At 39.6% G+C, this 72,089-nt stretch overlaps 1 protein-coding gene and 2 long non-coding RNA genes across 4 annotated transcripts; all 3 read right to left on the reverse strand.

The window, feature by feature from the left end:
• Nucleotides 1-14,446: 14,446 nt before the first annotated feature.
• LOC311072454 (membrane-spanning 4-domains subfamily A member 4A-like) lies at nucleotides 14,447-19,286 on the reverse strand (the record flags this gene model as incomplete). Its single annotated transcript, XM_084097479.1, has 7 exons — nucleotides 14,447-14,483; nucleotides 14,824-14,961; nucleotides 16,841-16,957; nucleotides 17,843-17,899; nucleotides 17,984-18,103; nucleotides 18,251-18,433; nucleotides 19,161-19,286. The coding sequence occupies 6 exons, from the start codon at nucleotides 19,284-19,286 to the stop codon at nucleotides 14,824-14,826; spliced, it is 741 nt and encodes a 246-aa protein (XP_083953605.1). The 3' UTR covers nucleotides 14,447-14,483.
• A 3,523-nt stretch (nucleotides 19,287-22,809) lies between these two features.
• LOC311071972 lies at nucleotides 22,810-23,782 on the reverse strand. Its single transcript, XR_014603960.1, has 3 exons — nucleotides 23,366-23,782; nucleotides 23,105-23,192; nucleotides 22,810-22,896 (listed from the first exon to the last, which is right to left on the reverse strand). It is a non-coding gene; the product is annotated as an uncharacterized lncRNA (long non-coding RNA).
• Nucleotides 23,783-26,597: 2,815 nt separating this feature from the next.
• LOC311071970 lies at nucleotides 26,598-30,804 on the reverse strand. 2 transcript variants are annotated; one of them, XR_014603957.1, is made up of 5 exons: nucleotides 30,482-30,804; nucleotides 29,580-29,660; nucleotides 29,321-29,419; nucleotides 29,054-29,214; nucleotides 26,598-28,459 (listed from the first exon to the last, which is right to left on the reverse strand). It is a non-coding gene; the product is annotated as an uncharacterized lncRNA (long non-coding RNA). The 2 variants fall into 2 exon arrangements; XR_014603958.1 differs by lacking the exon at nucleotides 30,482-30,804 and having other exon boundaries at nucleotides 29,580-29,721.
• Between the last annotated feature and the right edge of the window lie 41,285 nt (nucleotides 30,805-72,089).

Here is a 72,089-nt window from a genome sequence, read left to right on the forward strand (position 1 = left end):
AATAAGACTGATCAAAAACGGTAAGAAGGGATTTCAAGTTATAATTAATGCGTTGTCGCACCATATGGGCTTCATTTATCAAGGTTTTGGTTTCTTTTGCCAACAAAATACCATGAACTGGTGCAATAGTTGTATTTGGACATGTTTTAGCTTTGTTTGTTTTTTCCGCTGAAAGATAAAAACACCTTCCAATTTCCCCAGTTTCTAGTTCAGTCTCACAATATTCATTCTCATCTTCTGAATGCCATACTCGCATATAATTTCCCTTGAATCTTGTTGTCCCCGAGGAAGCATCCCTCAGAAACCCTTCACATGGCAACACTATGGGATAAATACACCCTTGGGCCAATGAGTCCCATATTGTAAGCATGTGAGTACGATTCAAAATGAAATTAATTTCCACATTAGTAGATGTTATAAGGTCTAACCCTATAACTTCACATTGTTCTTTTGAACAAATTCCTCTTCTTTGAGCACTACCAGTATACCCCCCGTCTTTCACAGGCCAAATTACTCTGCTTTTGTAACACTGATGGTAAAAGTTACATCCGCCAAAGATGCCCTCACGATATTTAGCAAGGTCTTTATCATTACGTGGCACCCAATCCCATAATCCCCATCTGGAAATAAAGGGTAGAGTAAAATGTTGGCCAGTTTTCAGAGTTGCATTCCGAGTGATTTCCTGAACTCGGGGAGTCCATAAAGCTTGGCTTTCTTGGTAAATGCCAAGTAAAATTAAGAATAAGCATACCATTGTCGGTGGGTATCGAGAATAACTGGCAACCATCTCTAATCAATGTCAATGGAATTGATTCCTGAAATGGAAGCAGAGAAATAATTAACATCACTTCTTTATTCCCAATCTTTAAAGCTAATGGATGAACAGTGTTCAATATCAGGCCATAAGCCATCATCATCATTTTGTTCATTCACTAAACAAGGTTTAACTTGTGACCAATGATACCATCTATCTGTTCCTACACCTTTCCCTTTAAGACAAACACTTGTATCAGTTGTTAAGAGTATCTCATATGGTCCCTCCCATCTAGGCTCTAAACCTTTCCTAGCAATACGTTTGACCATAACAAAACTACCTAACTCGGGAATGTGTGGAATATCAGTAGTGGTATGTTTTTCATCCCATTGCTGTTGAGCTTCTCTCACTTTCTTATTATTGTCTTTAGTAGCTTTGTCAAGCATTGTGATATAGCGTCGTAACTTTTCTTGGAACAAAGTAGAATCTCCTCCTGTTCCCGCAGGTGGCGGAGCATCAGGAGGTAGAACCATTGCTCTTCCAGTCATCAGTTCAAAAGGGGTTAGTCCTGTGACTCTGTTTGGAGTTGCTCTCAAGTTCCACAGAATAGCAGGTAATAACTTATGCCAACCTTGGCCAGTTTGCAGAATGGCTTTGGTAAGAGCGGTTTTTAACGATCTATTCATCCTCTCTACCATCCCTGAACTTTCCGGATGGTATGGAATGTGGAATTTTTGTTTGATTCCCATCAATTTCATTGCTTCCTTCATCAGTTTTCCAGTGAAGTGAGTTCCATTGTCAGAATCAATTTCATATGGAAGACCCCAGCGAGGAAAAACTTCTTCCACCATTACTCGTGCTGCCGCTTCAGCAGTGCAAGTTCTCGTAGGGAATGCTTCCACCCACCTAGTAAATCTGTCCATGATTACTAGAATGTATTGGTACCCTCCACTGGGTGATAAAGGTCCAGTGAAATCGATTTGGAGGTGTGTCCATGGACCTGTTGGTCTGGGTGCATGTGACATTCGCACCTTTACAGATTTTCCCACATTTGCCTTCAGGCATATCAAACATCTCTTACAGTAATCATCAATGTCTCTCATCATTCGTGGCCACCACCAAGTCTCACTGATTTGAGCTTTCATTGCTTTTGCTCCAGCATGCACTTTTCCATGATACAGCTGCATTAGTTCTCTTCTTGTTCCAATAGGCATCACTACTTGTCCTGTTGGAATTCTCCAGATACCCTGATCATCTTCTTTTGCTCCTGCTTTTATCCATTGTTCTTTCTCTTCATCTGTCTCCACTTGATATGACAGAAGATGGAACTCAGGATTATCCTTGCTGTTTTCCTTTACCAAGGTAACAGGAGTAAGAGGAAGTAGAGCTGCTTCTCTAGCTGCTGCATCTGCTGCCGTGTTCCCTTGACTTTCTTTGGACTTGTCAGATTGATGTGCTTTTACTTTAATCACGGCTGCTTCTTTGGGTAAGTGACATGCTGCAATTAAGCGACGAATTATGGAAGCATGTTGTATTTCACTCCCACTACTAGTGATAAGTCCACGTCTTTTCCACAAAGCAAGGTAGTCATGGACCACGCCAAAAGCATAACGACTATCTGTATAGATGTTGACCCGATAACCTTCCGATTGTTCAAAGGCTTCCGTAAGTGCTATAAGCTCAGCTACTTGTGCTGAAAATTGCCCCGAAAGAGCTCCTTTCTTCACGACAGTTCCATCAGCTTCCACTACAGCCCATCCAGTATGTCGTTTTCCATCAACATAATAACTGGATCCATCGACCCATAACTCTTTGTCTGGATTTTCAAGAGGGATTGGATTTACTGGACCAAGACTATCTTCTTTTACTTGTTTTTCACACTCATGTGGTATTCCCTCATGTGGTTCCAACATCATTGTTGCAGGGTTAAGAGAAGTGTCTCTGATGATTTCCACTCTCAGATCCTTGTTCAACAAAGTTGCTTCCCATTTTGCTCTTCTTGCGTCAGTTATGGTTTTGATGTTTGTGTTGTTCAACAGTGTCACTATACTGTGTGGAGTGTGCAGTATGATAGTTTGTGCTCCTATCAGATTTTCAACAGCGTCCACTGCCCACGTAGCACCATCAAGAGCTTGTATACATCGTGGTTGACCAATCATAGTGACAGGAATCTTTGTGGAAAAGTATCCAACTGGTCTGTATCTATCACCTGGTTTTTGACACAGAACTGCTGAATACGTCTCATCTCCCACCCTGGTCCACAAATGGAACTGCAACCGTCCATCAGGAAGTCCCAAGGCTGGGGCTGATGTCAGTTTCTCTTTCATAGAAGTAAATGCTTCCTCAGCTTCCGGCGTCCAGTTTATCTTTTCCACTCCAGGCTTTCCTCCCTTGTACAAGTCGATGAGAGGGCTAGTGATGCTGGCAAAATCAGGTATATACTGGCGACAGTAGTTGAAAAGTCCCATCACCTTCCGTATTCCTGTAACTGTTAGAGGTTTTGGAAGTTGTCGTAACGCCTCTACACGCTCTGTTGTCATTCTCCTTCCCTCGACAGATATTTCTTGGCCCAAGTAGATAACCTTGGTTTTAGCCAGCTGTGCTTTGTCGGGGTTGACTTTGAATCCTCCTTTCTTAAGGGCTTGTAAGACAACATTCAGAGCAAATATATGGCTGTTTTCATCTGGGCTTGCAATCAACAGGTCATCAACATATTGGATGCAAACACTTCCTGAACTCTCAATTTCAGCTTTTTGCTCCGTTAAGAACTGATCCAAGGCTCTATGGAATACAACAGGAGAAAGATTGAGCCCTTGTGGGAGTCGGTTCCAGACATACTGGTTTGCACCCACTGTAAAGGCCAATTTCTCTTGAGATTTTTTGTCTATAGGTATAGACCAAAATGCCGACAGTACATCTAGTACTGTAAATATTCTTGCATTTCCTGGGATATCATTCAAAATGGTGGCAGGATTGGCCACAATAGGATGCGGTTTCGGTGTTACACTGTTAAGTCTTGTGTAATCTATGGTTAATCGCCATGAATTATCCGATTTCTTGACAGGCCAGACAGGGCTATTAGTGGTTGATGAAGTTTGTCTGATAATTCCTTCAGCTTCCAAGTCTGCCACTATCTCTTCCACGGCTTGTCTTGCTTCAGGTCGGATAGGGTATTGTTTATGAGGGGCATGTATCGGTCCCTCAATAACAACAGGGTCAATGTTGGCTTTACCGCAATCCAATTTGTGTTTAGCCCAAACATCTGGATATAAACTGCACAGAAGACCCCACACACCGTCTTTTCCCCAATCTCTGATAATTGGTTTTGCTGTACCAACAGATATTAAATTACATGTGCGATCTTCATGTGGTATTATCCCAGTTGTTGTAGCGATTTGACGACTGTCAGTGAATATGATCATGTTCAACAATGGAAGAATGTCCATGCCAATAAGGCTTCCTTGTGAATTCGGCCCTACCCAGAAAGATGTCCATAAGACTTCATCTTCATGTATTTGCAAAGGAACTTGTATACTTTTGCGAAATTTAGTGATAGCTCCTCCAACTCCTTCAACTTCCATAGTTTCATCAGTTGTAGGTAGGTTCAGATCTGTTATTGAAATCGAAGCTCCTGTGTCGACCAAAATGTCACATGGGTGGCCCCCTATTAATGCATTAACGAAAAGGCGATTATCTCTTTTCTTACTAATACAGGGGGCCGCTGATTCCTATTGCGGACGCACTATTCCCTCAATGAGCTGACGGACTTGTGCTTCAGTCCACGTTTTCCCTTGAGAGGTTTCATCATGTTTCTTCGCACTGACCTGTCTAAATGATGGACCTTGACCTTCTGCTCCACCTCCTTTAGCCCAACAATCTTTTATTGTGTGGCGAGGTTTTCCACAGTTGGTGCAGAAAATCATCCTCTTCTTTATGTCCATGTTGTATTGAGCTGTTGCCACTCCTCTTCGATTTGGCTTGTTTCCGTCTTCCTTATTTGATCTCGTAGCCATCTCTAAGCGGCCAGCCCATTGCAAAATTTGGTCAAAGGTCTCACCTGGATTGACTCCAAGTGATAAGGCTTGTTGGTATTTTGTGCTAAGTCCATCCACAAGTGTGTCAGTAAACTGCACATCATCTCTGTCAGGTTGTTTCTTTGCACAGAGAGCCCATCTCTCATAAGCATTCCACTTACGCAGAGCATATTCATCTGGAGATTCATCATCCTTTTGCTTAATCAACGTCACTAATGTGAAAGGAACTTTCCCACTGCCCAAGATTTCTTGGATTTCTTTTCGAAACACATCTAATGCCTGCCAAAGACCCAAGGGTCGTCCTTGGTCATCAACCCACAAATTTATCCATTGGGCTGTTGTTATCGAAGCTGGCAAGCGTTCCCATCTGTCTCTTGGGATTTTAGCTTTCACAATGGTGTGTATGTCTTTTAATGTCATTTGATGTGCTTCAACCAAAGAGTCTAATTCTCGCCAAAACTCTGTGTTTGGATCTTGTCGCTTCAGAGGCGGCAAGGCTGTGAGAATGGCTTGACGTTCTCCTGGTGTGAATGGTCTCTCTTCTGTCATCATTTCAGATTGTAATTCTTCCCTTTTAACAGCAGGTGAAGAAAATCCAGGACTAATCTTGTCTACTGTGATCATGTCGTCATCCCTGGTCTCATCACCCCAGTCAGATCCATAATTACGAGCTGGTGTACATCGCAGCATGTCTCTGTTTGGCTGGGCTGATTTAGATCTTGTTATTATTGGAGCTGCTTGTGCAGATGCAATAAACATTTTGTCAACTGAACCTCCATTTGATCCTAAAGCTTGAGGCTGTGTCAAAGGTTTAGATGAACTTGTATATTGTTCAGGCAAAGCTGGATAAATTGGTTTGTAAGGAGGAGGTGTTACTGTCACGGATTTCACTGGTTCTTGTGAATATTTCTTTTCAACTTCAGTTATTATATTTGTCCAATCTGGATCAAATGAATCATTATTAGTTGTATTTTCTTCGTCTGAACATTTAATAGACATAATTTTGTTCAGTTTGTTATACGCTTCAGTTTGAGGCTTCATTACTTCAACCAGTGGGACTGGGCATCCATTAATACCGCAACAAATTCCTCCTTGTTTCACAATCCAATGAGCTGCAAGTATTGGAAATGCTTTTGACTTAATGGAGTCTTTTTGGGACTCAAACCAGCTTAACTGCACATCCATAGATGCGTTAATATCGAGTCCTTTTTTCAAAAGCTTAGCTTGCTTCTTATTTTTCCTTTCCAGGAACCAAGCAGATATTGTTCTGCTATTACAGCCACTTTCTGCCATCTTGCAAATTATTTGTCCCTCTGTGTCTTGTATGCTCAAAACAACAGGACTATGAATGTATATGAGTGTGTGTGTGTGTGTGTGTGTGTGTGTGTGTGTAAATTCCAGGGGAGGCCCTCTGCTTCTCTCCCTTTCCACCTGCTCTGGTTACTCAGAGCGAAAAATGGGGCTGCTTCACAACTGTCTGTTTGTGTGTGTGTGTGTGTGTGTGTGAGTGTCTAGAGTGAATGCTCAGGAGGGGGCAACTGCTACCCTTGCTCTCTCTCTCTCTTCTCTAAACACTATAAGAACTATAAAAAAGTTATAAACAAGGTTAACCCTTATATTTTCAGTTATCTTTGAATTTCTTTTTTATTTATTTATTTAGTTTACCTCAGATAATTTTTTTTTTTCTTTCTTACTTTTTCCTTTAAGCTTGCTCAAAATAGTATACTCAAATATTTGAACAGTTTTACGGTCAAAATCAGAAATGCCTGCGATCTTATCTAGTTACATCGGCACATTCATACCTGTATGACTCCAGTGTTAATGTCCTTGGAGCATTTTTTAACCCTTTCTATGGCGCTCGTCACACTTAATCACTCCTGTCATCAAGTCTTGCTGCCTTTTCATACTTGTATTAATTCCAGCGTGTTAATGTTTTAGAGACTATCTTTACTCCTTTCTTTGGAAACTCCCTACATCTAACCGCTCCTATTAATCAAGTATCCTCAAATATTTTCTAGCTTAACCGTCTTACAGCTAATTTCCCGAATTTTGACTAGATAGTCTTCTTTCTAAAAAAGATCTATCTCTATCCCAGCATATCAAATACTTTAGAGATTTACTTTTCAGAGGAACTTAAAAATTCCAAATTAAATTTAATTACTTAATTGAATTCCATTTTTTTCTTTTATTATTATATCTGACATATATTCATTGGCAACACAACTGGTACTTTAAATAGCACAGTTCTTTTAAGCAGTTTCAGTCTATGTTTAATCATCAGGCAGACTTATAATTATTTAGAATAAAATAAGGTCTTACCTGGAATGATCAAACAAAGGCCTGAAGACATCAATCCTGTTCGTGACGCCAATTGTAGACTTGGAATTTAGTCTTTCCCCTTATTATTAAATTCACAGGGCCGGACACCAGTTATCTTGCCAAGAAGAATTTTATTCTTATATGTCAGGAGAGAAACTTCCAAAAGATGTTACATTCATGCCAGGTCTATGCGTTCTCGTGTTTCTCTTCCCTCACATCTCTTAGTTTCTCTGAGGTTGTACAGTAAAGTTGATCTTATATACATCACTGAGCGGATTCCTTTTATGGTCTTAGCTTTAAAAATGGAACGTATATGTCATGCGACACATGGCACAATTCACTTCCATATTAAGAACTATCTTTGTTGCTTACATCTGCATCAGTTGGAAACATGTTACAGTACACACCCTTCTGTCTCCCTCTGTCTCTGACATATGATCTTTACATGCATCCATGCTATCTATAGTCTCTCATACACTCAAACTCATGCACATAAAACTCCATATGATAATACAACTGATTATGAATATTAATAAAGAATAATAGTACAAATACATAATATAAAATAATAAAATAATATTAAAAGATGAAATTTTAGTCTTCAGTGCCCTCTTGACTTCAATGTTTGCTTGCTTAATCACTCTTTCTTCTCATTGGTTTGATGAGCTGAACAGTTTGGGTAAGGGCAACATGCTTGTTGCTTAAGCTCATTTGGGTAATTGCATTTACAGGGGCTTCTCAGCTGCTTGTAACAGAAGAGAACCCCTTCGCTGCTCCTCTCCTCCTGTACGGGGAACTCTGTCTCTCAGTCTCTGCTATTTCAGAGGGACACGCTGCTCCTTTACAAATGTCCTATTCTTGTCTGTCTTTTACAGTCTCAGAGTTTTAAAAAAAGGCATTCAGATTTCTGGCTGTCAGTTTGTGTTTGGGGGATATTAGCTTATGGTTTTGTTTTTGGGGGTTATTTCTGCAAGGCTGCATAGATGGACAGGGAGTTCTTACCCAGAACTGAACCATACAGCAAATCCAAACTGTATGCTAATTGTAAATCTACTTGACAATAGCGGGCCTGACAATTATGATTCCAGACATTCCAGCCTGATCCCCCCAACTGAATGATAAAAATGTACTTGCCCCAAAATCAAGAATAAAATTAACAATAAAAGATCATTTGTATGTCTTTGTTGTAGTTTTTTTTTTTTTTTTTTTTTTTTTTTAGGTTAAAACAAAAGGCAGACAAGAGACACAAAGGGGGTTTTGCATCAACAAACCATTTATTTGGTGTACTTTCAATTTTCAATTCTCAAATAATATTCATCAGATGCAACAATATGAGATATTAATTCCTCTCAAACTGTGGCTGGTAGGATCTCCTCACTGTGATTCAGTATCCCTGGGAAGTAACAGATAATATGTTAAGACACTCAGGGCCCTATTTTAACGATCTGAAACGCAAGTATCAAGCACGAAATGCAAGTAACTTTGTGGGCAGGTCTTGGGCGCTGTTGCTATTATACTGGCGGGATAAATGACTCTTGCGCCTGACGCAAATCTAAAATGTGTTGGTCTGAAGTATCTTCATTACTCATAGGTGTGGTTTGGGCGTAACGTGAAATAAACCAATCAGAGCGACATCTCACATTCCCTTTAAGAGCAGGCGCGCTTGTTCCATGGCGGATTGCTATTATAACGGCGGATTTGCCAGACGCACGCCAGGAGCGGTTCACAGCCGAGGAGACCGACGTTCCCGTCAGGGCCGTAAAACACAGAGAAGTGACATTGGGGATGGAGAAACACACACAAATTAGCTTCGGTTAAACAGGCGTATGATAATTTGGGTAAATGTGTAAGCTAGATTTATGCCTATTTTTCACATCTTCATGGACACAACAATGATTTCCCTTGTGTGTTAATATGTTTCCTTGTAATAATGTATGGTTTTCTAAAAATTAAAACTGCTGTGTCTGTGTGTAGATGAGAGAAGCAAAGTGTGTGTGTTGTGCACACGCTACATTGATTATGTCCAAGCATGCGCCCTTAAAACAGCATCTGAATAACATGTGCAACGCGCCACTGACTTTAGACTGGGTTTCTCCTGGTCTGTGGCGGAATTGTTTTCTAAAACTGCAAAATAGCACCAGGGAAAGTTTGTGCCGGAACACGCCTCCTCTTTGCGCTGAACCGCCCCCGGGAGCGCAAGTTCATTTCCTAATTTACCGACGTGCGTCTGTGGAGGGAAAAGTCCGCTGTGCAAAATAGGAATGATACATGCGTCGCTGTACAAAGTCAATTGCGCTGGGTGCAAGATAGGGCCCTCAGATTCATTATCAGGCTTAATTTTACTAACAAGGTCCACACACTATATAAATATTTGTATAGGTTGTACTGTGACGAGTGACAATGTGAAAAGCCCTGTGAGTGTTTAAAAGCACTGTCACCCACTTCAACAGTCTAGCAGTCGGACAAAGGCTGAAGTTTACAATGAAGTTGGGATTGACTTATAGTTCCTATATTGTTTCCATACTGTGTGCAGTTGATGTTTTTAATTAGTTGTTTTCTATGTAGCATGACTATTTCAACAATACAAGACTGTAAATAGTTTATTAAAAAAATAATAAATGTTATTGTGTTAATGTAACATGTTATTGTAGTAGATTGTCCTAGTTTGAGACCAATGAGGTAAAAGGCAGCTTACAATTGAACATATTCTGGTCGCATTAAATTTCCTTTCCATTCTTATAGCTTTACCTTTGGTTGTGGCTTTTTAACCCAAATTAAAAAAATACAAAACTATTGGTTGTTGGGATAAAACTGACTGCCACCCTGGTTATAGTTAGGGTTAGGGTTAGGGTTAGGGTCGTATACCTGGTTCAGTGCCACATTGACCACAGTAGAGCCTCTGTTACAGGTGGCTTTGCAGGCAAATCCTGAGATACAGATGGAGATGATGAACTGAGTAATGCAGAACACCAGCATTATTCCACTGATCCCCAGATCATATCTCTAAAATATATTCAACAAGATCAAATAAAAGTAGATTACAAATAATATCAAGAGTTATATTGAGTGAGGCTCTAAAAGTTCATATTATACTACATATAAAGAGTCTAACCCTTCCACTGGAAATGATCATCTCTATGGACATCAGAACGATGGCTATCCCCGCAGTTATGGCACTGAACACATTCATTATAAGAGAGGCTCTGACCTGCAGAGGAAAAGAGCTGACATGTGAAAGGTGACAGTAATAGTAAAGGGTGTACACTTATAAAATGTCCCAAACTGCAGGTTTTAAATATGTAAATTGATAATGAGTCAGATCTCCTTTTAGTCCATATTCTTTTAAAGGGGTCATATAATGGTACATGCACTTTTACAAGTTGATTGTACTGAAATGTGTGTTGGCAGTGCCTGTACACAACCATCATAAAATAATAAAAATCCATCCAGTGTTTTTTTTAATCTCCTTATATGTTTCCCCCCCTCAAATCAAGCGTTCGACCTAGTGACGTCACACGGTCGGACGACCCTCCCGCGATTGTTGATTGACAGGAGCGTTTCAACACAGTCCCGCCCCCGCTCGTGAGCGAGCTGCCTGTCTGTCATCGTACTCCGCGCGTCATTGTTGATACTGGCACTGTCTATGAGCAGAATGGTGTCTAAACGATTGTGGTGTTCTGTTCTTGGATGTAATAAGGAACACAGCAGTCATTTTGACGAACCGCTGAAGACGCAGTGGCTGAGTTTGTTTTCGAAGGGAATATTCCCCACGATCAACGTCAATGCTGTCATGTTTGCGCAAATCATTTCTCACACCTGACTGCTTTACAAACGAGGGGCAGTATAAAGCTGGTTTTGTTAAGAAGCTGCTCCTGAAAAAAGGATCGGTACCAACTATTCGTGTTCCTGCTGCACCTCCAGAAGAACTGGAGTGAGTGTAACGGTTTATTAATCTTTATATTAATATTTATATTAATCTTTGCAAATCGCTAGCACGCTTCACGATGAATGAAGCTAAGGTTTACACTCAGGGTACATTACGGCATGTTTTCTATCTACGACGTTCTCGATATAATTCATAATCCCACGTTTATAATGAACAACGCGTTATGGTTATTGTGTTGTTATTTACACACAGAACAGAGGGGCGGGGTCAGCAAAGCTCATTATCATTTAAAGACACATGCACTTAAACGGCGTGCTGAAAACAGAGCTGTTTTTGACCAGGTAAAATGAGTGTTTTCTTATAATACTAATGAGAATTTTTAATTTTTAATTAAAGTATATTAAAAACTTTTAATTTAGACCCTAAAGAATCATATTAGCTTGTACAAAAATGGCATTATGACCCCTTTACTGGTAAAAATGTGTCATTGTTCTATAAGAAAGTTGAGATTAATGTGCAAGCTTCTGACTACTGTGGGAAAAGAGTTTTTTGGGGGAGTTTATGGTATTTTTAAAACTTATTTGCCTCAATTTGTTATCATTTAAATATACATATATACATTTTGACAGAATATGTTATGTAAAAATCACTTTATAGGAGATCTACATTTCTCAGTTTAGTTCAACTAATCACTGTTCACTCAATGGCAGGGGACTGGGGATGAGCACAAGTGGATGTGTTGTAGTGTTGCCATGCATTTCTGTGTACACCCCTCCCCCCACCCACACCCCACACCCCACACCACACACACACACACACACAATATTCATTTCCTATGTGGCGTCTGCAGAGCCCCAAACATCCTGAGTGTGACTTTTGTTTTTTGTCACACTAACATAGTCAGATACCATGGATATAGTAAATGTGAGAAAAGTCATCAAGTTTCATGCCATTTAGATGAAGGGATAACATTTGTTTTTTAAATATTATAGCAAATGTCATTAGTAGTTTCCCCCGGCCCCAGCAGCACATACGGGTTAAACAGATGCTGCTAACAGATGATGATATCTGGACTGATGCTATATGTTTGACAGCTTGTAATGATTTAATAATAATAGTGTATGAATACATTAGAAACAATGTGGCTAAAGGAAAGTTTTCACACACAGATTTCAGCACATTATGTACGTACCACACACAGATGAAGTTTGTTCTGCGCAGCAACAGACAGAGATCCAGCACTGATGAACTGAGAGAGAAAACACACATTTCACAGTTCATTCTGGAAATTAAAAAGAGTAAAACCATTAAATAAAACTTACAATAACGGATCCCCAGTAGGTGATGCCACTCATGACAGACGGATGTGGGTTATAGAAGGCACTGGTGGTGTGTAAGATACCCAATAAAAAAACTACCACTCCAATCATTATTTGGACAGTCTAGACAGGGCAGATATGAGTCAAGTAGTGTTCATCATAAGGGCATAGCATTCATATTTGAACACACACACACACACACAGAAGCTATATTAATGTGTTATGCACTATACAGTCTTAAGGCAATCAGACCGGAACACATCTGTTAACTTGAGGTCATATAATAACAGCTTTTTATTTTCTGTTCATTTTTTCACAGAAGAAAATTAGACACTAAAAATATTCCCGAAATCATCCATAATTGTAATTCATCACTAAATGCATTACCCCCAGTGCCTTTGGTTGTGCTTTGAAAAAGCCAGTAAGAGCCGTGCTGGGCTGTGCTCCTCTGGTCTCCTGTCCATCATCACCAGTCACAATATTCTGTGTCACCTGTGGATTTACTTGGATGACAACTGTAGCTTTATCAGAGGAGATGATCCTGCTGGTTTCCATTTTAGGAAGAGTTTTCACCTGTAATTAAGCGTTCACATTCTGCAGTTCACAACTCACTCAAGGTTGTTTTATTTTCTGTGTTTCATGTACAGTATTTATGATTAAAGCATTATCTGATGCCCTTGTCCAGAGTGACTGATAAAACCGTGATACTTGCTTTACTAAGGCTTACATGAGCTTATAGACGTCTTCCTCTCCTCCGAAACATCACAGGACTCAAATTGACTCTGTTCACAATATTCATGATTGTATATTTTGTAGCCTAATGTCCAAACAAATCCAAAACTAATAAATATAATTTTATGTGCCAAAGTATAACAATAAATGAACAACAGTTTACACTAAGACTCACTAGTAATCAAATAAACTATAGATGTTAATTTTCAGTTGATGTATATAAAATATTTTACCTGAAATGAGTTGTTGATGAGGATGTCTGATCGCTCTAATGGCGTATCTCTCTCTGTGTGTGTGTGTGTGTGTGTGTGTGTGTGTGTGTGGACCGTGAAGAACTGCTAAGGAGGAGCTTGCTTCATATGAGCTTGCTTTATACTTTTAAAGATTATGTTGATGCCCTTCCTGATAAAATCTACAAGGTAGCATTAATTATAGCCATTGTTGATTGAGGACAAAAATCTCTGTGATTAAAAGCACCAACAGACGTGTCTCTGTTCAAAACACACAATAATCCTGTATTTGGGCCCTGATTTATCAATAAATGATGGAAAAAGGCCTTAAATTAACTATACATTAAATCCTGATGAGACTTTTTGCCATTTTTGTATCAACAAATCTGAAATATTACCCATTAGCAATGAGTGTGACATTAATGAGAGGGACACTGCACTACTACGGCATTAATACACAAAGTTTGTCTGACAGGACTGCATGTAACTGCAAAATTTTAGTGTCCATAAAAAAGATTGGTATAGTGAAATAATTACTCTACCCATAAAGCAACAATCTTTGACGTAAGCGACGCTTGAACATGCAGCCAGTCGTGGTTTGATGTGGCCGAGAACGCATATTCAGATCATTCAAAGCAAAGATAGTTCTTCATGCTGGTTTCACAGTTCAATAACATCAGATCGATCAAAAACATCAAATCACATCTTTTTTTCCTCTTTCTGTGAGACAGATGCAGCTGTGACCTACATAAATATTATAATGTATTTAACCTTTTTAAATGGTCTACGCTTGACTGATGCTGTCTTTATTCTCACATAACAGTTCTAAAATTAGTTTAGAGCTTTTTGGAGACATCCACTTTATTTTCCAAGACAAGATTCTGACCATGAAATCAAAACAGACTTGTGATTTTATGACATTAATTTTAATTTATTCAGTTGTTTATTTTGTAATTTATTTAATTGATACAGAAGTAACACATTATTTGTGCATTTTACATTTCTTTTTGTCGGCATTGGAAGCTGCAGATTTTCTGCAGATAAGCTATTTTTCTCATCCATTTCAAATGAAGCCTTATTATATAATACATAATAAAATGTTGGGCCTTGCCTCATGCAGAAGTATAATAAGACAAATATTCTTGCCTGTAACACTAGAAAAGATATAAACTGTGGCTGGTAGGATCTCCTCACTGTGATTCAGTATCCCTGGGAGTAACAGATAAGATATGTTAGTACACAAGACACTCATTATCAGGTTTAATTTTACTAACAAGAACAACACACCATACAGACTATTTTTATTGAAAAAGAGAAAAACAATAAAGCATGTTGTGATTGACTAAGATTTCCTATATCTATTTCATGATAAGCAATGCTAAAGGCAGTTTACCATGAAACCTTCTGGAGACTTTACATTTCTTCTTCATTCTTCTAGCTTTACCTTTGTTTGTGGCTTATTTAGTGGATTTGATAATTCTCTAAAAACATAGACTTAAACACAAATAACTATTGGTTGTTGGGATAAAACCACCAATGAATGATTTACCTAGTTCAGTGCCACATTGACCAGTGTAGAGTCTTGGTTACAGGTGGCTTTGCAGGCAAATGCTGAGATACAGATGGAGATGATGAACTGAGGAATGGTGAACACCAGCATTATTCCAACGATCCGCAAACTAAAATACTACAAAACATTCAACAAAATTTATTGAGAAGCATGCCTCAGTTACCATTTATTGTAAATGTGTGTAAAACAGTCTTCAAAATGTGTCCTGTTCACAGAAGAAAGAAAGGTGTATATAGGTAAGGAATAATGTATATAATGAAAATAATGTTTTCTTAAGTGCTTTATTTTTCTTATTGCTTAAATATATATCCTGATTGGTGGGACTCTCATAATTAGGATCAGGAGGCTTGCGCTGGGCACTGGAAGGTGGCAGCAATACGTCAAACATGACCGACTGAAAGGGAACGTCTCGGTTACGTATGTAAACCTCTTTCCCTGAAGGAGGGAACAGAGATGTACAGCTCTGAATAACCCACGACAGACAACACAATTTCATCATTGCAGTCTCCCGACGTTCCAGGCAGTGTAAACTTCCGTCACCACAACAGGAACGGCCACCTCTCCATTCATTCGATTGGACAGCAGAAAAAAACTTGATCACATCGAGTTGATTTTTTTCAACTTCAGGCTCTAAGAGAGCTCCTACAAAAACACAAGGTGCCCGGGGTGCATAAACAACACGCAAAACGCTCACTGCCAATATATAACAATTGAAAAAATGCGCTCACTGCAAAAAATGTGTTCTGTCTGATCGGGGCTTAAAGGGACACTCCACCCAATTGCATTAAGATTTGCATTGTTAGAAACCCAGTCATACTATTGAATGGTCGTGCAACACTCTCTCATTTTCCCTGAGACGGGAGAAATCCGTTATTTACCTCTTACACTTCCTCCTACAATGACGCAAAAATCGTCATTTTGCGTCATTGTAGGAGGAAGTGTATAAGGGGGGGATTTCTGTTGAGACTACAAGCACTAGTTCCTCATCTCTCCCAGGGGGCGGGACCCGCTCACGCTACAGACCTATTACAGATCAGTGGGTGGGACTTTACTCTCTGAAACTGAAAGCAATATCCTCCATCTTGTTTGAAGCTAAGCTAACAGGCGCTGTGGAGACAGATGTAAAGTTATGACAATAGCGGAGGAGAGTACTCAATATGATATAGAAGAAGAGGATTTCGGAAGTCTGATGCTTGAATCAGGTGTTTGTGGCTACCTTTACAAGCCGCATTATAGCGAAGAGCAGCCGAGGCAGAAGACCTGCCTGCCGCGGACGAGGAGCCCGGACTGGCTCGAGTTAGGGCGGACTGGTGGCGCCGGTGATCTCACTATGCAACTACGAACACAGAGATAGAGTCCATCTGCGGCAAAGACTTTCAACGATGACAATTTCTCCTGGACGAAATCTCTGAATCAGACGAGGACACGGACGTTTGTGTTGAGAACTATCCTAGTTTCGCACCGCATATGTTCTGACTGAACATCCAGGTACCATGCAATAATTCACCTTTTCGAAAGAAATACAAACGAGGAGAAATGCACTAATGAGTTCGCCAACTAACTAGACATTTTGTGTGAAATGAATTTCAAGCTCTGGTGGAGGCTAGCCTTGTAGACGGAAGAGTGATTTCTCTTATAGGCAGATATGCGCTGTTCTGGATTAGTGGGAGTGGCTTGCGGAGCTGTGCAATGTGGTGCATTGTGGGAGTTGTTGTCTTTCATACAAATGCGTCCTGAAGTTATTTTTTGTCTTTCCTCGGTCACGAAAGCACCAAATTCAAAATTTATTTTACATTTCGACTACATATATGACCCACTTTAAATAAAAACCAATGTTCAAATGGGTGGAATGCCCCTTTAAGGAAGAAAAAAGCCATACTAGCATTTGACTGAGGAAATGATGACAGAATAAAAAAATAAAAAAATGGAAAAAACAAACAAATTAAAAACAAATAAAAACACATTACACATGAATACAAAATATGAACTGTAATACCTCAGCATATAAACTTGGATCCATCATTGATATTATTCCTAACTGTATGGACATCAGAAGAATGGCGAGTCCTGCAGTTATGGCACTGAACACATTCATTCCAAGAGAGGCTTTGACCTATACAAAGACAGAATGTACAAGTTTCAGACACTGAGGGGGTATACAATTTTTACTCAAACAACAGATCATTAAAAAGGCTTGCAGAAACTCATAATTACTTTTAAGGAGGGTGTTACGTCCCAGGGTGTTCTAATATCATTTGTTATGAGAGCCTGCTTGTGTTCCCTGTGTTGGGCTTTCCGTTTCTCTCCCTTATTCTCTTTCACTCAGGTTAATTGTCATCAGCTGCAACTCGTGAGCATGCCTGAGACTGAGACACGTGTGTGTGTGTGTGTGTGTGTGTGTGTGTGTGTGTGTGTGTGTGTGTGTGTGGCCTATAACTTTGAGTTAGGAGTGGGACCTATACTTATTAGTTGTGTGCCAGTAAAGGTTCCTTAGTTTTGCTCACCAGTTTATCCTTTTGTGGGCAACTAAAAGATATTGTGTATAACGTTCTGTAACGTTCTGTGTCATAATTGTTCTCCTGCTGTTTTATTGACCTCTTTCCGTGGTTGAAAACACTGATTGATCGATATTATTTATGAGGCATATACCTTTCGGTAAGTTGTAACTTAAGGCTACTGTATCTTTAAATAAAAAGTAACAGATGATCGGTTTACAGCGATCTGTCAAGTCACATTTACAAGCGGCAAAACGGTATTTATTGTCTGAATTTCGTAATAAAATGGACAGAACCTGAGAGCTGAGAATTTTTTTCATATCAATAGTAACCTTCTCTGTCTAGTCTGTCGGAGTCAGTGTCCTCTTTGCTCCGCGTGAGCAATCTTTCTCTGCGTGAGAAAATGGATGTGTGTCGTGAGAGCGTGTGAAAAGTGTTGATTGTGTGAGTCTCACACTGAATGCCTGAGAGTTGGCAGCCCTGATTAAGTGATATGTACATACCACAGAAGGATGAAGTTTAATCTGCGCAGCAACAGACAGAGATCCAGCAATGATGAACTGAGAGAGAAACAACACATTTCACAGTTCATTCTGGAAATTAAAAAGAGTGGCAAAAAATGGAAAACATTAAGTGAAACTCACAATGCAAGATCCCCAGTAGGTGATGCCACTATAGACAAGAATAGCAGGGTAATTGTAGTCATTGATGGTGAGTAGAACACCAAGAAAGAAGACCATCACTCCAATCATTACCTGGACAGTCTAAGGGCAGATATAGGTCAGGTGTTCATTCATTATGGCATAACACACATGTGTGAATGAATGCAGTGATCTAGAAGAAATTAAATACTCAGAAAATTCCTAAAACCATGTATTATTATAATGTATAGTATTAAGTAAATGCATTACCCCCAATGCCTTTGGTTGTAATTTCAAAAATCCTTCAAGAACTGTTTTTTGATCTTTTCCTTCAGTCTCCTGTCCATCAACAAACATAACGTTATCCTGTGTCACCTTTAGTCTGACGACTGTACCTTTGTCTGTTGAGATGACCTCGCCGGTTTCCATTTTAGGAAAAGCTCTGGATTTCACCTGTAATAAGCATGTTCATATCACTCTTGTTCAAGTTCAGTAAGAAATGTGAGCAAAGTACTTTCCATAGGAGAAATTATGACTATTTAAAGATAACAAAAATATCTGTGCTTCTCAATTACCTTTTTGACAAGGATGCCTTTGTCCAAACAAATCACAAAACATTTAAAAGCAGTTTTTGGTACCAGACAATAAATGAGCAACAACTTACACAAAAACAATCAAACAAGTTTTTTTTTTCATTATTGTATCAAAAATATGCTAAAAAAAATAAAAAAAAAATAAAGAATTGTTAAATGATAAATGGTTTTACCTGAAATAAGATGTGTTGATGTCTAGTAGCTCTTTCGATGAATCTTTGTGTGGATTCAGAGAAGGAGGGACTAAATATAGAAAGGCTGCTTTCCACTTAAAATACAACACGCTTTACATATAAGTGAAAAATAAACTACAATATCTTACCGCCATTGATGAAGGACAAAATATCTGTGTTTCTCTAGGCTAAATAGTAGAGCCCCCCCAAGTCCTATTCGTCCGCCTCACCGTGGCGGGGGGGTGAAACAGGAGTCTGTCATCGATACACAGCGGGAAGCAAATTCCTGGTAGGTTAAACCATGCTGAGAAGATGACAGACGCCTGGCTAAGGACGAGGGCACAGACCTAGTGGCCTTGCAAGCCGAGGTCTGAACCCAACTGCAACGACAACGACAAACAAGGGCCTCAGTACCCTGCACGCCCCTGTGCCCGTTCTACGGCGGCGGAACGATCCGGCCAGGGACGAGAGGCTGCTAAGAATCTCAGGTACCAGGCCGCCATCTGGGAACCGACTAAAGGACCGGACTATTAACACCATGGCGCTCGACATTGCTACCTTCAACGCCAGGACTGTATCGAGTGAGGCAAACCTGGCTGCCATCCTGGAAGGTTTGAACAGTATCCGCTGCGACGTGCTAGGGCTGTGCGAGACTGTGCTAGGGCTGTGCGCTATGACGACGGCAGGACGGTCATCTTGGGCGCCAGGGAAGAGACGCGGCCTGTCGGTGGCGTCGGCTTCATTGTATCCAAACGATGGTCGCCGATGATTGACCTGGTCGACGTGACCAACCCTCGAGTCGGCGTGCTCACCCTGCGCCTGCACAATAAAACCACCATCCGGATCGTACAGATATATGCACCAACAGCAGCAGCAGCGGCCGAGCAAGAGGAGGATGTGCTTGAGCAGTTCTACGAGGCCGTCGAGGCAGCCACTACCCCCCGTGCCACCTACCTCGTCCTGATGGGCGACTTCAACGCCAAGGTGGGCAAGGGGTTGGATGGCGAACGCTTTGTCGGCCCGTTCGGCTGCGGCAACAGGAACGGACCGGGTGAGCGACTGGTTGCAATGGCCGAGACCAACCGGCTGTTCATCGGCAACAGTCTGTTCAAAAAGCGCCCTGGTCGCCGATGGACATGGATGTCCCCCAATGGAGAGACAACCAACGAGATCGACTATGTCCTCTGCAGCCACCGCCGCATCCTGCAGGACGTCACTGTCATCGGCCGCAAGTTCTTTGACACGGGCAGCGACCATCGGCCGGTAAGGGCCAAGCTGGTCATCAACGGCAGGACCGAAAAGCGTGCACTGGCAGCCAGCAACCGGGCAAAGCAGCCGGTCACCACTGATCCGGCCGTTTTCCACACTCTGATTGACCACACTAACTGGGCCCAGCTTGAAACGGACATCGACCAGGATTACGACCATTTCATTGGCCTGCTCAAGTCAAGCCGCGATGCAGCCGCAGTGCCGACCAACAGCCGGACCAGCCGAATTTCGGACGCCACCAAGGCCCTGATGCAGAGGCGGCGGCAGATGCGCGCTGACGGACCCACACACGTCGAGTACGGCCTGCTGTGCAAGCAGATCCGGCAGCAGCTCAAGACCGACCTCGATCAATATAGACAGAGGCGCCTGCTGGTAACAGCCGAGGACCGCAAGAGCCTGAAAAAGTGTAGGCGGGCAATGCAACAGCAGCGCGGCCAAATACCAGCACTGAAGACTGTAGACGGGCGGACGATCAGGACTCGGTCCGGTATTGAGGCCGAGTGCAGGCGCTTTTATAGTGACTTATTCGCCAGCAAGGTCTCCATCCCTCCACCTAACCTTCAGCTCGACCAGCTGCCGTCCTTTTTGCCAGTACTGGAAAGTGAGGTCCGACATGCAGTCGAACAGGCACAGGCAGACCGGGCGCCTGGCCTGGACGGCGTTGAGATCGAGCTACTCAAAGCCGGCGGCCACTCACTTTGGATGGCCATGGCGGCCCGATTCAGCCGCTACATGGCACAATGTCAAACCCCCAAACAGTGGAAGACGGCCAAGACAGTACTGCTGTTCAAGAAGGGCGACCGCGAGCTGCTCAGCAACTACCGGCCGATCACATTGTTGTCGGCCGTGTACAAGATCTTCACTAAGGTGCTGCTCAATCGGTTGGCCAAGCAGCTAGACGAACAACAACCCGTCGAGCAGGCCGGATTTAGATCTGGCTTTAGCACCATGGATCATGTGCAGGTGCTGAACCAGCTGCTCGAGCGGACCAGGGAGTACAAGATGCCGCTGGTCCTGGCTTTCGTCGACTACGAGAAGGCCTTCGACTCGGTCGAGATTAACGCCGTGTTGCTCGCCCTCCAACAACAAGGCATCGGTGACGAGCACGTGGCCCTGCTGCAGGAGCTGAACAGCAACTGCGCCACCACCATCACCCTGTTCGACCGGCCGCTTAATATCAAGGTCGGCCACGGGGTCAAGCAGGGAGACACCATCTCGCCCAAGCTTTTCACCGCCTGTCTCGAGCAAATATTCCGGCAGCTCGACTGGGACGAGGTCGGCATCAAGATCAACGGCCGCTGGCTCAATCACCTGCGCTTTGCCGATGACATCGTGCTGATAGGCTGTTCGGCGGTCGATGTACAGCAGCGACTTGACCAGCTCAACCAGGCTGGTGCCCGGTTCGGCCTCAAAATCAATCTGGCCAAAACTAAGTGGATGCGCAACGACCAGGTGGCCGACACCACCCTCCATGTCGACCAGCATCAGCTCCAGCAAGTAGATAGCTATATCTACTTGGGCCAGGAGCTGACCATCGACCACAAGATTGGCCGAGAACTGGCACGACGACGCCGAGCAGCCTGGGTCAGCTTCGGCTCAATTGCCGAGACGGCCAACAACAGAGCCATTGACCCGGACATCAGGGCTGCCCTATTCAACAGCACCGTCCTGCCGGCCATGCTCTATGGGGCTGAGACCTGGACAATGACGGCGGCCGACCGGCTAAAGCTGGCCGTGACTGAACGCGCAATCGAGCGCCGCATGATCGGGGTCAAACAGACCGACCACGTCCGCAACGAGCAGTTGCGGGCCATGACCAGGGTGGACGACGCGGTGGACCGGGCCAACAAGGCCAAGAAGCGCTGGGCCGGGCACCTGATGCGGCGGACGGACGAAAGATGGACGCGCGAAGTCACCGTCTGGTTGCCGATCGACATCAAGCGGCCACGTGGACGCCCTGCAACACGATGGCGCGACTCGCTACGACAAGATCTGGGACACAATTGGATGAGGCTCGCCCAGGACCGACAGACCTGGGCAGATCGTTGTGGTCTGCGCTGACCACTTTTGGCCGGCGAAGACAGACCGATTCTGGATTCTGGAAATAGTAGAGAATACATTATTAACAAGAACTACAAGAATTAATGCAAATTCAGCCAATTTCGTGCATGAGATGAAATTGAAGTTTGCAGGCAATAGTTTTAGTTATAGTATTAAACTACTGTATACACTGTAAAACCGGATAAATTAATATAACTAAAAAAAAATAGTTGAAACTGATTACATCGAAATTTAAGTGATACTAACTAAATTTTTATAAGTTAACGAAACATCCTTTAAGTAACTGGTACTAGGCAATTTTAACTGACACTTACTTAATCTTACAAGTTACTATAACATTATTAATCAAGTCATTTTATAAGTAGTTTTTGGGTTCACAGTACATATAAAAATGTATTAAAGATCAATTACATTTTTTTTTGTTACATTACAAATTTCAACTTCATAAAAACAGTTTTAATGTCTCAGTAAAAAAATTACTCACTTTATTCATTTTTGTAAGTTTTTAAATTTACATTATCAAGTAACTAAATTGCTAACTATACACATTCTATAATTAAAAAAAAACAGGTTAACATAGACAATTTAAATTCAAGTTACTCTTTTATTAAGTATCCACAAAACATCAACAATAAATTGTTTGTCAAATGGAAATTCTCCAAAACAGTGCAAGGCCCTTGAGAAATGTTTGCTCAATGATTTCCTCAAGTACAACCACAATCTTCTCTGGGCAGAGTAACGTGGCAACTGTTAAATTGCCACTAATGAAGAGGAGACCGAGTGGTACATCATCAATGTCTGGTTCATCAGAATGTTCTACCTGAAGACAAGAACAGAGAACTGTTACTCTAAACTTCCAAAGGAGGACAGCTAATAAGTGACATATATTTACATCTATTCCAAACCATTCTATCCCATACAATAACTACAATTATAAAAAAACAATATATTAAAAATGTGGAACTAGAACCAGGATGACATCTGAATGGCAAGTGAGATTGTTGTTAACCAAACAGTGCAACACTTACATCCCATGTCTTGAAAAAGTTGGAGTTGCAGATAGGTGGGGAGAGCACGGAGGACGGCAGCTCGTCATACATGGATGTCCACGATATCCTTCAGTGTGAGAATTAGAGACATGAGTATAAGAATCTTGATTTAACATGGAATATAATCCGCACAGCCACACAATACTATGCATCAGCCTAAAATGTCTGTAAATACAACCAAAATGTGTCAAAATCCCCTGCAGTTTCTATATCAGGCATCAAGAAGTGTAACCAACTGACCTGGTCATATTTCCTGAAGAGCTGACTCAGTACTTCAGACCACTTTCCCTGTGCGAGCAGCTTTCTTTCTGAACAAGCTCTGAAGACAGGGAGCATGCTGGTCCAACAAGTGGTTCTTCAGGTTGACATTGTAAATTTTGTCAGATCTGCACAAATTAATAAGTGATTAAGCCAAGGAATATGTACACAGTACATTTGTGATCCTGTAGGAAAAAAAACTTGTACTGCAAAATAACATTATGTAAAGTTTAAAGTATAAACCTGACACTGAAAAAGAACCAAAAATAAATATTTGCTGTCAGTTTACTTACCCTTCGGCCATCCAATATGTAGGTTACTTACTTTCTTCAGTAGAACACTAAAAATTATTTTTTAGTTTAACCTGTGGTCCTTGGTGATTTATAAAATGCAAGTCAACGGGTGCCACCACTTTGTTAGTCAAAAAGCAGATATAGGCCATGTCCACACTAATGAGACGGTGTTTTTATTAATGAAAACGAAGCTTTTTGAAAACGCACTCCAAAGTGGATACATTTGAAAACACTGTTTTCACGTTGTAGTGTGGACTGTGAAACCGGTGGTATTTAAAAACGATGACGTAAATTTAGTCATGTGACGCATATTGTACCAATAGATATTCATGTTTATACCAGTATTGTGCCTGTTATGTGCTATTCACTTTCACACTGTTGCTTCATATCACAGTCCTGCAAAGATGACAGAATTTACTCACATTTGCTGTCCTGCGGCAATACATGAGAGCAGTTTTAGCGTTTTAGACCAAACATATGGTGACTGCGTGCGACCTGGACCGCATCAGTGAATGGTGAGATATTTTACTAAATAAAATGATCCAGTCAGAAGAATCAAGGTTATTATAGTTTTGCTTTTTTAAATTAGTTTTTATTTTAATATCGTTTTCAATTTTGCTTTAAATTTAAGTTTAGTTTTAGTTAGTTTCATTAATGGTTTTGTTAGTTTAAGTTTAGTTTTTATTTTGCAAACACATTTCTATTTAGTTTTTATTTTATTTAGTTTCAGTTTTAGTTTTAGTAATTATAGTTTAGCAGAGCAAACAGAACACTTCCAGGGTAGACCAAAGCGAGACGCAGAGTGACACTGGTACATACAACAACAAAAAAACAGCTAAATTAATCTGACAACCTGCTGTGAAGCCAGTGTGATTAAATAATGAAGTATCTATGAAGTGTGTGAGTGTGTACATGTTTTTCTATCGTGGTGGGGACTTAAACCTGAATGCACACACACTCATGGGGACTTGTGTCACTGTGGGCCTAAATTAAATCACACAGAATGAGTTTTTTTGAAAATGTGTGTGATGGGTCGGTTTAAGGGTCGGGTTAGTGTGTGTGTGTGTGATGGGTCGGTTTAAGGGTCGGGTTAGTGTGTGTGTGTGTGTGATGGGTCAGGTTAGTGTGTGTGTGTGTGTGATGGGTCAGGTTAGTGTGTGTGTGTGTGAGTGTGTGTGTGTGTGTGTGTGTGAGTGTGTGTGTGTGTGATGGGTCGGGTTAGTGTGTGTGTGATGGGTCGGGTTAGTGTGTGTGTGCGTATGTGTGTGTGATGGGTTGGTTTAGGGGTCGGGTTAGTGTGTGTGTGTGCGTCTGTGATGGGTCGGTTTAGGGCTCGGGTTAGTGTGTGTGTGTGTGTGTGTGTGTGTGTGTGATGGGTCGGGTTATGTGTGTGTGTGTGTGTGTATGTGTGTGATGGGTCGGGTTAGTGTGTGTGTGTGTGTGTGTGATGGTCGGTTTAGGGGTCGGGTTAGTGTGTGTGTGTGTGTGCGCGTGTGTGATGGGTCGGTTTAGGGGTCGGGTTAGTGTGTGTGTGTGTGTGTGTGATGGGTCGGGTTATGTGTGTGTGTGTGTGTGTGTATGTGTGTGATGGGTCGGGTTAGTGTGTGTGTGTGTGTGTGTGTGTGAGATGGTCGGTTTAGGGGTCGGGTTAGTGTGTGTGTGTGTGCGTGTGTGTGATGGGTCGGTTTAGGAGTCGGGTTAGTGTGTGTGTGTGCGTGTGTGTGTGTGATGGGTCGGGTTATGTGTGTGTGTGTGCGTGTGTGTGATGGGTCGGGTTATGTGTGTGTGTGTGTGTGTGATGGGTCTGGTTATGTGTGTGTGTGATGGGTCGGGTTATGTGTGTGTGTGTGTGATGGGTGGGGTTTGTGTGTGTGCGCGTGTGCGATGGGTATGTTTTGGGGTCGGTTTAGTGTAAGGAGACAGAATATACAGTTTATATAATAGCCTAACCATTACGTCTATGGAGAATCCCAACAAAGATAGAGAGAGAGAGAGAGAGAGAGAGAGAGAGAGAGAGAGTGTGTTTGTGTGTGTGGACATGTCTCCACATGGATAACAATATTATTAGCAGAAAATCTTTTGTAAAAACAAAGATAACAACAGCACCTTTCAACCTGTCAACCTTCATGAAAGCATGACATCACCAGATTAAAGGTATTTTTGTGCTTGACGGACTTGTTTTGCTGTTGCACCCGCGTCTCGCACGCAAATGAAAGGACATTCTAAAAATGCTTCGCTCAAGTTAAAAGTTCAACTTGCGTCTCTTACCTTGAGTTATTATTTACCATTCCGCTGCCACAGACGCATCCTTTAAGAACAGCCGCTTAGGACTAGAGATGTGTTCGCTGGTCCTTCATTGAGCGCGTCACAGGACAGCGGTTAATCGCCTCAGCAACTTCACGAGTGTGAAGCGCAATAATACAGGCATTTCCCTAAACAGCCACAGGTCAGACTTTCCACCAAAGTAAAGAGCTTATTAAATACGAAAACGATTATTTATTTTTGCTAATTATTATTTTATTTCAGTTAGTTTTTCAGTAACTGTTGTTAGTTTCGTTTAGTTTTAGTTTTTCATTTATTATGAATTTCTAATTTTATTTCAGTTTACGAAAAAGTTTTTTGACCAATAGTTTTAGTCTTAGTTTCAGTTTTCGTTTACGAAAATAACCTTGAGAAGAATTGCGCGATAACTTTCATTCATTATTTTTCCATCTGAATCATGTCAGTGATCTTTTGTGGGGTTTTACGCATGCGCAGTAAAGGTGAATTTAGCGTTTACAGGCGTTTATCAAAAGTTTCTCATCCACACTGAAACGTCCAAAAACGCCTGAAAACGCTAGTGTGGACGGAGAGCGTTTCTGCTGAAGAAAGAACGTCACCTACATCTTGCATGGCCCGAGAGAGAGTACACTGTAAAAAAAAATTTGTTCACTCAACTTACATTTTTTAGTTATTTTTTTGCTTTGACTCAGTTAAGTTTTATTGACTTAATCTACTAAGTATGTTCAACTTAAAAAGTTTAGTTGACATAGTTAAAATAGTTGAGCCAACAACTTATTTCAAGTTACCTGGACTTGTAAAGATTAGTTGAAATACAATAACTTACATTTTCAAGTTACCTGGACTTGTAAAGATTAGTTGAAATACGATAACTTACATGTTCAAGTTACCTGGACTTGTAAAGATTAGTTGAAATATGATAACTTACATTTTCAAGTTACCTGGACTTGTAAAGATTAGTTGAAATACAATAACTTACATGTTCAAGTTACCTGGACTTCTAAATATTAGTTGAAATACGATAACTTACATTTTCAAGTTATCTGTACTAAAGTGTATGTTCATTGAACTTAATTTAGCATATTTTCTCAACTTGCAATATAGCACACTCAACCAAATAAATAACAGATTTTTCCATACAAATGGTTTTATTGTTCCTCACAAATCAATAAATGTTAAGAACAAACTGTTAACATATTCAAAGGAATACAATTATATCACAATTGCATGAAGTTTAAAGATAAAAATGTATTTGAAAAATGCATAGAAAGTGTATTCATGTGGGATTTTTTTCATGTTTGTACAAGTTTTCAGCATTGATGGCCTGACATGCATTCTAATTGCTTAATTTTTTAAAATTTTACTTGGCTAAAACATATATTAAGATTTCATGTGTTTTAAAGTTATTTCACAAGGGGGTATATTTATGTGAAAAATCTTTAAGTCTCAGTTCACACAAAAAAAGTTGCTCACCTGTTAATACCTGTTAATACTTTCCATTGTTGGTAGACAAATGAAGATCTTTTTAATCAAATCGGTGAGCTTTCTGTCCCTCCTTTGACAGCCTAAGCAACTAGCACTTTCAAGGTCCAGAAAAGACATCCTTAAAGTAATCCAAGTGACTCCAGTGGTTTAACCTAAGTTTTATGAAGAATTGTCAGTGTTTCATTACATTTTATTTATTAAATAGTTTTCTCCATCAAATGTTTACAAGAACATAGCAGCACATGATTCTTGTGTCGACGCGAAAGCTGACACTGCTGCATGTAAACAAATATATAAACCACTGACGTCACTTGGATTACTTTAAGGATATCTTTTCTGGACCTTGAAAGTGCTAGTTGAATAGGATGTCAAAGGAGGGACAGAAAGATCAAAGATTTCATTTAAAAAAATATCTTAATTTATGTTTCAAAGATAAACAAAGGTCTTTTAGGTTTGGAGCAACATGAGATTTAACATCTAACAAAATAATTTTAATTTAGGTTAAACTAACACTTTAAGATTTTTCACATTAATAATACCTCTTTAACTGTGAAATAACTTTAAACCACATGAAATCTTAATATATGTTTTAGCCAAGTAAAATTAAACAAAGTTAAACAATGAAAATTATGTCAGGCCCTTGATGCAGAGAACTTGTAAAAACATGGGTAAACAAAAAAATACAGATGAAAACACAGGCTCTTTGTAGAAATGCATACCTTACCTCAACAACATCTTTAATTCAACAATGTATTTTTAAGAGAGTGCACTCTTGCACTGCAGGTATCAGCTCCAATGTTCATGAATCACCTCGAAAGTGTATCTGAGGTGTTTTCTGGGGTAGTTTATGTTGAGAGCATAAAGCAATGTCATTTGTATGTCACCAAATCCTCGCAGAACAACTGCTTCCTCGATTACAAGGGCCACATCACTAGAGTTGCATGGAATTGGGTCTATCACATCTTCCACCACTGCGATGATTCCAAGAGTCATGCCCCGATCATATCTTCTTCGGAATCTGTGTGCGGTATTAAAAAATGACAAACTTCAAAATGTGCTTTCACACATACAACACTGAAGCTCAACCACTTAAACACAACATGAGTACACCAAGTCTTATTTAGTGTTCCGAAGAAGATTAAAGGTCTTACAGGCTTGGAACAATATGAGGGCGAGTAATTGATGAGAGAACTTTCATTTTTGAATGAACTATCCTGTAAAAAACCTTTAAACTGAGAGACTTAGGTCAAATACTATACACTGTGAATAAACGGAGGCATTTTGCATCTGTACACTAAATGAAGCATTATAAAATGTTACAATCAAGCTACAATATTTTAAGGCCTAAAGAAATTGATTTCACAGGGGACTTTTTTCTTCCAAAATGTAATTTTGATTATCAAAGATAAAACTTAATATGTCATTATAAAATGATTGACTAGAAGGTGACTAATTTTAATTTATTTTAAATACGCATTAACAAATGACATATTACTTTTTTCTTCAATATTTTGCAGCACTAATAAAAAATATGCACGACAACAGAAATGGCAAGAAAGGAAGTGCCCATAATGTTTATGAAAAAAGAACAGTAGGAAATATATGTACTTACATTTTTATCTAGGCTGTCCATTATGGTCCTCATTTCAGCAATGTCAGCAAAGCGCTTGAACGGTAGACACAACAGTTTTGGTAGATGCCAGTCAAGACCCTCATAAAAGGACTTGCTCAGGTCCAGTGAAATTAGCAGGTTGAATTCTGCACTGATCTAAACTAATATTAAATGACACAAACATAACAGCAGCATGTTAAACAACACTGCAAAATAATATATCTACATATTCATCTAAACACCATTTTCAGCAGTGTAGGACTTTACCTGTCTCTCACAAAAAAAGAACCGGCCACCTCTTTTTCCATATCAGATACTGGAGGATCCTTTTTTAACTCTCCTGTCTGCCTGTAATGCCACAGGTCTCTGAGAAAGCATAAAGATCACAGATCAACGTAAAAGCTGCAGCACAGAGCTGGACAGATTGTGTATGGTCCCTGGACAAATGGTTTTTTTTTAGAGCAAACTCAGTTCTAAATGAACACACACAGTCTTTATAGATGCAGGGAAGCAGACAGTTACTTACATGATGGCAGTGCTTCAGCTTGTAGTGCCTTCTGACAATGCGTTCATTGGTTGTCTTGAAAAAACAGAACTTGCTGCTCCACTTTATTGGTCAAGGGCAAAAGAAAAGAACAATTAAGTCAACTAACATTTAATAAACCGAGTACACAATCAAGATCAAGACTAGAACAATAATAGTTTATCACCAAATTTGTGGACATATATTTATTGACATTACTATTAAGACCTTATTAGGACAGTATTAGCTGCTAAGCATTTCACTAGTTCTGGGGAAAACACTGCGACGGTTAAGCGGTTGCTATAGTTACATAATCTCCCACAATAAACTAAACATAACTGACCACAGTCTTTTAAGTTCGACATTTAATAAGTAAAACTAGACAGCTGTACAACAACTTTTCAGTTATGGAGCGTCCATCTCGAACACCGGAGGATTCTGATAATCCTGCCGCACCACTCACACAGTTTTACATTAAATTAACGTTACATTATTTGTCAGCTCGTTGTTGTCGTAACTTACTCACGCGTCGACGCTGCTTTGCCTGAATGGTGATTAGACTTGCTGATTTTGGCGCAAATAACTTGAACATGAGAGTGAACAAATGTGGTAGAAATGCGCTATTTTTCACGACATGCATTTCCCGCTCTCTGGGCTATTTTAGCATTCATCCATATATCAGTCTCTCTCACATAATATATATATATATATATATATATATATATATATATATATATATATATATATATATATATATATATAAGCCTACGTAACGTTAAACTGGCAAAACTGGATTAGCAACGGTCCAATGTGATCTAGAAACGTTGATATTGAACAATACATGGATGATTACTTCATATGTCATTTTACAAGTTATTACATCATATTAACGAATATTTACTTACCATATTTGATGATAGTGGAAGAATTAAATCATCTGCCGATAAACTCTCCAGCAATGGCCGATGAAGGAGTCAAGGCGAGAGACCTGTTTGTTTCGCGCTTCACGTGATCTCATCTCGCGATAAAAAATGAGAACTAACCTTACTGGTTCAGCATATGTTTTTAAGTTGAGGCGGCAAATACTCTAGTTATGTCAACTTGCAGACTAGTTGAGACAGTGAAAACTTAACATGTTAAGTTGAATTAACAAATTCAGAAACCACAAGTTGTATCAACTTACAAAATTACATTGAAACAACTAAAATGCGAAATCATTTTTTACAGTGTACATTAACGGCAAATGCTCAGTTCTGGGTCAACTATTCCTTTAAATATAAAGCATTTTCAAGTGAACTAAGAAAAATATTTTTTTACCTGTGACTTTACCTGGAACGAAGGCAGGCCAGCGTTCCAGGATCTCACCAAAAGGTTAGGTTATCAGTGATGACCTCTTTGCGTCTCAGGGCAAATGCTGTCTTCATTAACTCCTTTTATCAAAAATAGCAGAACAAATTTTGCACTTCAACACATTGATAACATTGACTTATTTCCCTTTTCAATTCGTGTTGTGCACTAAATAATATTAATTCACTTTTTTTTATTATGCAATGAAAGTGTATTAAATTAAAAATTGGACAAGAACATACCAAACTTAACTTCCAGCTGCTTCACTTTTAGCCTGAAAAGAGAGAGATTGAGAAGTTAGTCAGGTTGTAATATTTGCCAAAATACTAGGAAAAATATGTGTGAATACACATGATGCTAATCAGCAATGTAACTAATGGCATTGTGCTCGGTCTGATCACATAAAACAAACCTTAAACGTTTAATTTTTTTTATAGCCTACTGTACAATTTGCTTTTGAAATGTTACATTTTAAGCAAGAACATAAATGTCTCTGCTAAAACACAAGCTTTAACATTTAGGTAACTTATGGCTTGAGCAAACTATTTCAATACATTTTATAAATACATGTCCTTACAAAAATGTGCAACACGTGGAACAAATTGCATCAAATTATTGTCAAACCTCTATGAAAACCACTACCGTTTCTGTCGCATGTGTGCAATTAAATATGAGTCACAGCCTGCCATTTTGAGGTCATTAAAATGTGTTGCCCGAAAACTTGTTAATGTGTGCACAACCGATGCAAAAAGACAGAATTTAATATACATAAAAAAAAAACTAACAGTTAAATACAGTTGATTTAACAAGTCAATCCATATAACTTAAACGTTACCTTTAGTGAGGCAGGATAAAATTACTCAAATCCTTATTCGCTTTGTAAATGCATAAAATACATTACGAAGACACTAAAACTATTAGCAGAAAATAAAACAGTGAACTTACCAGATTAGTGCGCCCAAAGAGAAGAGGAATATAATGGTGGGTATCACAATGAAGAAAAGCTCGTCACCAGCAGGCTCAGAAAGCAGTTTCCTCACAGACAACTCCGATCGAATTGGGAGCGTCATCAAGATGGCGTCGGTGTAGGTCACATTTTCTTGTCTCTTACCTGAAGTTTGTGCAAAACTTGTTTTTTCTTCCCCTTTAAAGACTATTTTGTCCTCAATGCGCTGATTTTAATTTTGTTCACGCTCCCCTTACATAAAAGATACTGTGTTTTGCGAATTCCTATTTTTTTTTCCCTCAACGATCGTTAACGTGGCGTCGTGATGGAGGTGGACGATATCCCGAAATCTGAAAGTGTTAAACGTACGCATAATTATCCCAAAACTGCCCATGATCTGGATTCATTGGATGTGTGTCTTCCCGAGTCTCCAGCGGCAAGCCCTTTACCGAAAATGCGACGCCCGGCCTCAGATCCTTCAAATGCCGTTTTGCTGGAAGCAATAGAGAGACTGGGTAAGAAACAGGATGACTTTATGGAGAAACTTCTGGAGATCGAGAAATCGGTTGCATCCAATTCCACCCTCATTTCCGATCTCACAACACTGGTTGACGCCATTGATACAAAATCAGAGAATACAGCTGTTAAAACTGGTCAAATGGACTCCCAGCTGTCTTCACTGGCTGCAGAAAATAAACGCTTATGGGATAAAGTGGATGAGCTGGATGCCTACAAGAGGCGTTGGAATCTGAGGATTTTGGGTGTGTTGGAAAAAGATGGGGAGAATGTCAAGATGGAAATAATGGACATTTTTCTTCAGGTGTCACCAGGCTTAGCAGATGTTCTGCAGTCTTCGATTGATGTTGCGCACAGGCTTGGCCCTAAACTGGGCAATGCACGCCCTCGCACGATAATTGTACAATTTCTCTCTCGATCTCACCGCGATCATATCTGGGCTGATGCAAGAAGATCAGAAGTGCTCAAACAGAAAAAGATTAGGATCTCAGAGGACCTGACGCAGAGGACGAAGGAAGCACGGAACAAGCTGTGGCCTTTGGTGGAGAAAGCCCGAAAGGAGGGTCGCCGTGCTGGCTTCAGGGGACCAAATGCTATCGTGGATGGAAGGAGGATTTCTGCAGACGATGTCTGATATTTTTTAGGACGCTGGAGGTCGAAAACAAATGCCATGGATGTTCAATGCCGTTTTGACTGAAGTGATTGGCGAAATAATTAGGCTATTGACTTTCGCAAAACACTGACAAATCCGTTAAAGCGTTAACGTTATATGTAAAGGTAAGCAAAGGAGGGGACTTAACAGATAGCATAACCCGTTAGTAAGGGGAATGGATACGTTTCAAGTTTTGCACTTTAATTGTAGGTTATTGCATTTCGAAACTTTGTTACGATTGTAGTTGTATAACGTTAGTACTTTTTATTTTATTATTATTTTTTTTTTCTTTTTTTTTCTTGTTTTGTTATTGTTCATGGTTAAACTGTCTTGTTTTTCTCTTAATGTACGGGGGATTCGTGATTTATCTAAACGCAAGGCCTTGTTTTTATTTTGTACGTCACAGAAAAGGGATGTTTATTTTTTCCAGGAAACACATTCTTGTTATGAAGATGAAACCTTTTGGCGCAATCAGTGGGGAAGTAAGGTTTTATTTTGTCATGGTACTAATCACTCCGCTGGAGTTTTGATTTTATTTGACCGTAATTTTAGCGGCTCGATTCTGCAGTCATTTTCTTCTGCCAAGGGTAGATGGATTATTGCTATCATTCTTCTAGGGGATTTTTTCTTTATCTTGGTTAATGTTTATGGCTTTAATAATCATTCACAAAATAGCATATTTTTTCAGGATCTGTCTTCTAAAATTCTTGATTTAAAAGGTAAATATCCATCTGCTGCAGTAATAGTTGGAGGAGATTTTAATGAAGCTCCTGACCTATGTCTGGATAGATTTCCCCCAAAACGAGAGTCATGCAGATGTAACACTATTATTAATGATTTTTGTGGTAACCTTTCACTTTTGGATGCTTACAGGTTTATGCATGATAAAGATTGTCCATATACTTGGTTTAGTAAAGATCTCTCAAGAAAATCGCGTATAGATTACTGGCTTACATCAGACTTTATATCTTCTTTTATTAAGTCCAGCAGTATCTGTCCTGCTCCTCTCACAGATCATGCTTTTATCGATCTTATTTTATCTGATTCTGGTACTGAGTGTCACAGAAACCCTGGATATTGGAAACTAAATTGTTCTCTACTACAGATTCCCTCTTTTTGTTTAGGTATTAAGAGCATCATTGATGAATTTAAAGCAAAACCTGGTGTTTCAATATTATCTAATTGGGAAATGTTTAAATACGAATGTAGAAAATTCTCTATTCGATTTAGTAAACGGTTAGCTAAGACAAAATCTTTAAAGTATACCTCTATATTAAATGAAATGAATCAAATTTTAGGCAAGCCACAGACAAGTGAAGATGATAAAGTAAAACTGCACAACCTTAAAGAAGAATTAAATAACTTTTATGCAGAAAAGGCTAAGGGTGCTTTTATTAGATCCAGAGTAAAGTGGCTAGAATTCGGAGAAAAAAATTCAGCATATTTTTTTAATTTAGAAAAGAAAAGAGGGAAATCTAAGAAAATAATTTCTCTAAATATTGAGGGCAATTTGGTCACAGATGAAGCTAGAGTTTCTAATTTTGTTTCCAATTTTTATTCACAGCTTTATTCTTCTTCATTTAAACCTCAGTTTGCAGATAGTTTTTTTGAGAGGGTTCAAGCATTCACACCTATTATAAGTGATGGAAATCGGTCGTCTTGTGAGATGGACTTGACTATGGAAGAGTTGGATAGGATTATCCTGAAAGCCCCTTTCAATAAAAGCCCTGGTCCAGATGGACTGCCTTTTGAATTTTATAGGACCTTTTGGCAAGACATAAAAAAACTTGTTTTGGAAGTTTTTAAAGACTGTATAAAGAAAGGTGAATTAACTGAGTCCATGAAGCAGGGATTGATCACTTTAATCCCTAAGCCAAACAAAGATTCTTCATATTTAGATAATTGGCGCCCAATTACTTTACTTAATTCGGATTATAAATTGTTAGCTTCTCTTTACGCAAATAGATTGAAACCATGCTTAGAAGAAATTGTCTCAGTTTCCCAATCTGGCTTTATGAAAGGTAGGCATATAGCAAATAACATTCGGCTTGTTTTAGATATGTTAGATTATAATGAATTGATCAACGATAGTGCAATCATTTTATTTTTAGATTTTTACAAGGCCTTTGACACGGTCGAGCATGAGTTTATGTTTGAATCTTTGCGCAAATTTGGTTTTGGCTCTTCCTTTATTAGAATAGTTCAGACTTTTTACAAAAATATTAACAGTAATGTATCTTTGGTGAATGGTGTTTCTCCCCGGTTTACGATTAGCAGGGGCATCAGACAAGGGTGTCCTTTTTCACCATTTTTGTTTTTATTAGTCACAGAGTTTCTTAATATTTTTATTACTCACTGTGTAGATGTTCAGGGTATTGTAGTAGCTGAACACACTTTTCTAATTAGTCAACTGGCAGATGACACTTGTTTGTTTTTAAAAGATGAGAAACAGGTTCCTGTTATTTTGGAAGCTTTAAAAACATTTTCTGATGCTTCTGGTCTCACTGTTAATAGAAATAAAAGTGAAATTTTACCTATTCACAGTCTTGATAAAGGTCTTATAGAAGGTATTGAGGTCAAAAGTTCTGTTAGATATTTAGGTATTTTAATAAGTAAATCACCCAAAGATAGAATTTTAGATAATTTTTCACAGCGGACAAAAAAATTAAAGAATGTCTTCAATTGCTGGCTACAAAGAAATTTAACTATCTATGGTCGTGTTTTGATAGCTAAAGCTGAAGGCATTTCTAGGATTGTTTACCCAGCTTTGTCCTTATATGTCGACCCGAAAACTTGCTCATCTATCGACTTTATACTATTTAAATTCTTGTGGAAAAATAAAACTGAGTATGTTAAAAGGAAGACTCTGATAAGGAATACTTTGGAGGGAGGTGTGAATGCTTTGGACTTCAGTACTCTCAATCAGGTTTTCAAGATTGGCTGGATTAAACGCTGCCTGAATGCTGATTCTAATTTGTTATGGTTTCACATACCTAAAGTTATCTTTGAAAAATGTGGAGGGTTAAATTTTTTATTGTCTTGCGATTTTAAATGCAACAAACTTCCGTTCAAGCTTGCTAATTTTCATAAGCAAGCCCTGGAGGCCTGTAAGCTTGCCTTTTGCCACAATTTTTCCCCTCATAGAAGCATTATATGGAACAATCAGAATGTGCTGCGTGGAAAAAAATCTGTGTTTATTAAGGATTGGGTTGACAAAGGTGTAGTTTTTGTTTTGGATTTGTTGAAGAAGGATGGCAGCTTTTATTCCTACAATGAATTTATTAACCTTTTTGGAGTGGATTCCTCACCTAAAGTATATAACTGGGTTATTAACTCTATTTCACCTAAACTTTTGCATATGGTAAGGTCATACTGTAGCTACAGAGTATCCGTTTGTGAAATGCCCCGGTTGTCTATTGGAGGTTTGGAGCTTTCCAATGTCAAATGTAACAATTTTTGGATTAGAAGATTTCTCATTGGGAAGATCAGCTGTCATCCCAAAGCTTTTTTCAAATGGAAATTAAATTATCCTTCTCTTTCTACCATTAATATATGGACTGGCGTTAATAAGTTTCTGTTACCAAATAAGTGGAAAGAGCTTTACTTTAAAATTCTACATAATTACTATCCCTGTAACTCTTTTCTTTCTAAGTTTAAATTAGACATCTCTTCACAATGCACATTCTGTAATTCTAATCTTGAAACAATACCACATTTGTTTTTTGAATGTGATTTTGCAAAGGAGTTCTGGAAAAAAGTAGCCTGGCTTATTTTCTCTGCTTATTACAAACTCTTTACTTTTGAGGTTATGAATGTGCTGTTTTTGATTTGGGACTCCGGGTCAAGGGAGATGGATGACAGATTAAAACTGCTTACTTTATGTGGCAAATTTCATCTTCATAAATGTAAAGTTACTGATTCTAAGCCCAATTTTAAACTTTTTTGTGTCGATTTAAAAATATTTTATGACTCTCTTTGTTTATCAGCTAATAAGAAAGCTGCTAAAACTTCTTTGTTGCTCAAAAAAATTATGGTTTCATTATAAACTACCTCCTGATTTTCTGAAGATTATTTATTTATGTATCCCTAATTTATCTATATGTGTATATGTATGTGTATTTATTTTATTTATTTATTTTTTTTTTTTCTATTTGTAGTTTCTATGAATGTTTTGTGAACTATCCCTTATGTAGGCTACTGCCTTGAATTACTTTGAATTTATTGTCTTATTTTTTGTATCTTAATTTATTTGTTGTGCTTGATGCATGTATCCCCTGTGCTTTTTGTTCAATAAAAAAAAAAAAAAAAAAAAAACTCAGATCGAATTCAAATTACCGATCGAAAAATATCTCATCCTACGCTCTTTTTATAAAATACGAGCGAGGTTTTCCCGCGTTACAAACTTATTTTCATCCGAGGCGAGCAACAAATATGGCGTCTTCGCGAACTTGCAACGCTAGTTGAAGGAGGAGGAGCACGTACGCACGTGCGTGACGTCATACGAGATTATAGTAAAACTATTTGAGTGCTCTGAAAAAAACAAATTAAAGCAACTGAGTGCTGTATACTTAAAATTTCACTTTCGTTCTAATTACACAGAAAATTAAAGGTGAATTAACTTTTTATCTTTTTTTGAGTAATTACTACCCATTTTATTTATCAAATTTGTACTGTTCGGTTTTACAGTGTATAATACTGAATATGATGTATGATGTATAAATGAATGACATCGTACTATTTTAAACTGTTAAATATACACTATGTAATCAGTGACAGTGTGTACGCATCTGTGTCTAACACACGAATTCTGTGTTTTCAGCAAAGCATAGTTATAAATATTTCACCTAATTAGACATTATAAATGTCATTCTGGTCTGTTTTCTAAAACTAGTAAGAATAAAGAAAAATATTTATAAATGAAATCCAATTAAATAATTGTACATTTGGTTGCTGGTTGCATGCAGCATCTGTGGTTGATTCATATTTCCTTTTCAATCTGCGAGCTGTACCGTTGCTGTTTTGAGGTATAAAACCATTACTCTGTTTACTGAAACATTGGTCAGAGTCACTGCGAACGGATGATAAACTCACCACAAACCACAAGCTGTCATGCACAGGGACAGCTTCTTCTTCACTGAACAGTGACTGGGTTTAATGGATATTAACCTTATAATTCTGATTCCAGACATCTCGAACATGCCTGGTTTTCAAATGAATGTTATAAATGACCACAAGATCAAGTGCTGCAAAACTAACTATTAAACTTTCAATGTCTTTATTTTAGCTTTTTAAATGTTACCAAAAAAAAAAAAGGTATGAGAGAGAGAGAGAGAGAGAGAGAGAGAGAGAGAGAGTGTGTGTGTGTGTGTGTGTGTGTGTGTGTGTGTGTGTCGTTGACATAGTAAAGCTCAATGTGATGGCCAAGGCCAAAATATTTCATTTGAATGTTTCTAGTTTCTTGTTTTCTCCTTTTTATTTGTTTCAGGAGAAATGTATATTTCGTTTGCTTTGAGGGCTTAATATTTTTTTGCTTGCTTGTTTATATATTTCTATTTATTTATTGAGTTTCTTTAACTACCGATGGCGCTGCTCTGCTTGCTACCCGGGCTCGTGCTCGACTGCATCAGTCTGTTTGTACTTATTCTATTTTAATTTTATTTATTTTATTTTATTTTATTTTATTTTTGTGATTGTTCTGACGCTTGCATGGCGACGATCGTTCGACTCATTTGTTTAGCAGTTGTTGTACTGGGGTATTTGGCACGATGCCAAACGCTATCCGTAGATGTGGTAACGTAGACACCCATCAGTTATACTCGAGACGCCTTGCTGGCGCTTTGGCATGCAGGATTACCTCCGCTGAATCTTCCTGTTTGTGTGAGGTTGCAACCTGAACGCAATAGAGGGTAAACGAGAAGAGGCCAGCGGGGTGGAATATGTCAGCGTCTTCGACGACGAAGAAATAAACCACCCTTGCCGTCGATGATTCTGTGCAATGCCAGATCCCTGAACGGAAAAATGGAGGAACTTTGAACAAACTCCAAAGCATGCTATGAGTATCGCACTTCCAGTTTGATGGTGTTCACGGAAACATGGGATATTCCTGACGCTGCTTCTCGCTTGTGCGGGCGGACAGAGGTGTGCAATCGGGTGTTCTATAACCCCTGTTCTATAATCAATGTGATTTTCATGTAATGTTATTTATGAATATGCATGTTTCATGTTGCTATTTGAAATAATTGAAATGTTAAAGTGGGTTATTTTGTATGTCCATATATCCACTCAATGTTGTTATGTTACTGAATGCTTTTGTTCCAAGCGACTTTTATTGACAACAGACTCACTGATAGCCTAAGTTGATCGCATTACTTTCCGTAACATAAGCTTATAGTTTAATAGTAGAATAGTCTGACTGAGGTACAGCCTACTTTTGCGTTCATTTGGTTGAATATTGTTTCTGAAATCGGATAGGCTAAGTTGAAAAATGGGTAATTTTAAAGCTTGTTAATGATTTAAATGTGTTTAAACGAGAAACAAGCCAAAACAATATTGGGCGTTTTTTGTGCATTCTCACGGTTTTTGACGGGGTTTTGGGCTGGAAAACCTTGCTGGCATCTGGCAACCCTGGGTGTGCAGTCGGGGAGAAACTGAGGCGGCGGCTTGGCTGTGTATGTGAGTAATGACTGGTGTAAACAGCACACAATCAAAGACACAATCTGCTGCCTCGATGTTGAAGTTTTATGTCTGAAAATTAGACCATTTTATCTGCCGAGGGAGTTTGGTAGCGTCGCTGTTTGTGCGGCCTGTGTCCCCCGAAGTGGAAATGCAGCGAGAGCAGAGTGTATCGCGGACTGTGTTCATCAACAATTACAGTGCTCACCAGATGCTCCTGTATTTATTTTAGGCGATTTTAACCACTGCAAGCTTGACCTGTTTTTGCCCGGGTTTGAACAATATATAAAATGTGGAACACGGAAGGACAGAACCCTAGACAAGTGCTATGGAAACATACAAAAGTCTTACGAGGCCAGATCGAAACCACCACTGGCCAACTCTGGCCACAACACCATCTATTTCCTACATATAGACCATTTCAACGGCCTTTCGTCTGTTTAAGGAAGTGATGTATTTGGCCCTAGGACGTTTCCGGTTAGTTGTCGAGTGCATTCAAAACAATGGCGGGATGCGCTTGATGTACAGTGGGATTGCGATAATTTATTTAATCCTGCTATTTACAATATCTAAATTAAAATTAGGTCCTTGTTGCTCGTTAGTTGGGTCCTCCTTCTGGCCCGAAACAAACTTTTTTTTGGAAATTAAAATGTTTAAATTCCTGAAAAACGCGCCTGGATTGCATCAGTGAAGCGAGAAGGCTGAATACGCAACTAGCAATATACAGCACACATTTCGATTCTGGTAAGTAAAATACAGAGTGTATACTGTATAACAGTTACCTGAATGGTGTGCTGCAGTAGTTTAAAAAAGGTAACGGTAAACATTTTTCATCACTTAAACTTGGCTAAGGTTAATTCCAACATTTACTATAGTACACGATAGTAGCATTAGTTCTTAAATATTGTGCATTAACCAGATTAAGTTAATAATTGTTTTTCTGCTTTTGTCTTCAATAGGAAAGCCATCATTTGTAATTTAAGACGTCCAAGACTACTACAGGGAGACAGGAACGACAGCCAAACCACATGTGACCATACAGTGTCTGCAGAATTATTAGGCACCTTGATTTTCTGATCATATTTTGTTTTTCAGACACACATTAAGCTTAATAACTACTATTCATTTTGTATTTAATATATTTAAGGTATATATAATTGTACATGAAGACTGGAAATTAAAACGCCTTATATTCAGGTGTGCATAGTTATTAGGCACGTTTTCTTTTACAGATAAAATAAGCCAAAAAAGAGATTTAACTCAGACTGAAAAGTCACAAATTATTAAATGCCCATGAGAAGGAGCATGACCATTGGACAGTGAAATCCTCATTGGGTCAGCAGGGTCAGACAAAATCAGGTGGAGAAGAAAAGACACATGTTAACTGCAAAATAATTAAGTGTGAAACCATCAGGAACCCTTTAGTCTCCAGCGCCACCATTTTTTCAGAACTGCAACTTACCTGGAGTCTCCAGAAGAGCAAGATATCAGGATCTCAGAGACTTGGGTTCACAAGCTGAAGTGTAGTAAAATACATGAAGACTGTTTTTATAGGCTTTATGGACAGACAGATTGGGACTGACTCTTGAAGGACCAGCATCACATCCTATTGTTCCGCTGTTTGAAGAATTCATCTTCATCGGTAAGTTTTGGGAGTTAATTTTTAAAAATGAACTTCTAAAACTTAATGCCAGATTCTGGAAGATTAATTTTTCATGTATTTTACTACACTTCAGCTTGTGATTCTTAAGTGTGGGGCATTTTTTTGTATTCTTTACCTCTCTCTTTTGGCTTATTTTAACTGTAAAAGAAAACATGCCTAATACTTATGCACATCTGAATATAAGTTTTCTATATCACTTATAAATTATTAAATACAAAATGAATTGTAGTTAAGATTAATGTGGTTTGGAATTGGTAAAAATGTGTCTGGAAAAAAAATATATGATCAGAAAATCAACGTGCAAATCAATAATTCTGCACACATATGAACCCCCATATGTGTTCGAGACCTTGAGGATTGATATTGACCCCCTTTGTTCAGGGACTCATAACTCCATTTCTGTTTGTCAAAAAAAGTCTTTGAAATGTGTTTTATGTTGTTGTCTCAGTTGTTGAAGCAGATTATGTTCATACAAGTATTTATTTACACATTAAGAAATTTGCTGGAAATAAAAGCTGTTAAAAGTGAGAGGACGTTTCTTTTGTTTATGTATTTTTAAATATATACAGTAGTCAACATTAGAAGTGGATAAAAACCTTTCATCAAAGTTAACATTAATTTTGAACAATACCCGTTCTTGCCTTAGGACAACTTTGATTAACTTTTTTGATCCACTTCAAATGTTGACTACATAAATCAGCTAACAAACCTGTATGTGACTATACTAACCATAAAATAAGATTTTCCCTTCAAGGACCTAAAAAGTGTATTCTGTATGTTTTATTCTTAATTTTACAATTATTAATCTTCACGTATACATTTCTCTTAAATAACTAATACAGGTTTATGCATTAGAAAAAAAAGACAGCCAGCATTACATTGCTTTCACCTTCTATTTATTTGTGACAACATGAGGGGCTCAGATAGGACATTTAAACCCTCTCGCACACCGTTCCACAGTAACACACTTCACCCAACTAAGCACACACATTTGGAAACGAATGAAATGAGTACTGGCATAACTTAAAGCGATTTTTACTGAAGTCCGTTTACTAGCGTACATTTAGCGTTGTAATATGCATGTTCTCTAAAGCTGCTCTGAAACGATACGCATTTTTAATAGCGCTGTACAAATAAATATGAATATTTGCATAGATATGGAAGTGAAATGCCCACTCGTAACCTCCCCGGACAAACCATGATAAGTACGTTTTTGACGCTGTTTGACTTGCTTCATCTTCACCAAACACAAGACAGATGTCATCAACATTTTACAAACGAATGTTCCCAACCTTTCTGCTAAGAAATTAATTGTAAGTATCCAGACTGCGATAGGCTTTTATCCATAGACTGTAAAAAAATGCTTTTATCGCATCTCTCGTGTAACGTTACACGCAAGCAGCCGAAACACTCAATCGGACTACTCAGGCAAACGTTGTTCTGTGTAAAAAGTATACGCATCAAAGTCTTATTTAAAGGGTCCGGTAATTCCAATCATCGTTTATTTTCAGTTTTTGGAAATACTTTAACTGTTGCCTTTTCGCTAGACGTAAAAGTTACGCGCTTGTTTTCACAGACTTGAGATTTAAAAACGCCGCCACCGGAAATGCTTCAGGGCCAGACATGTGCAGTAGCATTCCAACGGAATGTTATTGTTTACGTCCTTGAAATGGTCTATTCACCTTATTCCGGAAGTAGCACTGGGCGGCGCCATCCGCGTAATCTCACTTCCTGTTTTAGCTACTTAGCGCTTTGTTTACCCTGGTCCAATCTGATATCTGTCTTAGTTTAATTTAATTGCCTTCCAATTTTAAGAAATTAGAGATGGCCAGTGTTAACTGTGCAGTCCGTGGCTGCCATAACAGCTGGAGAAAAAGAAATTTGACGCTGTCTCAGCTTTGTTATGAGCATCAAAAGAAGAGATCTGAATGTTGTGGGCCAGCATTTACTCTGCACCGACCCCCGGTCAAGGAAGAGGACAGGCGTGCGTGGCTTAAGGCGCTAAATTTAAAGAATCCGCCGAAGTTTCCTTTTGTCTGTTCGTATCACTTTGTGGATGGTAAACCTACTCCTGAACATCCATACCCCGAGAAATGGTTAGGCTACGTCGCGCCTCTGAAGAGACCTCGCCGGGTGCTAGTAAGACACACAAGTAAGTTGACATGATGTAGAAGTTGTTTGACAAGACTCTCCGCCTGATCCTGTTCTTGTATGTTTAGTGTAATAGACATTATTTATTGGGCTATCAGGACATTTAACAAAGATCATGTCATGTTCTTTAATTTGTTAAAATATGTAAAGTAATGTGATTGGTTCTATGTAACACTTTGTGAAATTATGAGAACCAGAGGTGGGCAGTACTGCGTTAGCTAGCTATATTTACAAAGTTTCTTTACTTTTAATGTAATTGAGTATTTTTAACAGTCTGTTATAAACGTTTTTGTTTAACTAAAAGCTTTATTTTGACAATATGAAACATTTCTTATTCCAAAATTATTTCATTATTTCTTAGTTTTGTAAATTTAAGACCAGATTTTGTGTACTTTTCATTTGAATTGCATGATTTTTTTTTTTTTACAAATTGTCAAACGGATGTAGCGTTCACAATTTCTCTAATTTGAGTACATTATTTTTACTTGAACCCCTACTGTTGTATTGAAGTAACTTTACTTAAATATACATGTTGGTTACTTAAACCCACCTCTGGTAAAAATAAAAACTACTCTGATAAATGTGCTTTGTCAATAGAAGTTAAATTTTGCAGAGATGTCACCAATGTTGTACTATTTTTGTTTCCTCAGCTGCATCTGCCACCTGTGCTGTGGAAGACAATAATCATGAGGAAGAAACCCCTTCGCTTCCTCCTGACCACGACTACGCAGGGAGTCCTACCCCATTATTAGACCAGCCACTTAAGCACGATAAGGCAACACAGTGCTCGGGTCCCCCCGAACTGAACAAACAACTTCTCCGCTCTGATCACCTCAGCCTTCTGTACACAGGCTTGAATTTGGAAACCTTTTCTTTTTTAGCTGATCAGCTGACAAAGGATTACATAAATGCCTTTCAGATGGATGCTCGTGATCAGGTGTTTATGTCACTGATGAAGCTGCGGCTGAATTTGCTGCAGGATCACCTTGCTGAAATATTTCATGTCTCACAGTCACAAGTCAGCAAGATTACATCATTGTGGTACGACATCATGGAGGAGAAGATGAGGACTTACATCCCATGGCTGCCAAGGGAGACCATTCAAGCTACAATGCCACAATGTTTTAAAGATCACTATCCAACAACAACCTGTGTCATTGACTGCTCTGAAACCCCCCTCCAGAAACCCCACAACCTTGACTCAAGAGGCGAGTCTTACAGTCATTATTACGGCCAAAATACAATCAAATACCTGGTGGCAATTGCTCCCTGTGGTCTAATAATGTTTGTGTCTGCTGCATATGGAGGACGGTGCAGTGACAAATTTATTACAGCAGATAGTGGCTTTTTGGACTACCTACGTGCAGGAGATGTAGTCATGGCGGACAGAGGCTTCATCATTTCAGACCTCCTCCGTGAACGAAAAGTTAAGCTCGTCTTGCCAGCGTTCACAAAAAAGGGGCTGCAGCTGTCAGAAGAGGACACCACCAACACCAGACGCATTGCCAATGTCCGTGTCCATGTTGAACGGGTCATCCGTCGTCTAAAAAACTTCAGACTCATTTCACAGACTGTTCCGATTAATCTGGCCCCCAAATTGGACAAAATCTTGAGAATCTGTGCAGCTTTATCTAACCTGCGTGGGGATATCATTCATGAAGAGGAAGATTAGTTGTAAATTAATAATTGTAAATAATTGTAAATAAGTTAAGCTTTTCTTTAACAGTGTTTCCTCTACTCAATTGTCTTTAGTGATTCCTGCGTGCTTATATTCAGCAACTGAGGCTTGTGTACATTTTTTTTACATAATGCACGTTTTAAAGAAACATGAAATTGATACATGTAGAGTTATAAAATGTTGATAGAAACAGTCACTGCTTGTTACAATGAAAGCTGTTTATTTGTACATTAAACAGAACAACATGAATAAAGAATAATATGACATGTTTGTGAATCACATCACTATCAAATAATGAAGTACAACATTTGTCAATTTTCTATTGGGAAACTTCTTGCAAACTATTCAAAAACTAAACTACTGTATTGGCACCTGCTCCAACTGACATAGAATTCTACAGTGTGAAAGCAACCTATAGAAATAATAATTTGATTTCACGTTTGTGGCAGCCCAGCACACAGTCCCTGTGCATATCGCGCACAAAGCACCAAACGACCCTCCTGATGCTCAACTGCCACATAAGGCAGTAAATATGTGAAATAAAATATTTTGAGCCTTGCAACAATTTTTGAGCAGAAGTCCTTGTTGAAGGGCACATCCACCACTACCTGTTGTGAAGAGGACCAGATCAGGAGCTTGCATGCTCTTAACCCAGCACACAGCATGGTAAGTTGGATCTGGACAAAAAAACCACGAGAACCATTTTCTTGAAGCTGAGGCACTCCATCCACCAACTTCACGTCGTACTTCCCCCGCTCCATCAGATAAGTTATTGTCTCGTCATCCTTCAGAAAGGGGCACTTAATTTCCAGCAGTACACCTGACTCCATTATTCCATCTGGACTTGCTGACAGCCAAGGCTCTCCCGGACACAGAATTGTACCTTTTCTAGTAACTGTGTGGCCTTGCTCCTCCAACCACTTTACCGCCTGACCTTCACTCACCACCCCATGTTTTGTAGCAGCACTGCCATGAAACCTAGGATACACATGTGCTTTGAGAAATGCATCTGGGCTGGTTCTGACTGGGACTTTTTTAGCAGAGCTGGCAGTTACTCTCAATTTTCGGGAATCATGCCAGAGCTGGGACATACTCTGCTCCCTAGTTGCTTCCTCTAACCTCTTGTCATCAATGGCCACAAAGGTGTCGTAAAATGACAAGCATCCTGGGCAGGACATGGTTCCATCATGGTTGGTATGTGATATGGTTGGTGTGTGTGGATCTATTGGTGGTACAGTAGGGTTAGCATTCACACATTTGAACAGCAGGGTGGATCTAGGGAAAGCCTGATTTTTGAAGGCTAAGTTGAGCTGCTCGTGAGTGTGAAAAATAGGGGTGGGAGGGAGAGGGTTCATTCTTGATCTTGAGCCTTGACCAAAAGTGTCAGACACTTTGTGGTGTGTGAACTGAATGTCCCTCAAAGGTTTTGGCTCAAGATTCCTCTGGGTTCCCTTATTCCACTGGCGCTGTTCATCGGTGCAGGATAGTCCAGTGAGCCCACTGGACACTGCATTCTCCACCTAACACAAAGCACAGTGTTAAGTTGTGATAAAAATAACACATGCCAATTATATTTATTAGATCAATTCCCAAAAAGAAACACTGCCACAAAAGAGTCGGACACAAATTTATTCAACTAACAAATATTGTAGGCCTACATAACCTTACCTTATGAAATGATTGTGATTAGACAAAAAATAAAAATGAATGGATGGACAGTGCTTAACAAATGTATTAGACCACCTGTCATGACTGGTAGTAATATATCTAAAGTGTGTTTCAAATGAACTCTTTTATTGTTAAAATAACCAATTGGAATTACAAAATAATAATTGAGAAATAATTACCTCAAATTTCCGTATTTAGTATGGGCACCTTTGGGCCTGAAAACAGCTTCTTTCTTGCTGTCATTGTTTTTATGTAGTTTTGCAAAGTCTCTTTTGTTATTGAGATAAATAGTTTATAGTTGTTCCCAGAGACTTTCTTTGGATCAGACTTTGGTCTGACCAATTTTTGATTTCACTAAATCACAGATCTGTTCAGTGGGGTTTCTTCTTCCTCCCCACTCCTTTTCGGGTAATTAATTAGATTTTTTTGTCAACTGACACGATCATGAAATGAAAATGAATGGGGTTCAAGTCTGGACTGTGGCTTCAGTCCATTAGATCCAGATATAGAAAGTTAAGAAGATATTTTGGTAAACAGAAATACTGTTAAATTCTGGCAGCAGCGGGAAACATTATACTGGGTGGTGCTCTAATACATTTATTAAGCACTGTATGTTTAAAAACTGTCACTACATAAAGTGATCATAAGCCATTGGTAGATAGCAGTTAGTGCAAACTTACCTTCATGTTCAGTGGCAAAATCGTCTGATGTGCATTTTACAAGCATGCCAATAAAATCATGCTTACTTACCTGCAGTTACTTTACTTACCTTACTCCTTCGTATCATTGAGAGATTTGACCACATACTCACAATTAGACAACATTTCAGCGGCTGTTACTGTACTCTGACAAAAGAGAAAATAAAAGGTTTACATTTTCGGAAAAACAATACACAACATGACAAATTAAATTCAAATGATATCTAATTCTTACAAACATACAGTATATATATATATATATATATATATATATATATATATATATATATAAATAAATTAATATATAATATATATATAAATAAATTAATAGATATGTTATTCATTGTATTTAGAAAAATTGCCTTGCCAATACATAAACATTTTAGCATTTTCTCAGCTCAACCCACCTTCCACAATATTGCTGCTGCATGACTACAGGACCTCCCTAACCCAGCAATGCAAGTGCATCCTGTAGTCTCCACTGCTCCATTGGATGTGGCCAACACCCAAGCCAAATGAGATGGAGTGCTGGCCTGACTTGGGCTCACGCTTGCTTTCAGAAACACATACTCCTCCTCCAGGTGAACCAACACACGGCCGACTTTACCACTGTGGAGGTATTGGTATGCCTCAGTACTTTTAAAGTTCCGCATAGCAGAACCATCAACCCCAAGAGACAAAACAAAATAATTAAAAATGTCGCCATATGTAATCAGTGGCCATTGCTTCATGTCATCACCCCACTCAGACACATCCCTTGGGTGAGGCAAACATATCCCCCCTGAGCTCTTCAGTGTGTGTATTGTTTCTTCCCATGTACTTTTCTCCATTGTTGACATCTGTGAAAGATAAAAGTAATTAGTATAGTCAGAAACACTTAAAATTTAAATGTAACAGACTAATGATGCAGCAGACAGTGTGAAATAAGAGAGCGCTGTAGCTACATTTGTTTTTACATTTATGCTTTACTGTTCTCAGTATGATATTGATATAAGTAGATAGACTATAATATTATAGCCAAATGCGTTGGCCTATGGTTATTAACAACTGCTGCAACGTACTAAAGTACATTTCACTTGAAGCTTTTAAAACAATGCCACAATCAAATTATTTAATAGCTGTGTCTTTCTAATAGCTATTACTTAGGCCACATCCACACGAAGCCAGAGCTTTCCCTATCCGATGTTTTTTTTCCTCGTTCAAAAAAAAAAAAAAAAATCCGTAAACACGGCGTCATCTCAAGAAATATCTGCGTACACACGAAACCACTGAAACCGACTCAAAACGATGTACTATACATGCCAGTCCAGTATGTGGCGCTTTAATTCTGCCACAGAGATGGCAAAAAACGCGGAGAAGAAGCACGCGCATAAGGCATAAATCTTTCTTATAGCCTACTTTCAATGGCATAAACCCTATGGATAAACCGTGCGCACTGTATACAATAATATTAGGCACAGTAGCTGCTTCTTTTCTTTTATAGGTCTTTTTTTTACCTATAACTTATATTGAAAATATTGAACAATATGAACGGACACAATATGACATATAGCGGACGCATAAAGCTTGCACAAAGAACCGGCAAAAGTAATCAAATATGAATGTGTCAAAAATAGCAAGGAGATATTTTAATTGTTTATTAATAAACTAGTGTTTTCTGTGTGGCTGCAAAGATGAAGTTGACGATGCTGACTCGCCACCTTCGCAGTATTATGACCGTGACATTTAGAGAAATGCACACTTGATACGGATTAGCCTAGCTATATGTTTCTTAACTTTCTTTTCATTTTGAATTTTTGTTCTATGTTGTTTAAAAGTTATTTCAAGCTTTCTAAATAGGCCTATATATATATATATATATATATATATATATATATATTTATATTTCTGAGTTTCGGTTCATCTATACAGCGAGTCCAGTTCACTAGCAATGCAAGACATATGGCGCCGGCACGTCCATGTCTTGATTGTCTGCTATTTGCTTCTTATTGATTAAATCCAGGCAATTCGTTGATGAAACATGGATTAAAATTAAGATACAATTTATACAAAACGAAATTCACTTTAAAGAAAGGCTTTATACAAAACAAAACTTAATGGGGTCAAAATTAGGCGTATGTCTCCCGATATATCTTATGATTACTCATTCACTTTTCAACATTGATGAAATTAAAAAATAACATTACTTAAGCATAAATATGAAACTAAATACATTTTCTTTAATGGCTACAAGTAGGCCTACAGATAAATTTAATGTCGGAGTGGAATGTTTTGCTGGTTAGTGCGTTTTTTGAATAATTCCCAGCGATCGTCGAATATTATTTTCGCTTGAAATGCATCCCTACAAAATATGAAATGTCTTAATCAGACAACAGACCAGCACCATATAATGAAGAAAATAGAAATAAATAAGTAAAATAAAAATAGCTATATGTAAATAAATAAAATAATAAAATAGGCTCAGTAGGCTATAGCTTCTTCTGCAGCATTATAGTATATTTTTATACAAGCATATCGTCCGCAGTTGTTGCTGTTATGTGCGGTGTCTGACTAGTCGACACGTGGGGTGATGACATCATCGTTTCACAAAATGTACGGATTGGCCGTACACACGAAAACGCAAGGGCGGCGTTTTCAGATTTATCCACCTTGGGACCCGGTTTCAAAAAATAGCGGTTTCAGTCTCCAAAAACGCCGGATCCGTGTGGACGAAACGCCAATACGATAAAAAATTTATACGTATACAGCGAAACGCGTCTCCGTGTGGACGGCCCCTTAGTTATGAAGATGTGCACAAACACTACTACATGTAAAGTTTGAAACATTATTACACCACAGTTTGTTTGCTTAATCACCAGATACATTTGCAGTGTATAGCCAACAGATGAGAAAAAAATAGCCACGAACTGGTGTAGAAAGAAAGTAGAGCCTCAACTAGATGAACAAGAGAGTAACGTTAGCTTAGCTAACTGCTAGCTGCAATTTCTTATGGTTTAATCTCTAACACAAGTAATGGCTGTAAAATAAATCCAGCGACTGAATTCTAGAGGACCATAGCTTTCAAACAAGGTATAGCATGTGTATGTGTCCTGTAGTGAGACCATTACAACATTAGATGTTTGTGGCTAATGTAGGCTAAACACTACACATCGGCCGGGCTGCGATCAGACAGGCAGACGGGTCATATAAACACCTAAAAGTCGTTTAAAAATTACCCCGAGAAACAGTGCATTGTTGTGCTGTTGGTACACACGTACATAGCACATTTGGCACAAATTAGCTTACCTTATGTGACATTTTATTAGTGAGACTTCTCTGCAGTTCTCCTCGAAATTGAATGAGGGTCCGCTAAACCGGAAGTTGGTTTACAACGGAAGTACTGGACAGAAGTAAAAGTGGGCGGGGCGGAATAAGGTGAATAGGACTGTGCTAAAACATAGTAAACCATATGTGAAGGAAGTAACTGTATGGTCACAGAAAAACTTAATGTTATCATATATCCAAATAACAAATCGTATATATATATCTTCAGCTAAAGGAAGCAAGGGGACGACAGAAGGATATTACTGAGCATCAGTTTGTTACGGGACATTACAGAGAAGTGGGTGGATCCAAATGTAGCAATGTTATAGTCAGGGCAATCCAATTCGTCATCATCCATGCAAAGGTCAGAATTAAAGTAATCATAATCGTAGTCATCCATGCAAGGGTCGAAAACCATTTTAATCAGTCTGATAACAAATACGCAAAATAAACAAGAAACAAAACAATAAACAAAACTAGAATGTACATTTCCTGAAGAAAATGTGAAGTGGTGCTTGCAGTGGCAAAACTCACCAATCGGTTGCTAAAGTGCGTTTAGCTAGTTTTTAACAAGATTATAACAAAATTATCATCATGCTAGCATTATAAGCATGTGACTAACATAATGCTAGCATGTTGCTAGCATGATGCTAATATTATTAGCATGTTGCTAGCATCATGCTAGCATGTTTTTAGCAAAAGCTAACGTGATGATTAGCATGTTGTTAGCATGATGCTAGCATTTTTTAACAAGAAGCTAACATGAATAGCATGTTTGCTTGCATGTTTGTAGCAAGAAGCTAGCATGATTAGCATGTAGCTAGTATCATGCTAGCATTATTAGCATGTTGCTAGCATCATGCTAGCATTATTAGCATCATGCTAGCATCATGTTAGCATGATTAGCATGTAGCTAGCATGATGCTAGCTTGTTTTACCACGTTGCTACCATGGTTTACCATGATTTACCATAGTTTACCATGATTTACCACAATTTACCATAGTTTACCATGATTTACTATAGTATACCATGATTTACCATGTTCAAGTATGATTTACTATGATTCTAGCATGATTTACCATAGTTTACCATGATTTACCACGATTTACTATAGTTTACCATGATTTACTATAGTATACCATGATTTACCATGTTCAAGTATGATTTACTGATTCTAGCATGATTTACCATAGTTTACCATGATTTAGTCAAAAGAGCCAAGTCCCATCTCTATACTATGTTTTGATGCAGAGATATACGTTTTGCTAAACGGTTGCTAGGGTACTCTTTTTGGTTGTTATGGAGTTGCTTGACAGCTGCCAATGATGAAACTGCAAAGGCTTCTTGACACTTTGAATGATATAAACCAACTCCCATGCCTTTGTGACATTCAGAATGGAAGATATCCCTCTTTGGATTTTGGTTGCAAAGGTGCTCGACAATGGTTGCTATGGAGGGGCTAGGAAGTGTTGAGGTGATTCATGATTGGCCGTTTGCTGCCCTGAGTCAAATGAGACCACCCTCGTGTTTGTATGACAATTCAGTCTGGAGATATCCCTTTGATCTATTTCAAAGGAAGTCTATGGGACTTGTTGCTAAGGTTCTCTAAATGGTTGCTAGGGCGTGGCTTGATAGCTTCACAATGAGCCTGAGAGACTGATTGGTCGTCTGAGTAAAATGAGCCCGCCCCCTTGTCTCTATGACACTGTGATCCAGAGCTACGTTCAATAGAAAATCCCTATGCAATTTACCATAGTAGGAAAAGCATGTGTGTTTCACAGGACGTTCCTTCCCCATAGTAAGTCAATGGGGCAACTTTGGGCAGCTCTTGCCCCCCAGGGGTGCAACTTTTACCCCATTGTGAGGTATGTTCTTACAGAGCCTGTTAGCCTCTTCAAATGTGGCAAATCACACGTTTCTGCGAAATCCTCGCTCCGAGCTACAAGTGCTCAAAGTTCGTCGCAATGTTAAGTCATTGGGACTTTTTGGGCCGCTTTTTCGACCCTGGGGCGAACACCGCACCCCCGATCGCTTATAAAAGTCATAGCACACCTCTCCTCAATGAGCCGGTCGATTTGACACCTCATTCATGGATCTGTGACAAACGGTGCGGGACGAGTTACGCGCCAAACTTTGTGTGGAATAATAATAAAAAGAAGAATAATAAGTATGAGCAATAACAATAGTGATGCCTTGCTTTCAGCAAGCACCACTAACAAGAAACAAAACAAGAAACAAAACAAGAACAGACCTCAGATGTGTAGCGTGACATTCAACAATGACTCCATGACATGAACTGAAACAGACAGGGTATTTATACACAGACACTAACAATGTGATAGGGAACAGCTGAGTGCAATCACGAGTGATGAGAACAGACAAAAGATTATGGGAATTGCAGTTCCAGAGTGAATGGTGACAGGAAGGGAAAGATACCTCTAGTGGACACCCGGGGAAACACAAACCAGACACTGTGACATAACCCCCTCTACGGAGCGGCTACCAGACGCTCCACGACAAGAAACAAAAACCAACAAAAGTCCAGGAGGGAGGTGGAACGGTGGAGGATCAGGGGGAGGGATGGAGGGCCAGGACAAGTCAAAGTGAAATTACTCTTTCATCAGTTATGCACACAGAAATCGAAAGGACCTGATGGGATTTCTGCACGCCTTCTGAAGACTAGTGCTGTAGAACTTACTCCAGTGTTGTGTGCAGTCTTTCAGCGTTCACCTCGCATAGAGTCCCTGCACTCGGGAAAAGATCTGTGATCACTCCAAGTCCAAAAAAGGCCCATCTGTCTGAGAATAATGATTATAGACCTGTAGCACTAACATCAATTGTAATGAAATGTTTTGAGAAATATAGTGTGTCTTTATTGAAAAGTGAAGTAACCTCAACATTAGATCCATGGCAGTGTGTGTACAGACAGGGCAGGAGTATGAATGATGCAGGAGGGTGTATTACCCATTTACTCTCTAAACATATGGAGGACTCAAAGGCATATGCACGTCTTCTTTATATTGATTTAAGTTCAGCTTTTAACACTTTGCAACCATATTAATTACTGGAGAAATTGAAACAGATGGATGTAAATCCTTTTATTATAAAATGGTACTTTTCTTTTTTAACGGACAGAACCCAACAGGTTAAGGTCAATAAGATGATCTCTGACTCCCAGTCTCCCAGTGCAGGAGTCCCGCAAGGGTGTGTGAGCTTCCCAGTTCTCTTCACACTCTATACAAATGGATGTGTGAGCAAAACCAATAACAACTACATTGTAAAATCTAGTGATGATTCTGCTATGCTTAGCTTATTATATAAAGATCAAGACATCTCATCTTACCACTCTGAAATTGACCAGTTTATAGAGTGGTGTGATGCCCACCACCTAATTGTGAATGTAAAGAAAACTGAGGAGATGATATTCGATCCAAAGTCAATTGGAGACCATAGCCCTGTACATATTCATAACGGTCCAATATCACAAGTGTGCTCATGTAAATATCTGGGTGTTCATATTGATTGTTCTCTTACATGGCATGTTCATGTTGACAATTAGTGCACTCGGTTACAACAAAGATTGTATTTTCTGAGAAGGCTCAGACTTTATGGGGTCAGTAGTAAAGATGATGATGTTGTTTAATCAAGCTGTATTAGAGAATGTGATTGGATACGGAATACACCTCTGGTACAGTAATCCAGGCTTAGACGTCTTATTCAAACTGCAATGAAGATCATGGGCAGAATATAACCTTTTTATCTCCAGACCTTGTACGAGAAATCTATGCTGATATATGTCACTTATGGACTTAAGTGCCTTCCTGGTGTCCTTGCTCGGTGGAGTCGGTCTTCACCCGAGGAGGCTGAACACGAGAGCTGAATACTTCCGCTGACGCTTCTACATAGATATGCTTTCACCGCTGAGTGAGCACAGCTGTCTCTGCCCAGCAATTAGCACAGCAAACGCAAATAATCCAAAGATTTATGTGAAGGTAAAAATTAAAAATAAGTAGAGAATTGAAAATAGCCTTATCTTGTCTCAACTAGTACTGTAAACTGAAACAACAGGAGAACTGGATATTAAGAAAAACCGATGTTTTCACCTTGTTTACTGACTTTGTAGTAAAATAATAATAAATATACTGTTACCTTGCTGCGGTTCTCATTTATAGGGCATGTTGTTCATGCACACTCTGTTGCTGATGAAAGAAAACTGCATCATATGTGTGTGTGTCATTCAGTATTATATTTATAAATGTGCCTGAAACAAATGACTCTGCATTTATTTCTGATATAACTTACTGTCACACAAGCGTTCTTCCTTTCTGCAACATAAATTAATCTAAATGAAGGCTGAGGATCTGGTTTTCTTCATAAATTCTCATTGTTGCGAGTGGGTAAACTCAAGGAAGAGAAGCACAGAGAACGGGTAACTGGTTTTATTTGCAAGAGTAGCAGTGACACGACAGGTGAGCAGTACAGGTTCAGTACAGGATGTGAAATATAGCCTAAATAAGACCAAAGATTGCCTGTTTGACATACCCCAAATTAATTATATCTCATGTTTAACCACAATCTACATAAGAGCCAGCAGCAAACTCCCGAAGGACTGGCCGAGATGACGCTGTTCTCTGCGGGTACATGAGCACTGAACGACTGGAGCTCACATCTGCAATTTTTTTTTTTTTTACATTAGCATCATTTGATATTTGAGTACATTGACTTCAGCAACTTCTCTCTCTCTCTCAAAAAAAAAAATCTGTTGTCACCAGCGCACAATGAATTCTGGGGTTGGGTAGGGTAGAATCCATCTGTTGTATCTCTCATTTCACGTGAAACGAAGGACACATTTGGAGGAGCCATTGAACTGGGACAGCCTTCGTAGCGCCATGACACAATCTGCCTTTGAAGGATGCAGCCTCTGAATTAGGACACAGCTAACGAGTGTGACTGAGGTGTGTGCTTTTATACTGTGGTGATTGGCATGCTGATGAGTGGCAGTGCTGGTGATTAGTATTCTGGTGATTGGGATCCTAATGAGGGAGAGACGTGGAGCCTGGTCAATCTGTGACACTCATTAATGATTTAGTCAATTGTAAACACACACACACACATGTGGTGAAGTGCTCCTTTAAGCATGACTCTGCCCCATGATTATTTAGCGGGCCTTATTTGGACTAAATAAAGGGCATTTCCAGAGTGGTAGGAGATGGCGTCATCCTTGCATTCATCTGGGTGTCATGGTTGCTGGTGCTCGCTTGCTCTGTGTGAGCTGACTTTCCCGCGCAGCTGGTGTCTGTGTGGAGGTACGGATCGTACTGCTCGAGGGTTTTTCCTCTACATTGCTGCTGTAGTTCCAGTGTAGAAAAGAGAATCGATCGCACGTATAACCCGGCGTGCTGTGAGTGACTGCTGCTCTCCTGCGCGTAAATGGGATGAGGGAATGGTCTGCCGGATATTTGAACGGAAGTCCTGCTGATCGGCTGTTAAAGAGGGCGCTTGATCGCAAAGCTGTTTAGCCTCGACGCTGCTGTTTTGTTTCTATTTGTTTTGCTCCTAGTAGTTTTGTTTCTAGTTTTGCTTTCATGGGTTTCGCTTTCATTTGTGTTTTCATTTGTTTTTTGTTCTTTGTCTTTACTGTCGGTAGCAACGGTACTTTGTTTCTGTGTGTTTATTTGGCGTTAATTGCATATTGCTGTCAATATTAACAATTAATGCTGTTTGTTCATAGGCTGCATTTGTATTCTTTTGTTAATTGGTTTTCTTTTTCTTTCACAGGAGCAGGGGTGACCCAAAAGCAGGCAGGCTAGCCATCCTGTGCATGGTGAACAGAAGTTCTCCTATGAGTGTGCGGTAGAGGTTTTCTTGTAGTGGATTTCACAAGTGTGTGTGTGCTTTGGAAGTTTTGGGCACGGTGTACTCCTTGCGGGCTGATTCGAGGCCTACTGCTCAGCCTGTCCAGCTAATGGTGCACCCCAGCTCCGTCACGAGAGTCGACATGTCTGTTTACTGATTGAACTTCGTTGCTCATATACAAAGTAGTGGCCTTGCCATCCAGCCCCATTGTTTGACTGACTCTAGTACCCTTTTTAAATTATTTATGATCATTAAATAAAGAATTATATATATTTTTGTACATATTCACGTCTCAGTGTCTTGTGATTGTGGGAGGGAGAAACGAACTTGTGTGCCCTTTTTTTTATGGGTATTTCCCCAGCTGGGTTAATGCTGGGGTGGCGTAGTCGTGACTTCATTATAGCTCTGTATGGGAGAGCGTGCCCCTCTCAACCGTTCTCGCCTCGTAGCGCCACACACACACACACACACACACACACATTGCTGACTGCATTAGCAGTATATAAAACAGGAAGGCATAGTTCAGAAAGATGTACTGTATATGAAATTGTACATACCTGTCAGGACCGGGGACCAGAACTCAAACGCAGACCAGGGGTGCGTTTCCCGAAAGCATCGTTAGCCAACTATGGTCGCAAGTTCCCTCGTTACCAATAGAGTTCAATGGACATTGCGATGAACTTGCGACCATAGTTGGCCAACGATGCTTTCGGGAAACGCACCCCAGAGTGTCAGTTCAATTAAAGGTGAATTTATTAACCACAAGTGTAAACAGAGATGTAAGCTGAGCGGTGAATGTTCTCGTAGGACAGAGGGTTGGTGGTCCAGTTCCAGTGATCTGTGTCCCGAGGTACTGGTGAGAGATCCGAGGTAGTGATGTTACATATGACACTGAAGCTTCAAAGCGTGTATCGAGTTCACAGCGCAATTTCTCATGAAGCCGGAGCACGTATTGTTTTCAGAGAAACACGTGATCAATGAAAAACGAAGCCTCACTTTCTTTCCAGTCACGTGAATGCTTCACTTTGCGTTTCAGAATCTTTGAACCCAGACCACTACTCTAGAGGTGAAATGAAAAATGAATTGTATTTGTAGTGGTAAAAACATTCTCCAAAAAGAATTTTATGGGCTTTTCCCAAATCACTGAAGTGACGTTGACGTCCGGGTTAGCAGTAGCATGAGCCGTCAGGCAAGTGTTATTTAAATAAACTCCTGATGTACTTACAAACTTTCCAACGCCTCATTTTATGAGTACAGAACCTGTTTGTGCTACTGTAGAAGTTTGGTATCATTCTGGGCATTATTAGTGCTGTAATTTACCAGATACATCATAGGATCCATTAGCGCCTGCACTAAACCATCCGGCTGATATCTCTAAATAAGCTCTAACTTTAATAATGTTCGACCAAGGGAAAAAAGGCTTCTGGGGGGGGGGTTGGTTCAAGGTCATGGTGCAAAGGACCCTAGGTGGATTTTACTCTGAACCATCCCTTTAATACACACGTCTGTGATTGACTACAATGCCCAACGCTGAAACAACAGTAGTTGTAGTTTCGTTTAGTTTTTGAAAAATATTGTGTCCTCCAGTGCCCGAACTCGACTGTACTCGGAAATTTTTCCGAGTCTAACATGTCAGAGTCCGTGTCAAGTCCGAGTACATTCAAAACTGGACTCGAGTTTGAGTTTGAGTACCCCAACTCTAGCTTTGGGCATTGTCGTTCCCAAAGCATCATTAACACAGCGTGTGTTCCCTCGAAAGGGAACCTCTCAGGTTATGACAGAAGGGAACGAGATGCGAGGTCTCGTTGCCATACTTTCTGCATCCCTGTGATTGACTTGCTTCGGCTAATTCAAACCTAACGGCGGTTATTCCAGATGTGCTTTTATCCTTTCCTGGTCGTGACGTCACCCACCCGTGACGTTCACTCTCGCCATTGGACTAGTTGACACATGTGCTTCAGACGCAATCACGCGGGGCGTTCCCAAATCGCCATTGACGCAGCGTCTCATTCCCTTCTCAGGGAACTAGGGTTAGTTGTAACCTGAGACGTTCTTTTGATATATTGCATGTTCAGATATTCATAAAACCTTTTAGGGCCATGACATTTTTGTGGAAATTATAAAAAACACTGTCGATTACTGGCAACTTTTTTTTCAATTTTGTGATGTGAAATGTACTACCTGTAATGATAAGTGGGGGTGAAGGGGGGAGACATGATGTGATCCCACATGGAAATAACCTATATAAACATATATGTTTTAATATAGGTTTTGATATAGGTTTTTAATATATGTGACATATATAAAATTGGCTGTTTTCCTATATTATATGTACATATATGCACGAATATATGTGTGCATATATATGCACCTATATGTTCACCTATATATTAGCAAAATTATTAAAATCCATAGCTACTACACTGTAAAAAAAAAAAAAAAAAAAAAAATCCCGTATACAAACGGTAAATCTCTGGCAGCAAAGTTTCCAGATGGATTCCGTTAAATTACAGCAAATAACCAGTTCACAAAATTACAGGCAAAAAAACGTAAAAATACAGAATTGACTTTACAGTCAAAATTAATTAAATTACAGTACATTACTGTTGATAATGGCTTATTAAAACGTGGAAAAACGGATAAATGATGTCAAATTACATTAAAAAAAAACATTTAACTTTCAGGTTAAACTGTAAATTTAGGATTTTATAAAGTTATTTTATAATAATGCTGTCTATCTACAGTAATTATCTTTTAATATATAGTTTTTCTGTTTATAATAACTATGAAGTTATGTATAAAAATGCAATAAATACATAAATTCAAATACAAAGTTTGTATATTTACAGTTTTAATTTTTGCATTTCAAATCTCACAACTTTGACCAATCTCTAATTAAGTACTTAATAATAGCAAATGTACAGTCAATTTCTGTTAAATTAACTAAACATATAAGTACAGATTACCTGCACATTTACAGTATTACTCATTAAACAAACACTGAACATCAAGATACGTGAATGATAGGAAATACAAGCTTAGTATATAATTTAGAACATGTAAAAATATCCACATTAAAAGGCAATTGCTGTATGCCTTTATACTCTAATATAACTTATTTTACACATTTACAATTACATTTTATCCAAAGTGACTTAAAAATTAAGAGAACAATAGAAGCAACAAGTGCAGTGACAAGTCCCAGTTAGTGTAGCACAGTACACATAGCAATTTTTTTATTTTATTTTTTATTAAAACAAGGATTTAGTATTATTGGGTCAAGTGTTTATGAAAAGATGGATCTTTAGCGGTTTCTTGAAAATGTTTTGAGTTGGGCAGGTCATCCCACCAGCAGGGAACAGTCCAGGGAAAGGTCAGTGAAAGTGGTTTTGTGTCTCTTTGGGATGATGGCACCACAAGGCGCCATTTACTTGCAGAACACAAGCTTCTGGAGACACATCGGTCTGAAGCAGTGAGTTTAGGTCTTGCTGCAGCATCTGGATCAGTTGCAGAGGTTTGACTGATGCTGGAAGAGCTGCCAGGAGAGCATTACAATAGTCCAGTCTGGATAGAATAAGAGCTTAGACAAGGAGTTGTGTGGCTCCGATAGGAAGGGCCGGATCTTTCTGGTGCTGTATAAGGCAAATCAGCAGGATCACAGCAAGTATGGTTTGGCTGAAAGTGAAACCATAAGCAGTTCTGTCTTGGCAAGGTTGAATTGAAGGTGAAGGTCATTCATCCAGCAAGAATTTTCCATCAGGTAGGCTGAGATGCGAGCAGCAACCGTCAGATCCTCTGGCTGGAATGAAAGGTAGAGATATATGTCATTAAGTGATAGGAAAACCCATGTTTCTAAATGACAGAGCCTAGTTACAATACAAAAAAAAAAAAAAATAGATGGGTGGAATCTAACACAATCGTGGTCTTACTGTAGCAAAACCAAACCTTGTGCAGCTACAGTGGCCTCACAAGGATCAAATGAATATTCACATGGGAAAATATAGTATAAAACAAATTACATTTTCTGCCACTTTTAGTGCAATCATATGGAATCAGAAGACTTGGCCATTACAATATTTTAAATTACTTCTTCCCATACCTTGTTTGCCATGATCATTCTGCTTTCCACTTGACCTGAAATCACACAAAATATATATATATTTTTTTTTACAACTCAGTATTACATTTACACATGTCAGAATATGTTCCACTGGGACAATGCAAAACCTCAACTGACTTTATAAGCCTAATATATGCACCACATATATGCATTCTATAGCTACGTGTTGGCAAGCAGATGCAGCCAGAATATGCAATTTATCATGTTGTGTTCATATTCTAGCCTCATGTGCTTTCCTGTATCATCAACAAGTACAGTATTTACTGAATTCGTTTTCTTAACGGTCTTGATAGCCACGTTAACCTTTACGGAAATTAAATTGAGCGTCAGCGTCAGTTCTGGCAGGCCAGGTAGTCAAGACGCTGCTAATGCTATTTGCTAACAACACTGTCCCGTCAGCTGATCTGCTTCAGCTGAGCTGCATTAGCTGGTTAACTCCCCTCGCTGCTCAATGGCCAAAGCTCAAACAAGGCGCCCTATTTAAAGCACATTCAGTTGCTCATACATGCTTGCTGCTCGCTTCTGCTGATCTGTACGCTGGTAAAAAGCTGTTTAATTCCTTCATCTAGCTCGTTTCTCAGAAGGTGGCTTAGTCATCTCTTCATAGCGCTTACACTGTAGACCGTCAAAACAGTTCAAAGACAGATAATTCTAGGTAACAGCATTTTAGCTATTGCGGTCTTGAATAGTCATTTCAGTAATTAATTAATAATTTTTACCATAATATAAATCGCTAAATTAGGGCGGCTCAGACGACACCGTTCGAGACACTCAATTTCTGTTTTGGGGGGGATAGCTCATCTAGTCAAAATAACGTGAGAGCCCTTATGCTGCTGCTGCATCCCCTCATGCTGATAATGCTGTCCCTATATGCGGCTGCTATCTCCTCATACTGTGCTGTCCCCTGACTCTGCTAATTCATGAATGGTCAGGGGACTCATCTGATTATAACATACTGCTGCTGCTGTCCCCTGATTCTGCTAACTCATGGGTGGTCAGGACTCATCTGATTATAACATATTGCAAATTATCCGTATATATTCGTAGATTACTAAGCATATAAATTGTTAAAATAAAATCATCCTCTGTATCTCAGAGGATTGCCAGGTGTGTTTTGTTTGGGGGGATATTTTAGCTCTCACAGTCCTAAACTGTGTGAGTGTTCCCTAATGCTGCTGCTGTCCTCTGACTCTCTGCTATTTCATGGTGCTCATGAAAGGTCAGAGGACTCCCTGAACAGAGGAACATCTGTTTCAATTCAGGAACATCAACTTGTTTGCAATCTATTCAATAAAAATTCTTAAATTATTTTTATTGTCTGTGTGTTCTTGACTTAATGGACCTGACAGAAATAAAATTAAGCCATTTATCCTTCTTATTCCCACTATGTCAGACTATATGAGGCATAAAGGCCTAATGTATCAAATATTATACTTGACCAAAAAATTGTTAGTTCCATTTTTTCTGATGTTGCTGTTGTGTTTCAGATCGGTAAAGCCGCTCCTCCGTCGCCCTCTAGAGACCGGAGGAAGGATGTGGGATCTCCTCTGAGGAACCCGGGCAGCCCATTGCGCAAGAACAGCCAGAGTGACAGACGGTACCTACAGATCATTCACTGCACCCCAACAGAAACACTAGCTGTTCTAACACTAGGTGGCGCTGTTTCCACAGGTCGTCGGTGGAGAAGAGAGCAGGGCCTGCGGCGGATCTGAACGGATACCAGATCAGGGTGTGAGAGATTCGACATGAAGAGGATCGTGTGCTCACTCACTCACACCTCAAACCATTAGAAACACTGCATCATATTTATATTCATTTCACATTTAATCTGTAAATACAGTGCACTTAACCTTTACCTCTTGTAGACTAATGTACAGGCTAGTCTGTAGTGCCTTTGATCAGAAAAAAAATGATTCTCTTCCTTGTTTTTCAGCACGAATATCTAAACATCCTTAAATCAAGATAAATTTACTAGAGAAGCAAAATGACTGAAGATATTAAGTCTTGTTTTATGAAAAATGTATCAAAATGAAGTGAGTTTGTGCTTAAAAAAAGAATAATTATTTGCCTTTAAATCAGCAGACAGGGTTCAGGGGTTCTTCAGTGAATGCAGCACTCGCCCCTTTGGGTTTTTAGGTTTTATATATTTTTTTAACTCTTGAAAGACTTGCTCAGTTTCTCATGACGAGTAACATTTGAAGTCAACATGAAATGATAACTGACTAAATTCACGTTGCTGCTCTTATTAAGAATGTTTCACCAATGCACAATATGCTAGAGAAATAAATGTTTGTCTTCAAAATCATTCATCAAAATGTAATAACTCCACTTCTGAACTTCTTTCTCCTTCAGCTGATGTCATCAGACCGCCTGTCAGTCGCCTGGTTTCTGTTAAACAAGGCATTTGACTGGAGAAATAATGAGTTGTGGATGTGAAGATCATTTCATGTTGACTTTGAGCGGCAGTCTGTTTCATGAGATGAGATTCTCCTACAGAACACACACACACTCAGACACACACACTCGCACACACACACTCGTACACACGCACTCACTCTCACACACACACACACACACAAACAAACACAAACACTCATACACACACTCACACACGCACACACACTCATTGAAGCCAAATGTACATCTGATGATGCTGATGCTGTTAAATCTTCCCGTCGTCTGTCTCACGTTCTCATGATGCATTAGAAACGTCTCGGGTTACGACTGTAACCCTTGTTGCCTGAGAAGGGATCGAGACGCTGCATCGAAGACGACACTGGGGAACGCCTCCAGCGTGACAGCGTCTGAAGCACGTGTGGAACTAGTCCCATCTCGATTGGTGTTCATTATGTCATGATGGCATTCATGAAGCTACAAATGGGAGCCGGCACACAACAGTGTTAACTTCTGATAGGTTGAAGCAAGTCGTTCTCAGGCACTCAGGAGGTGTGCCAAAGGGACACAGTGTTTCTTTCCCTTCTCAGGGAACAAGGCTTACAGTCGTAACCCGAGACATTCCCTTTCGAGAGAACTTGCATTGCGTCGAAGACGACACTTTGGGGAACGAAATACCCACTGCGCCACACTGACTAGTGCCTGTCCTGGTGTGAAGCTTGTCGGGCACAGCTCAGGACGAGAGGCCTTGAGAATCCGGCGTGGAGGGCAGATCCAAGTTGTAGTGTCTAATGAAGATATCACAGACCTCTTGAAGGGAAACCCCCAATAGCAGGGCTTTAGAGGACGCCACTCCTCTAGTCGAGTGGGCTCTGATCAGGGGAGGCGAGGACATACTGCGTGCCTCATACGCTGAAGAAAAAGCCTTTGCAATCCTCCTGCTAATAGTCTGCTTAGAGGCAGGGGAACCCTTCTTAGGAGACCCAAAGCACACAAGTAGCTAGTCTGACTATCTCCAACCCGAGGACCTATGTACGTAGGCCTCTAGGGCCCGGACTAGGGTTGGGTATCGAGAACCGGTTCCATTTTAGAACCGGTAACAAATGAACAAAAACAGGGTATTCAATAAGACGCATGCATTACGATTCCTCTTATCGATTCCTGACTTTGGGACAGTTGCAAATTCGCTATTTCAAATGTAGGCACGCGGCAAGCATGTTCATAATAGAAGCGACGTGGGCCGTGGGTGCGACGAGCATGCGGTGCGTGGCGCTCGTTTTTGCAGGCACGCCTATGCCTCGGTGAGATGAAAACATCTCAACTTTTCAGAATGCCGCAAGCGGTGCGCAGGTCATGTGACAAAAAACAACCGACCTTTCTGTAACATCAAAATCTCGGCCGAACAGCTGTTCATAGCTGAACAGGGCGGGTTTTTATTTCTCATCTCCATAAATATATCTAGTAGCCTAGTAAAGCTAATGCAAGGGCTGTAAATCAATTAATCCTTTGCTGATACTTCCTCGTCGTCATCATGGAGAGTGCGGTTCATGGTTGCATAGCAACAACAGACGCCACGGGAGCGCAAGCGCTTGTGGAAAGAAGGAGAAAGCGGCGCAGCCGTGCTTTTCCATGCATTTTTAGACGCGATATGTGAATAAATTCAGGCGCCTAATTCAGGAATCTATGTGGCTTAAAATAATTTTTGTTTTGTTTAAAATGGAGATCACGATTACATACATCAGACAACTACTCAGAATAACATGTCTAGTCTAATAGTCTATTTTTTTTTAAAAACTAGTTTGAATAATTAATTCAAACACTAATTAATTCAGTGTCTCATAAATACTTGTTTAATGAAAGAATGATTCACCGTTTTTGAACTAATTTCTCGAGTCTTCTTGAATAAATAATTCAATGGAAAAAAAAACAGTCGATTTTTGCCACCTACTGGAGTAATAATGTAATCAACACCTTTATATGAAGAGACTCCTTTCACTTTAGCCATTTTATTGGTTATTGCTTAAAATTAGCAAGAATAAAAGGTAGAAATATTTATTCTTCAAGTATTTGCCCTTTTTTCTCCCTCCAAAAAATATTGGAATCGGAAACAAGAATCGATAAGAACCGGATTCGATAAGCGGAATCGGAATCGGAATCACTAAAAATGAAACGATACCCAACCCTAGCCCGGACAGGGCATAGAAGGTGTAGCTTTTTTTGATCAGCTGAAACATGTGGTGGAGGATGAAAGGCCTGAAGCATAACAGACCGTGCCACATTCAATGGCACATTGCCTGGGATGGAGAATGGCCTTATGGTCCCAGGAGCGAAGTCTAGGCAAGAGGGTGCAACAGATAGAGCCCGCAGCTCCACAACTCTTTTAAGGGACGTAATAGCTTGCAGGAAGGCCACTTTGAAAGAAATAAACTTCTCCGACACTTCGTCAATGGGTTTGAAGCGTGCCATGGATTACCCCTCAAGATACACTGCCAGGTCCCAAATGGGAACCCTAGATTGGACGACAGACATCATCCTCCTAGCACCATGGAGGAAACAAATGATAAGTTGGTGTTTCCCCAACAGGCCATGCTTAAAGGCGTGTGGAAGGCCGCTATGGCCACCACATAGACCTCAATTGTGGATGGGGAAAGACCAACAGAGAAACAGCTTTAGAGGAACTCCAGTTTACTGGTTTCAACTGGCGTTCTCTGCACCAAAAAGTTAACACATTTCACTTTAAAACAAAGTTTCCTCGTGGAGGGAGCTCTAGAGTTTAAGATGTTCACAACAACCTTGGTTAAGAGGCCAGTACTTAGGAGTCTCCTTCAGGGGCCAGACCCATAGCTTCCACAGCTCCGGCCTGGGGTAGTATACTGAACCCTCGGCCTGAGAGAGAAGGTCCCTTCTGATGGGGATCTCCCATGGTGGGGCTGCTAGGAGCACTATGATGTCTGAAAACCAAACTCGAGCTGGCAAGTACAGGCTACCAGAAGTAGACTAACCACATCCTGACGGATCCTTTCTAGAACTCCCGGGTGCAGAGCAATAGGGGGAAATGTGTACAGGCGGCACCTCGGCCACGTCTGTACTATGGCATCTAACCCCAGAGGAGCTGGATGCGTGAGTGACAACCAAAATGGACAGTGAGTGTTCTCATGAGAGGCGAACAGATCTACTTCCGCTTGGCTGAACTTCCTCCAGATTAACTCCACCGTCTCAGGGTGGAGTTTCCATTCCCCAGGCCTCAGTCCCTGCCTCGACAGGATGTCTGCTCTCAGATTTTCGTCCCCGGGAATGAACATTGCTCTGAGTAGTTTACTCTGGGATCACAGAAAATCCTGATGCACCAGTCTGCACAGAGGGCACAACCTCAGATCCCCCTGCCGATTTATGTAGGAGACCATAGACGTATTGTCTGTTTGAATTAGAACATGATGGCCCCTGAGGTCTGGGAGGAAGTGCCTCAGCCATCATCTCCAGGCAATTTATAATTTGATCATTCGAAATGGGTTTCCCCTCTGGAAAAAAACCCTGGTCCTGAGCCACCCCTGCAGGGGTTGCGTGTACAGCTGGCGAAAAGGTATTATGTTGGACGCTGCTGCCAGGAGACCCAGCACTGTCTGAAAGTGTTTAACAGTGATGGTTTGGCCTTGCCTGATGTTGGTGACTGTTGTAAAGATAGTCTCTATACACGCAGGAGACAGCTGTGCCAGCATTGCAGATGAGTCCCACACTACCCCTTTTGTGAAGGTGCGAGGGGATAACGCTAGGCCGAACGGAATAACCTGGTATTGGTACGCTTTTCCCCTGAAAGCGAACCTCAGGAACTTCCTGTCTTGAGGAAGGATCGATATATGGAAATAACAAATCCTTGAGATCTATTATGACTAACCAGTCCTCGGACCTGATCTGACTCACAATGATTGGGATAGTTAACATTTCGAACCGACACCCGAGAGGGAACAATAGAGCTTGCCGCTGAGAGCCGAGAAAGGGCAGAGGCCGTCTCAAACTTGTCACCCAACTCCATATGTGATCCGCATGATTGTAAACGCTGCTTTCTTCTTCTTTTTTTCTCAATATATATAATGCTTTGCACAGTATGGGAGAAACAACCCAAAATAAGACTGACAAGGGCAACACAGAACACTTGCTGAAGAGCAGAAGCTAACACTGTTGTGTGCCGGCTCCCCTTTGTAGTTTCCGTATACGCCGTCACATGTGACATCATGACGCAACACCAATCGAGATTGGACTAGTTCCACACATGCTTCAGACGCTGTCACACTGGAGGCGATCCCCAAAGTGTAGTCCCTTGAAAGGGAACCCTTCCTGCCACATGATTAATTACCTGCGTGTGATTAACAGATGTTTCGTCACGTCACTGGAATGTCATTCATAAACTTTTATGACACTTGAAATTTAAATGTACAATAAATTCTTTTGTTAAATTAAATGTTGTTTCTGTCAAGTGTGATATGATGATACGCTGATGATTTACATTGTCAGACGAGAACTCGCAAAATAATAAAAAATTAAATATATGTATATACATCAAAAAATAGTAAACTGCTCATAATTATGTATATAAGTTAGTAAAAGTGACAGAACTGTTGAGGTCAGATGTCATGTGTCTGATCTGACAGATTGTGTGAGGCTTCATTCAAAAACCATCAAGATCACTAGACCGGTTTACTACAGAAAACCTCATGCAGAACGCACTAAACATGGGTTTACTTCACGTTTACACTGAGTGACATTAACTTGATTCCTAGTTGCATTAGTTTTAATCTTTTAAGGCATTTTCTCACTGTATTAAATGTCAAATTTTTTAATGTACTAAATTCAATTAGAATAAGACATAACAATATTAATATGGTAACACTTTACAATAAGATTCCATTAGTTAATGCATTTACTAACATTTGCTGCAGTATTTATTAATCTTTGTTAACATTAGTTAATAAAAAAAACAGCTGTTCATGTCATCTCAGGTTAATTAAATAATAGCAGATTAACAGATAGAACTTTTGATTTTAATAATGTTTATTAAATGTTCAAATTAATAGAATAGAATAGAAAGCCTTTAATGTCATAATTATATTTAAAAGTATATTGCACTAAACCAGTTCATTGTAAAAATAAATAAATAAATAAACTATTTAGTTGCTGTCGTCATCAGTGTTAAATCTGTGTCCAGAATCAAAATACCAGATTAATAATCTGTAATAATATTAGCTCAAAGGGGAAATATTAATAATAATCCATAATTTCCAATTATGATTAATTATTAATATTTGGTTCAGTTAATTAGATTAACTTTGAGTTAAGCCAAATTAATATTACAATCAATTAATCAGTTCCAACAAACTCTTTGATTATTCATTTATTCTAAGAAAAATTTATCTTTCAGGGTCACTGAAAAATTATTATTTCTTATTGTGTACAGCAATTAGAGCATGTAACAGGATCAAAATCGTAAAAGGGACTTTGTATGCAAACAGAGGATCAGAAATCAAATTCATAATTGTGCACAAGTTTTATTAACTAAATCACAAACATAACTAAACAAACAAACAAACATACATACATTCATCCATACATACATGCATAGGTGAAGGGGTGAGTGTTATGGAACCGGAAGCAGGAAATAGAACTATGGAGCAAGATCTATTTCAGTATGAAAAGAACCATCAGCTGATCATTTTCAGAGCACCTCATTAAATACTTGCATGGTCAGTTGTAATCGTGGACAATTCTTGAAGTGGTTGAAACATGAGTCCGTTGGTGGGTCCGTGAGGGTCAAAAGTCATGGTGCAAGTTGCCATCGTGTGGTTCCGAAGCTAGTGTGGGTCTGAGCTTGCATGGTGGCTTCGAGCACATGGCTGTGGTGAGTCGAAGCCTGCTGTCCTGGCTTGCTGAATGCACACTGGACGGTGCGGCCTCCTGAAGTGCCAAGCAGGCCAGGAGTTGATTGTTGCCAATTCAATGATGGTAAAGTTGCAGTTTTTCTGGATTGAAGAAAAGGCAGTCTGTCTCCCTTTGGGGAGCGTGAAAGCATGGCAGGCAGTGCTCCGGCCTGCTGGGCCCAGGGCCCCATTGATGGGGGAGGGGTTTTCCCCAGTATCAGCAGAAGCAGTTTTGTAGCTGGATGAGACAAGCTAAGAGAGAGGCAGGGCTAACGGAACAACCTTTTAAAGCTTAAAGGAACACTTCGACTTTTTTGGAATTTGGCTTATTCACCTTATACCCCAGAGTTAGATAAGTCCATACATACCTTTTTCATCTCCGTGCGTGCTGTAACTCTGTCTGACGCACCCACCGCTAGCCTAGCTTAGCACAAAGACTGGAGGTAAACGGCTACAGCTAGCATACTGCCTAGAGCCCTGCACGGGGCAAAACATCCAGCCCTAACCGAGACCTGGCCCGTGGTGTTCAAGCCCTAATCCGGCCCCAGCCCGAAAACGTCTGCAATTTTTCAGCTCGAACCCAACCCGAGACCAACATCAATATCACTTTGAGCTCTCTCTGACGCGCGCTCTCTGATGTGCGCTGTCTCTGCTAGACGCACACACAAGACGCACACACATACACACACACGCTACTAGGTAAAATTTTATTATAGGCCTCAAACATAACTACCACCACCGACTATTATGCCCACAAATATTAATACAGACTGTCCATTACAGAGAAGCGTAAGCATGCATTGCAGAGAATATTATATAGCCAAATGTGATCCAGCAGTAAATAAAGATTTATGGCATACCTTTTTTTGATGTGAAGTAACTTTACTGAAGAACAACGTTTTAAAGAACTCTTCGCCAACTGGCTAACGTTAAATAATAATAAAAATATAATAAAGAAAAAATAAATCCGTTGAACTGAGTAGGTTCATTCACTGTTTATTTGTGATCGTTGTGAAGAAAAAGAATAGCATCCACTGTTGAAGGCTTCAGGCTCGGTAATCAAATCAAAACTCTTTCAAAATGCAGCTTTTCCTGAAGTATTGGGAACTTTTAGTGACTCCTTACGCTCCAACTTCTCCCTGATGCTCTGCATGGTCAACTGTCACCTAATGCACGTGCGTCGCATTACTCACGTGATCGCATATTGCGTTGCATATTTATAATATTAGCCTATCAATATAACAATATTCCATACAGTAGCCTGCGCTCTGCACGTATATTATGGGCACGATGAAAGGAGAAAAGCTAAATGAGCCCGAGTCCGACCAAAGCCCAATCTGTAAAAAAAAAAAAAAAAAAAAAAATGACCCGACTGCTCCCAATAAGTGACAACATAACGCCAACATTTTCCTATTTACATGTTGTGATTTGTATAGTCACCGCGTGTACAAATAACATGGTCACATATTCTCAGAAGGCAAAGCACTGCTAACTTGGGCAGAGTGATTTGCTCGCAGCGCCTGAGAAGCCCCGTGGTGAGGAGCAGAGTTCACTCAGAATTGGAGTAAATCACTCCGCAGAAGTAACAGTGCTTCGTCTTCTGAGAATATAGTTCCCAGTATGTATACGGTTAAAAGATGGTTGTGTCTAATGTGACCTTGTTATTCGTACACGCGGTGACTATACAAATCACAACATGTAAATAGGAAAACGTTGGCGTTATTTTGTCACTTATTGGGAGCAGTATGCTAGCTGTAGCCGTTTACCTCCAGTCTTTGTGCTAAGCTAGGCTAGCGGTGGGTGTGTCAGACAGAGTTACAGCACGCACAGAGATGAAAAAGGTATGTATGGACTTATCTAACTCTGGGGGAGAAGGTGAATAAGCTAAAGTCCCAAAAAGTCGAAGTGTTCCTTTAACAAAAGTCACGCCTTGCAGGCGGTCTTAAACCAATCAGAAAGAGTGAATTTCTGGCGGGAGTTTCCTTTTTGTGGGAGATTTACGACGCTGTCTCAAGTACTATTTTCTGTTCATTAATACTCAGATAGATATAAAGAATCCACACTGCATTTTAAGAGAAGGTGATGTACATCAAAGTGTGAGTCATTAAATGAGGAGTAATTAGATAGGAGACATGACACAGGTAAAGTTACACTGACCGTTGGTTGTATAATAAAATACATACCATGGTGTATACATAATAGTACACAAAACATCACAATCATTCACACAGTTTCTGGAATGCACGTTCATTTCTAGATCAGTTCATTTCTGTCTAATGCAGGGAAGTCTGCATGGAAGATTGTTTCTGTCTTTTCATGGTCTCTCTCTTGCATTTGGCCACATTCTTTAACACCCATAAAACCTTATCTGATCGTTGTCCGGGTAACGGAGATCTTCTTGGCCTGTTTGGGGGCTGGGACACAGATTCCCCGAGTGAGTTCTAAATATCAGTTGTTAAACTATAACAAATATTCATGTCTGACTTGTCTCAGTCGTTACAAATCTGAAAAACAAGCCTTGTGCAACATGAGGAATAATATTAATTTACAGATTTGCTACCTTTAGGTCAAACAGTATTGTTCTTTAATGGATTTACAGTATTGTGTACACTTAAAGTTCCAAAATTATTATAAAACATATGAAATGCTAATTCCAAAAATGGAACCTTGTGTAATAAAAGGGATATTTTTTGAACATGTTACTATTAGTTTGATATTAATGTCATTGTCATTATGTAATTTTGTTATATATATATATATATATATATATATATATATATATATATATATATATATATATATATATATATACACTCACCTAAAGGATTATTAGGAACACCATACTAATACTGTGTTTGACCCCCTTTCGCCTTCAGAACTGCCTTAATTCTACGTGGCATTGATTTAACCCTCTGGGGTCTGGGGTGTTTTTGGGGTCC

This window comes from Abramis brama (genome assembly GCF_963993115.1).
Source record: "Abramis brama genome assembly, chromosome: 21".
In the NCBI taxonomy this organism is placed as follows: Eukaryota; Metazoa; Chordata; class Actinopteri; order Cypriniformes; family Leuciscidae; genus Abramis; species Abramis brama.